Below are 69,158 nucleotides of genomic sequence, written 5' to 3' on the forward strand. Positions count from 1 at the left end.
CTCTCTCCCTGGACTTGCAGTAGAGGCCCTAGGGTAACCCCTGGCCCTCCATCTAGGGGCGTCTGACCCCATCAAGCAACCCAGGGATCCAGCTCTCTCTCTGGACTTGCAGTAGAGGCCCCAGGGTGCCCCGTGGCCCTCAAACTAGAGGCCTCTCACCCCAGCAAGCTACCCAGGTGTCCACCTCTCTCCCTGGACTTGCATTAGAGGCCCTAGGGTGCCCCCTGGCCCTCCACCAAGGGGCCTCTGACAGCAGGAAGCTGCCCAGGGGTCCACTTCTCTCCCAGGACTTGCAGTACAGGCCCCAGGGTGCCCACTGACCCTCCTCCTAGGGGCCTCTGACCACAGCAAGCTACCCAGGTGTCCACCTCTCTCCCTGGACTTGCAGTAGAGGCCCCAGGGTGCCCCTGGCCCTCCACCTAGGGCCTTCTGACCTCAGCAAGCTACCCAGGGGTTCACCTCTCTCCCTGGACTTGCAGTAGAGGCCCTAGGGTGCCCGCTGGCCCTTCACCTAGAGCCTCTGACCCCAGCAAGCTAACCAGGGGTCCACCTCTCTCCCTGGACTTGCAGTGGAGGCCCCAGGGTGCTCCGTGGCCCTCCACCTATTGCCTCTGACCCCAGCAAGCTACCCAGGGGTTCCACCTCTCTCCCTGGACTTGCAGTAGAGGCCCCAGGGTGCCCCGTGGCCCTCAACCTAGGGGCCTCTGACCCCAGCAAGCTACACAGGGGTCAACCTCTCTCCCTGGACTTGCAGTAGAGGCCCCAAGGTGCCCCCTGGCCCTCCACCTTATTGCCTCTGACCCCAGCAAGCTACACAGGGGTCAACCTCTCTCCCTGGACTTGCATTAGAGGCCCTAGGGTGCCCCCTGGCCCTCCACCAAGGGGCCTCTGACAGCAGGAAGCTGCCCAGGGGTCCACTTCTCACCCAGGACTTGCAGTACAGGCCCCAGGATGCCCACTGACCCTCTTCCTAGGGGCCTCTGACCACAGCAAGCTACCCAGGGGTCCACCTCTCTCCCTGGACTTGCAGTAGAGGCCCCAGGGTGCCCCTGGCCCTCCACCTAGGGCCTTCTGACCTCAGCAAGCTACCCAGGGGTTTTACCTCTCTCCCTGGACTTGCAGTAGAGGCCCTAGGGTGCCCGCTGGCCCTTCACCTAGAGCCTCTGACCCCAGCAAGCTACCCAGGGGTCCACCTCTCTCCCTGGACTTGCAGTAGAGGCACTAGGGAACCCCCTGGCCCTTCACTTAGGGGCCTCTGACCCCAGCAAGCTACCCATGGCTCCACCTCTATCCCTGGACTTGCGGTATAGGCCCCAGGGTGCCCCCTTGCCCTCAACCTAGGGGCCTCTGACCCCAGTAAGCTACACAGGGGTCAACCTTTCTCCCTGGACATGCAGTAGAGGCCCCATGGTGCCCCCTGGCCCACCACCTTATGGCCTCTGACCCCAGCAAGCTACCCAGGGGTCCACCTCTCTCCCTGGACTTGCATTAGAGGCCCTAGGGTGCCCCCTGGCCCTCCACCAAGGGGCCTCTGACAGAAGGAAGCTGCCAGGGGTCCACCTCTCTCCCTGGACTTGCAGTACAGGCCCCAGGGTGACCACTGGCCCTCCTCCTAGAGGCCTCTGACCACAGCAAGCTAACCAGGGGTCCACCTCTCTCCCTGGACTTGCAGTAGAGGCCCCAGGGTGCTCCCTGGCCCTCCACCTATTGCCTATGACCCCAGCAAGCAACCCAGGGGTTCCACCTCTCTCCCTGGACTTGCAGTAGAGGCCCTAGTGTGCCCCCTGGCCCTCCATCTAGGGGCCTCTGACCCCAGCAAGCTACCCAGGGGTCCACCTCTCTCCCTGGACTTGCAGTAGAGGTCCCAGGGTGCCCCTGGCCCTCCACCTAGGGCCTTCTGACCTCAGCAAGCTACCCAGGGGTCCACCTCTCTCCCTGGACTTGCAGTAGAGGCCCTAGGGTGCCCCTTGGCCCTCCAACTAGTGGATGTCTGACCCCAGCAAGCTACCCAAGGGTCCACCTCTCTCCCTGGACTTGCAGTATAGGCCCCAGGGTGCCCCCTTGCCCTCCACCTTGGGGACTCTGACAGCAGGAAGTTTCCCAGGGGTCCACCTCTTTCCCTGGATTTGCAGTAGGGGCCCCAGCGTGCCCGCTGGCCCTCCACCTAGGGGCCTCTTACCCCAGCTAGCTTCTCAGGGGTGCACTTCTTTCCCTGGACTTGCAGTAGAGGCCCTAGGGTGCCCCCTGGCCCTCCATCTAGGGGCGTCTGACCCCATCAAGCAACCCATGGATCCAGCTCTCTCTCTGGACTTGCAGTATAGGCCCCATGGTGCCCCCTTGCCCTCAACCTAGGGGCCTCTGATCCCAGCAAGCTACCCACGGGTCCAGCTCTCTCTAGACTTGCAGTAAAGGCCCCAGGGTGCCCCTTTGCCCTCCACCTGTGGGCCTCTGACCCTAGCAAGCTACCCAGGGGTCAACCTCTCTCCCTGGACTTGCAGTATAGGCCCCAGGGTGACCCCTTGCCCTCCACCTAGGGGACTCTGACAGCAGGAAGCTTCCCAGGGGTCCACCTCTTTCCCTAGACTTGCAGTAGAGGCCCCAGCGTGCCCGCTGGCCCTCTACCTAGGGGCCTCTTACCCCAGCTAGCTTCTCAGGGGTCCACCTCTTTCCCTGGACTTGCAGTAGAGGCCCCAGCGTGCCCGCTGGCCCTCCACCTAGGGCCTTCTGACCTCAGCAAGCTACCCAGGGGTCCACCTCTCTCCCTGGACTTGCAGTAGAGGCCCTAGGGTGCCCCTTGGCCCTCCATCTAGTGGGCGTCTGACCCCAGCAAGCTACCCAGGGGTCCACCTCTCTCCCTGGACTTGCAGTATAGGCCCCAGGGTGCCCCCTTGCCCTCCACCTAGGGGACTCTGACAGCAGGAAGTTTCCCAGGGGTCCACCTCTTTCCCTGGATTTGCAGTAGGGGCCCCAGCGTGCCCGCTGGCCCTCCACCTAGGGGCCTCTTACCCCAGCTAGCTTCTCAGGGGTGCACTTCTCTCCCTGGACTTGCAGTAGAGGCCCTAGGGTGCCCCCTGGCCCTCCATCTAGGGGCGTCTGACCCCATCAAGCAACCCATGGATCCAGCTCTCTCTCTGGACTTGCAGTATAGGCCCCATGGTGCCCCCTTGCCCTCAACCTAGGGGCCTCTGATCCCAGCAAGCTACCCACGGGTCCAGCTCTCTCTCTGGACTTGCAGTAAAGGCCCCAGGGTGCCCCTTTGCCCTCCACCTGTGGGCCTCTGACCCTAGCAAGCTACCCAGGGGTCCACCTCTCTCCCTGGACTTGCAGTATAGGCCCCAGGGTGACCCCTTGCCCTCCACCTAGGGAACTCTGACAGCAGGAAGCTGCCCAGGGGTCCACCTCTTTCCCTAGACTTGCAGTAGAGGCCCCAGCGTGCCCGCTGGCCCTCTACCTAGGGGCCTCTTACCCCAGCTAGCTTCTCAGGGGTCCACCTCTCTCCCTGGACTTGCAGTAGAGGCCCTAGGGTAACCCCTGGCCCTCCATCTAGGGGCGTCTGACCCCATCAAGCAACCCAGGGATCCAGCTCTCTCTCTGGACTTGCAGTAGAGGCCCCAGGGTGCCCCGTGGCCCTCAAACTAGAGGCCTCTCACCCCAGCAAGCTACCCAGGTGTCCACCTCTCTCCCTGGACTTGCATTAGAGGCCCTAGGGTGCCCCCTGGCCCTCCACCAAGGGGCCTCTGACAGCAGGAAGCTGCCCAGGGGTCCACTTCTCTCCCAGGACTTGCAGTACAGGCCCCAGGGTGCCCACTGACCCTCCTCCTAGGGGCCTCTGACCACAGCAAGCTACCCAGGTGTCCACCTCTCTCCCTGGACTTGCAGTAGAGGCCCCAGGGTGCCCCTGGCCCTCCACCTAGGGCCTTCTGACCTCAGCAAGCTACCCAGGGGTTCACCTCTCTCCCTGGACTTGCAGTAGAGGCCCTAGGGTGCCCGCTGGCCCTTCACCTAGAGCCTCTGACCCCAGCAAGCTAACCAGGGGTCCACCTCTCTCCCTGGACTTGCAGTGGAGGCCCCAGGGTGCTCCGTGGCCCTCCACCTATTGCCTCTGACCCCAGCAAGCTACCCAGGGGTTCCACCTCTCTCCCTGGACTTGCAGTAGAGGCCCCAGGGTGCCCCGTGGCCCTCAACCTAGGGGCCTCTGACCCAGCAAGCTACCCAGGGCTCCACCTCTCCCCCTGGACTTGCAGTAGAGGCCCCAGGGTGCCCCCTGGCCCTCAACCTAGGGGCCTCTGACCCCAGCAAGCTACACAGGGGTCAACCTCTCTCCCTGGACTTGCATTAGAGGCCCTAGGGTGCCCCCTGGCCCTCCACCAAGGGGCCTCTGACAGCAGGAAGCTGCCCAGGGGTCCACTTCTCTCCCAGGACTTGCAGTACAGGCCCCAGGGTGCCCACTGACCCTCCTCCTAGGGGCCTATTACCACAGCAAGCTACCCAGGGGTCCACCTCTCTCCCTGGACCTGCAGTGGAGGCCCCAGCGATCTCCCTGGCCCTCCACCTATTGCCTCTGACCCCAGCAAGCTACCCAGGGGTTCCACCTCTCTCCCTGGACTTGCAGTAGAGGCCCCAGGGTGCCCCTGGCCCTCCACCTAGGGCCTTCTGACCTTAGCAAGCTACCCAGGTGTCCACCTCTCTCCCTGGACTTGCAGTAGAGGCCCTAGGGTGCCCCCTGGCCCTTCACCTAGAGCCTCTGACCCCAGCAAGTTACCCAGGGGTCCACCTCTCTCTCTGGACTTGCAGTAGAGGCCCCAGGGTGCCCCCTGGCCCTCCACCTAGGGGCCTCTGACCCCAGCAAGCTACCCAGGGGTCCACCTCTCTCCCTGGACTTGCAGTAGAGGCCACAGGATGCCCACTGGCCCTCTTCCTAGGGGTCTCTGACCCCAGCAAGCTACCCAGGGCTCTACCTCTCCCCCTGGACTTGCAGTGGAGGCCCCAGCGTGCTCCCTGGCCCTCCACCTATTGCCTCTGACCCCAGCAAGCTACCCAGGGGTTCCACCTCTCTCCCTGGACTTGCAGTAGAGGCCCCAGGGTGCCCCTGGCCCTCCACCTAGGGCCTTCTGACCTTAGCAAGCTACCCAGGTGTCCACCTCTCTCCCTGGACTTGCAGTAGAGGCCCTAGGGTGCCCCCTGGCCCTTCACCTAGAGCCTCTGACCCCAGCAAGTTACCCAGGGGTCCACCTCTCTCTCTGGACTTGCAGTAGAGGCCCCAGGGTGCCCCCTGGCCCTCCACCTAGGGGCCTCTGACCCCAGCAAGCTACCCAGGGGTCCACCTCTCTCCCTGGACTTGCAGTAGAGGCCACAGGATGCCCACTGGCCCTCCACCTAGGGCCTTCTGACCTCAGCAAGCTACCCCGGGGTTCACCTCTCTCCCTGGACTTGCAGTAGAGGCCCTAGGGTGCCCCCTGGCCCTTCACCTAGGGGCCTCTGACCCCAGCAAGCTACCCAGGGGTCCACCTCTCTCCCTGGACTTGCAGTAGAAGCCCTAGGGTGCCCCCTGGCCCTCCACCTAGGGGCCTCTGACCCCAGCAAGCTACCCAGGGGTCCACCTCTCTCCCTTGACTTGCAGTAGAGGCCACAGGGTGCCCACTGGCACTCTTCCTAGGGGCCTCTGACCCCAGCAAGCTACCCAGGGGTCCACCTCTCTCCCTTGACTTGCAGTAGAGGCCACAGGGTGCCCCCTGGCCCTCCTCCTAGGGGCCTCTGACCCCAGCAAGCTACCCAAGGGTCCACCTCTCTTCCTGAACTTGAAATAGAGGCACTAGGGTGCCCCCTGGCCTTTCACTTAGGGGCCTTTGACCCCAGCAAGCTACTCAGGGCTCCACCTCTATCCCTGGACTTGCGGTATAGGCCCCAGGGTGCCCCCTTGCCCTCAACCTAGGGGCCTCTGACCCCAGCAAGCTACACAGGGGTCAACCTCTCTCCCTGGACTTGCAGTAGAGGCCCTAAGGTGCCCCCTGGCCCTCCACCTTATGGCCTCTGACCCCACCAAGCTACCCAGGGGTCCATCTCTCTCCCTGGACTTGCATTAAAGGCCCTAGGGTGCCCCCTGGCCCTCCACCAAGGGGCCTCTGACAGCAGGAAGCTGCCCTGGGGTCTACTTCTCTCCCTGGACTTGCAGTACAGGCCCCAAGGTGCCCACTGACCCTCCTCCTAGCGGCCTTTGACCACAGCAAGCTACCCAGGGGTCCACCTCTCTCCCTGGACTTGCAGTGGAGGCCCCAGGGTGCTCCCTGGCCCTCCACCTATTGCCTCTGACCCCAGCAAGCTACCCAGGGGTTCCACCTCTCTCCCTGGACTTGCAGTAGAGGTCCCAGGGTGCCCCTGGCCCTCCACCTAGGGCCTTCTGACCTCAGCAAGCTACCCAGGGGTCCACCTCTCTCCCTGGACTTGCAGTAGAGGCCCTAGGGTGCCCCTTGGCCCTCCATCTAGTGGGCGTCTGACCCCAGCAAGCTACCCAGGGGTCCACCTCTCTCCCTGGACTTGCAGTATAGGCCCCAGGGTGCCCCCTTGCCCTCCACCTAGGGGACTCTGACAGCAGGAAGTTTCCCAGGGGTCCACCTCTTTCCCTGGATTTGCAGTAGGGGCCCCAGCGTGCCCGCTGGCCCTCCACCTAGGGGCCTCTTACCCCAGCTAGCTTCTCAGGGGTGCACTTCTCTCCCTGGACTTGCAGTAGAGGCCCTAGGGTGCCCCCTGGCCCTCCATCTAGGGGCGTCTGACCCCATCAAGCAACCCATGGATCCAGCTCTCTCTCTGGACTTGCAGTATAGGCCCCATGGTGCCCCCTTGCCCTCAACCTAGGGGCCTCTGATCCCAGCAAGCTACCCACGGGTCCAGCTCTCTCTCTGGACTTGCAGTAAAGGCCCCAGGGTGCCCCTTTGCCCTCCACCTGTGGGCCTCTGACCCTAGCAAGCTACCCAGGGGTCCACCTCTCTCCCTGGACTTGCAGTATAGGCCCCAGGGTGACCCCTTGCCCTCCACCTAGGGGACTCTGACAGCAGGAAGCTGCCCAGGGGTCCACCTCTTTCCCTAGACTTGCAGTAGAGGCCCCAGCGTGCCCGCTGGCCCTCTACCTAGGGGCCTCTTACCCCAGCTAGCTTCTCAGGGGTCCACCTCTCTCCCTGGACTTGCAGTAGAGGCCCTAGGGTAACCCCTGGCCCTCCATCTAGGGGCGTCTGACCCCATCAAGCAACCCAGGGATCCAGCTCTCTCTCTGGACTTGCAGTAGAGGCCCCAGGGTGCCCCGTGGCCCTCAAACTAGAGGCCTCTCACCCCAGCAAGCTACCCAGGTGTCCACCTCTCTCCCTGGACTTGCATTAGAGGCCCTAGGGTGCCCCCTGGCCCTCCACCAAGGGGCCTCTGACAGCAGGAAGCTGCCCAGGGGTCCACTTCTCTCCCAGGACTTGCAGTACAGGCCCCAGGGTGCCCACTGACCCTCCTCCTAGGGGCCTCTGACCACAGCAAGCTACCCAGGTGTCCACCTCTCTCCCTGGACTTGCAGTAGAGGCCCCAGGGTGCCCCTGGCCCTCCACCTAGGGCCTTCTGACCTCAGCAAGCTACCCAGGGGTTCACCTCTCTCCCTGGACTTGCAGTAGAGGCCCTAGGGTGCCCGCTGGCCCTTCACCTAGAGCCTCTGACCCCAGCAAGCTAACCAGGGGTCCACCTCTCTCCCTGGACTTGCAGTGGAGGCCCCAGGGTGCTCCGTGGCCCTCCACCTATTGCCTCTGACCCCAGCAAGCTACCCAGGGGTTCCACCTCTCTCCCTGGACTTGCAGTAGAGGCCCCAGGGTGCCCCGTGGCCCTCAACCTAGGGGCCTCTGACCCCAGCAAGCTACACAGGGGTCAACCTCTCTCCCTGGACTTGCAGTAGAGGCCCCAAGGTGCCCCCTGGCCCTCCACCTTATTGCCTCTGACCCCAGCAAGCTACACAGGGGTCAACCTCTCTCCCTGGACTTGCATTAGAGGCCCTAGGGTGCCCCCTGGCCCTCCACCAAGGGGCCTCTGACAGCAGGAAGCTGCCCAGGGGTCCACTTCTCACCCAGGACTTGCAGTACAGGCCCCAGGATGCCCACTGACCCTCTTCCTAGGGGCCTCTGACCACAGCAAGCTACCCAGGGGTCCACCTCTCTCCCTGGACTTGCAGTAGAGGCCCCAGGGTGCCCCTGGCCCTCCACCTAGGGCCTTCTGACCTCAGCAAGCTACCCAGGGGTTTTACCTCTCTCCCTGGACTTGCAGTAGAGGCCCTAGGGTGCCCGCTGGCCCTTCACCTAGAGCCTCTGACCCCAGCAAGCTACCCAGGGGTCCACCTCTCTCCCTGGACTTGCAGTAGAGGCACTAGGGAACCCCCTGGCCCTTCACTTAGGGGCCTCTGACCCCAGCAAGCTACCCATGGCTCCACCTCTATCCCTGGACTTGCGGTATAGGCCCCAGGGTGCCCCCTTGCCCTCAACCTAGGGGCCTCTGACCCCAGTAAGCTACACAGGGGTCAACCTTTCTCCCTGGACATGCAGTAGAGGCCCCATGGTGCCCCCTGGCCCACCACCTTATGGCCTCTGACCCCAGCAAGCTACCCAGGGGTCCACCTCTCTCCCTGGACTTGCATTAGAGGCCCTAGGGTGCCCCCTGGCCCTCCACCAAGGGGCCTCTGACAGAAGGAAGCTGCCAGGGGTCCACCTCTCTCCCTGGACTTGCAGTACAGGCCCCAGGGTGACCACTGGCCCTCCTCCTAGAGGCCTCTGACCACAGCAAGCTAACCAGGGGTCCACCTCTCTCCCTGGACTTGCAGTAGAGGCCCCAGGGTGCTCCCTGGCCCTCCACCTATTGCCTATGACCCCAGCAAGCAACCCAGGGGTTCCACCTCTCTCCCTGGACTTGCAGTAGAGGCCCTAGGGTGCCCCCTGGCCCTCCATCTAGGGGCCTCTGACCCCAGCAAGCTACCCAGGGGTCCACCTCTCTCCCTGGACTTGCAGTAGAGGTCCCAGGGTGCCCCTGGCCCTCCACCTAGGGCCTTCTGACCTCAGCAAGCTACCCAGGGGTCCACCTCTCTCCCTGGACTTGCAGTAGAGGCCCTAGGGTGCCCCTTGGCCCTCCAACTAGTGGATGTCTGACCCCAGCAAGCTACCCAGGGGTCCACCTCTCTCCCTGGACTTGCAGTATAGGCCCCAGGGTGCCCCCTTGCCCTCCACCTTGGGGACTCTGACAGCAGGAAGTTTCCCAGGGGTCCACCTCTTTCCCTGGATTTGCAGTAGGGGCCCCAGCGTGCCCGCTGGCCCTCCACCTAGGGGCCTCTTACCCCAGCTAGCTTCTCAGGGGTGCACTTCTTTCCCTGGACTTGCAGTAGAGGCCCTAGGGTGCCCCCTGGCCCTCCATCTAGGGGCGTCTGACCCCATCAAGCAACCCATGGATCCAGCTCTCTCTCTGGACTTGCAGTATAGGCCCCATGGTGCCCCCTTGCCCTCAACCTAGGGGCCTCTGATCCCAGCAAGCTACCCACGGGTCCAGCTCTCTCTAGACTTGCAGTAAAGGCCCCAGGGTGCCCCTTTGCCCTCCACCTGTGGGCCTCTGACCCTAGCAAGCTACCCAGGGGTCAACCTCTCTCCCTGGACTTGCAGTATAGGCCCCAGGGTGACCCCTTGCCCTCCACCTAGGGGACTCTGACAGCAGGAAGCTTCCCAGGGGTCCACCTCTTTCCCTAGACTTGCAGTAGAGGCCCCAGCGTGCCCGCTGGCCCTCTACCTAGGGGCCTCTTACCCCAGCTAGCTTCTCAGGGGTCCACCTCTTTCCCTGGACTTGCAGTAGAGGCCCCAGCGTGCCCGCTGGCCCTCCACCTAGGGCCTTCTGACCTCAGCAAGCTACCCAGGGGTCCACCTCTCTCCCTGGACTTGCAGTAGAGGCCCTAGGGTGCCCCTTGGCCCTCCATCTAGTGGGCGTCTGACCCCAGCAAGCTACCCAGGGGTCCACCTCTCTCCCTGGACTTGCAGTATAGGCCCCAGGGTGCCCCCTTGCCCTCCACCTAGGGGACTCTGACAGCAGGAAGTTTCCCAGGGGTCCACCTCTTTCCCTGGATTTGCAGTAGGGGCCCCAGCGTGCCCGCTGGCCCTCCACCTAGGGGCCTCTTACCCCAGCTAGCTTCTCAGGGGTGCACTTCTCTCCCTGGACTTGCAGTAGAGGCCCTAGGGTGCCCCCTGGCCCTCCATCTAGGGGCGTCTGACCCCATCAAGCAACCCATGGATCCAGCTCTCTCTCTGGACTTGCAGTATAGGCCCCATGGTGCCCCCTTGCCCTCAACCTAGGGGCCTCTGATCCCAGCAAGCTACCCACGGGTCCAGCTCTCTCTCTGGACTTGCAGTAAAGGCCCCAGGGTGCCCCTTTGCCCTCCACCTGTGGGCCTCTGACCCTAGCAAGCTACCCAGGGGTCCACCTCTCTCCCTGGACTTGCAGTATAGGCCCCAGGGTGACCCCTTGCCCTCCACCTAGGGAACTCTGACAGCAGGAAGCTGCCCAGGGGTCCACCTCTTTCCCTAGACTTGCAGTAGAGGCCCCAGCGTGCCCGCTGGCCCTCTACCTAGGGGCCTCTTACCCCAGCTAGCTTCTCAGGGGTCCACCTCTCTCCCTGGACTTGCAGTAGAGGCCCTAGGGTAACCCCTGGCCCTCCATCTAGGGGCGTCTGACCCCATCAAGCAACCCAGGGATCCAGCTCTCTCTCTGGACTTGCAGTAGAGGCCCCAGGGTGCCCCGTGGCCCTCAAACTAGAGGCCTCTCACCCCAGCAAGCTACCCAGGTGTCCACCTCTCTCCCTGGACTTGCATTAGAGGCCCTAGGGTGCCCCCTGGCCCTCCACCAAGGGGCCTCTGACAGCAGGAAGCTGCCCAGGGGTCCACTTCTCTCCCAGGACTTGCAGTACAGGCCCCAGGGTGCCCACTGACCCTCCTCCTAGGGGCCTCTGACCACAGCAAGCTACCCAGGTGTCCACCTCTCTCCCTGGACTTGCAGTAGAGGCCCCAGGGTGCCCCTGGCCCTCCACCTAGGGCCTTCTGACCTCAGCAAGCTACCCAGGGGTTCACCTCTCTCCCTGGACTTGCAGTAGAGGCCCTAGGGTGCCCGCTGGCCCTTCACCTAGAGCCTCTGACCCCAGCAAGCTAACCAGGGGTCCACCTCTCTCCCTGGACTTGCAGTGGAGGCCCCAGGGTGCTCCGTGGCCCTCCACCTATTGCCTCTGACCCCAGCAAGCTACCCAGGGGTTCCACCTCTCTCCCTGGACTTGCAGTAGAGGCCCCAGGGTGCCCCGTGGCCCTCAACCTAGGGGCCTCTGACCCCAGCAAGCTACACAGGGGTCAACCTCTCTCCCTGGACTTGCAGTAGAGGCCCCAAGGTGCCCCCTGGCCCTCCACCTTATGGCCTCTGACCCCAGCAAGCTACACAGGGGTCAACCTCTCTCCCTGGACTTGCATTAGAGGCCCTAGGGTGCCCCCTGGCCCTCCACCAAGGGGCCTCTGACAGCAGGAAGCTGCCCAGGGGTCCACTTCTCACCCAGGACTTGCAGTACAGGCCCCAGGATGCCCACTGACCCTCTTCCTAGGGGCCTCTGACCACAGCAAGCTACCCAGGGGTCCACCTCTCTCCCTTGACTTGCAGTAGAGGCCCCAGGGTGCCCCTGGCCCTCCACCTAGGGCCTTCTGACCTCAGCAAGCTACCCAGGGGTTCACCTCTCTCCCTGGACTTGCAGTAGAGGCCCTAGGGTGCCCGCTGGCCCTTCACCTAGAGCCTCTGACCCCAGCAAGCTACCCAGGGGTCCACCTCTCTCCCTGGACTTGCAGTAGAGGCACTAGGGAACCCCCTGGCCCTTCACTTAGGGGCCTCTGACCCCAGCAAGCTACCCATGGCTCCACCTCTATCCCTGGACTTGCGGTATAGGCCCCAGGGTGCCCCCTTGCCCTCAACCTAGGGGCCTCTGACCCCAGTAAGCTACACAGGGGTCAACCTTTCTCCCTGGACATGCAGTAGAGGCCCCATGGTGCCCCCTGGCCCACCACCTTATGGCCTCTGACCCCAGCAAGCTACCCAGGGGTCCACCTCTCTCCCTGGACTTGCATTAGAGGCCCTAGGGTGCCCCCTGGCCCTCCACCAAGGGGCCTCTGACAGAAGGAAGCTGCCAGGGGTCCACCTCTCTCCCTGGACTTGCAGTAGAGGCCCCAGGGTGCTCCCTGGCCCTCCACCTATTGCCTATGACCCCAGCAAGCAACCCAGGGGTTCCACCTCTCTCCCTGGACTTGCAGTAGAGGCCCTAGGGTGCCCCCTGGCCCTCCATCTAGGGGCCTCTGACCCCAACAAGCTACCCAGGGGTCCACCTCTCTCCCTTGACTTGCAGTAGAGGCCACAGGGTGCCCCCTGGCCCTCCTCCTAGGGGCCTCTGACCCCAGCAAGCTACCCAAGGGTCCACCTCTCTTCCTGGACTTGAAATAGAGGCACTAGGGTGCCCCCTGGCCCTTCACCTAGGGGCCTCTGACCCCAGCAAGCTACCCAGGGGTCCACCTCTCTCCCTGGACTTGCAGTAGAGACCCCAGGGTGTCCCCTCGCCCTCCACCTAGGGGCCTCTGACCCCAGCAAGCTACCCAGGGGTCCACCTCTCTCCCTGGACTGGCAGTAGAGGCCCCAAGGTGCCTCCTGGCCTCCACCTTATGGCCTCTGACCCCAGCAAGCTACCCAGGGGTTCACCTCTGTCCCTGGACTTGCAGTAGAGGCACTAGGGCACCCCCTGGCCCTTCACTTAGGGGCCTTTGACCCCAGCAAGCTACTCAGGGCTCCACCTCTGTCCCTGGACTTGCGGTATAGGCCCCAGGGTGCCCCCTTGCCCTCAACCTAGGGGCCTCTGACCCCAGCAAGCTACACAGGGGTCAACCTCTCTCCCTGGACTTGCAGTAGAGGCCCCAAGGTGCCCCCTTGCCCTCCACCTTATGGCCTCTGACCCCATCAAGCAACCCATGGATCCAGCTCTCTCTCTGGACTTGCAGTATAGGCCCCAGGGTGCCCCCTTGCCCTCAACCTAGGGGCCTCTGATCCCAGCAAGCTACCCACGGGTCCAGCTCTCTCTCTGGACTTGCAGTAAAGGCCCCAGGGTGCCCCTTTGCCCTCCACCTGTGGGCCTCTGACCCTAGCAAGCTACCCAGGGGTCCACCTCTCTCCCTGGACTTGCAGTATAGGCCCCAGGCTGACCCCTTGCCCTCCACCTAGGGGACTCTGACAGCAGGAAGCTTCCCAGGGGTCCACCTCTTTCCCTAGACTTGCAGTAGAGGCCCCAGCGTGCCCGCTGGCCCTCTACCTAGGGGCCTCTTACCCCAGCTAGCTTCTCAGGGGTCCAACTCTTTCCCTGGACTTGCAGTAGAGGCCCCAGCGTGCCCGCTGGCCCTCCACCTAGGGGCCTCTGACCCCAGCAAGCTACCCAGGGGTCCATCTCTCTCCCTGGACTTGCATTAGAGGCCCTAGGGTGCCCCCTGGCCCTCCACCAAGGGGCCTCTGACGGCAGGAAGCTGCCCTGGGGTCTACTTCTCTCCCTGGACTTGCAGTACAGGCCCCAAGGTGCCCACTGACCCTCCTCCTAGCGGCCTTTGACCACAGCAAGCTACCCAGGGGTCCACCTCTCTCCCTGGACTTGCAGTGGAGGCCCCAGGGTGCTCCCTGGCCCTCTACCTATTGCCTCTGACCCCAGCAAGCTACCCAGGGGTTCCACCTCTCTCCCTGGACTTGCAGTAGAGGCCCCAGGGTGCCCCTGGCCCTCCACCTAGGGCCTTCTGACCTCAGCAAGCTACCCAGGGGTCCACCTCCCTCCCTGGACTTGCAGTAGAGGCCCTAGGGTGCCCCTTGGCCCTCCATCTAGTGGGCGTCTGACCCCAGCAAGCTACCCAGGGGTCCACCTCTCTCCCTGGACTTGCAGTATAGGCCCCAGGGTGACCCCTTGCCCTCCACCTAGGGGACTCTGACAGCAGGAAGTTTCCCAGGGGTCCACCTCTTTCCCTGGATTTGCAGTAGGGGCCCCAGCGTGCCCGCTGGCCCTCCACCTAGGGGCCTCTCACCCCAGCTAGCTTCTCAGGGGTGCACTTCTCTCCCTGGACTTGCAGTAGAGGCCCTAGGGTGCCCCCTGGCCCTCCATCTAGGGGCTTCTGACCCCATCAAGCAACCCATGGATCCAGCTCTCTCTCTGGACTTGCAGTATAGGCCCCATGGTGCCCCCTTGCCCTCAACCTAGGGGCCTCTGATCCCAGCAAGCTACCCAGGTGTCCACCTCTCTTCCTGGACTTAAAGTAGAGGCACTAGGGTGCCCCCTGGCCCTTCACCTAGGGGACTCTGACCCCAGCAGGCTACCCAGGGGTCCACATCTCTCACTGGACTTGCAGTAGAGGCCCCAGGGTGTCCCCTGGCCCTCCACCTAGGGGCCTCTGACCCCAGCAAGCTACCCAGGGGTCCACCTCTCTCCCTGGACTTGCATTAGAGGCCCAAGGGTGCCCCCTGGCCCTCAACCAAGGGGCCTCAGACAGCAGGAAGCTGCCCAGGGGTCCACCTCTCTCCCTGGACTTGCAGTACAGGCCCCAGGGTGACCACTGGCCCTCTTCCTAGGGGCCTCTGACCACAGCAAGCTACCAAGGGGTACACCTCTCTTCCTGGACTTGAAGTAGAGGCACAAGGGTGCCACCTGGCCCTTCACCTAGGGGCCTCTGACCCCAGCAAGCTACCCAGTGGTCCACCTCTCTCCCTGGACTTGCAGTAGAGGCCCCAGGGTGTCCCCTCGCCCTCCACCTAGGGGCCTCTGACCCCAGCAAGCTACCCAGGGGTCCACCTCTCTCTCTGGACTGGCAGTAGAGGCCCCAAAGTGCCCCCTGGCCCTCCACCTTATGGCCTCTGACCCCAGCAAGCTACCCAGGGTTCCACCTCTATCCCTGGACTTGCGGTATAGGCCCCAGGGTGCCCCCTTGCCCTCAACCTAGGGGCCTCTGACCCCAGCAAGCTACACAGGGGTCAACCTCTCTCCCTGGACTTGCAGTAGAGGCCCCAAGGTGCCCCCTGGCCCTCCACCTTATGGCCTCTGACCCCATCAAGCAACCCATGGATCCAGCTCTCTCTCTGGACTTGCAGTATAGGCCCCAGGGTGCCCCCTTGCCCTCAACCTAGGGGCCTCTGATCCCAGCAAGCTACCCACGGGTCCAGCTCTCTCTCTGGACTTGCAGTAAAGGCCCCAGGGTGCCCCTTTGCCCTCCACCTGTGGGCCTCTGACCCTAGCAAGCTACCCAGGGGTCCACCTCTCTCCCTGGACTTGCAGTATAGGCCCCAGGCTGACCCCTTGCCTTCCACCTAGGGGACTCTGACAGCAGCAAGCTACCCAGGGGTCCACCTCTCTCTCTGGACTGGCAGTAGAGGCCCCAAAGTGCCCCCTGGCCCTCCACCTTATGGCCTCTGACCCCAGCAAGCTACCCAGGGTTCCACCTCTCTCCCTGGACTTGCAGTAGAGGCCCTAGAGTGCCCCTTGGCCCTCCATCTAGTGGGCGTCTGAACCCAGCAAGCTACCCAGGGGTCCACCTCTCTCCCTGGACTTGCAGTATAGGCCCCAGGGTGCCCCCTTGCCCTCCACCTAGGGGACTCTGACAGCAGGAAGCTTCCCAGGGGTCCACCTCTTTCCCTGGACTTGCAGTAGAGGCCCCAGCGTGCCCACTGGCCCTCCACCTAGGGGCCTCTTACCCCAGCGAGCTTCTCAGGGGTCCACCTCTCTCCCTGGACTTGCAGTAGAGGCCCTAGGGTGCCCCCTGGCCCTCCATCTAAGGGTGTCAGATCCCATCAAGCAACCCAGGGATCCAGCTCTCTCTCTGGACTTGCCGTAGAGGCCCCAGGGTGCCCCGTGGCCCTCAAACTAGGGGCCTCTCACCTTAGCAAGCTACCCAGGGGTCCACCTCTCTCCCTGGACTTGCAATAGAGGCCACAGGGTGCCCCCTGGCCCTCCTCCTAGGGGCCTCTGACCCCAGCAAGCTACCCAGGGCTCCACCTCTCTTCCTGGACTTGAAGTAGAGGCATTAGGGTGCCCCCTGGCCCTTCACCTAGGGGCCTCTGACCCCAGCAAGCTACCCAGGGGTCCACCTCTCTCACTGGACTTGCAGTAGAGGCCCCAGGGTCTCCCCTGGCCCTCCACCTAGGGGCCTCTGACCCCAACAAGCTACCCAGGGGTCCACCTCTCTCCCTGGACTTGCATTAGAGGCCCTAGGGTGCCCCCTGGCCCTCCTCCAAGGGGCCTCTGACAGCAGGAAGCTGCCCAGGGTTCCACCTCTCTCCCTGGACTTGCATTAGAGGCCCTAGGGTGCCCCCTGGCCCTCCACCAAGGGGCCTCTGACAGCAGGAAGCTGCCCAGGGGTCCACCTCTCTCCCTGGACTTGCAGTACAGGCCCCAGGTTGACCATTGGCCCTCCTCCTAGGGGCCTCTGACCACAGCAAGCTACCCAGGGGTCCACCTCTCTCCCTGGACTTGCAGTAGAGGCCCCAGGGTGCCACTGGCCCTCCACCTAGGGCCTTCTGACCTCAGCAAGCTACCCAGGGGTTCACCTCTCTCCCTGGACTTGCAGTAGAGGCCCTAGGGTGCCCCCTGGCCCTTCACCTAGGGGCCTCTGACCCCAGCAAGCTACCCAGGGGTCCACCTCTCTCTCTGGACTTGCAGTAGAGGCCCCAGGGTGCCCTCTGGCCCTCCACCTAGGGGCCTCTGACCCCAGCAGGCTACCCAGTGGTCCACCTCTCTCCCTGGACTTGCAGTAGAGGCCACAGGGTGCCCACTGGCCCTCCTCCTAGGGGCCTCTGACCCCAGCAAGCTACCCAGGGCTTCACCTCTCCCCCTGGACTTGCAGTAGAGGCCCCAGGGTGCCCCGTGAACCTCAACCTAGGGGCCTCTGACCCCAGCAAGCTACCCAGGGGTCCACCTCTCTTCCTGGACTTGAAGTAGAGGCACTAGGGTGCTCCTTTACCCTTCACCTAGGGGCCTGTGACCACAGCAAGCTACCTAGGGGTCCACCTCTCTTCCTGGACTTGCAGTAGAGGCCACAGGGTGCCCCCTGGCCCTCCTACTAGGGGCCTCTGACCCCAGCAAGCTACCCAGGGGTCCACCTCTCTTCCTGGACTTGAAGTAGAGGCACTAGGGTGCCCCTTTGCCCTCCACCTAGGGGCCTGTGACCACAGCAAGCTTTCCAGGGGTCCACCTCTCTCCCTGGACTTGCAGTATAGGGCCCAGGGTGCCCCCTGGCTCACCACCCAGGGGCCTCTGACCCTAGCAAGCTACCCAGGGGTATACCTCTCTCCCTGGACTTGCAGTATAGGCCCAAGAGTGCCCCCTCGCCCTCCACATAGGGGCCTCTGTCCCTATCAAGCTTCCCAGGGGTCCAACTCTCTAACTGGACTTGCAGTAGAGGCACTAGGGCACCCCCTGCCACTTCACTTAGGGGCCTCTGACCCCAGCAAGCTACCGATGGCTCCACCTCTATCCCTGCACTTGCATTAGAGGCCCTAGGGTGCCCCTTGGCCCTCCACCAAGGGGCCTCTGACAGCAGGAAGCTACCCAGGGGTCCACCTCTCTCCCTGGACTTGCAGTAGAGGCCTCAGGGTGCTCCCTGGCCCTCCACCTATTGCCTTTGACCTCAGCAAGCTACCCAGGGGTTCCACCTCTCTACCTGGACTTGCAGTAGAGGCCCCAGGCTGCCCCTGGCCCCCCACCTTGGGCCTTCTGACCTCATCAATCTACCCAGGGGTTCACCTCTCTCCCTGGACTTGCAGTAGAGGCCCTAGGGTGCCCTCTGGCCGTTCACCTAGGGGTTTCTGACCACAGCAAGCTACCCAGGGGTCCACCTCTCTCTCTGGACTTGCAGTAGAGGCCCCAGGGTGCCCCCTGGCCCTTCACCTAGGGGCCTCTGACCCCAGCAAGCTACCCAGGGCTCCACCTCTATCCCTGGACTTGCGGTATAGGCCCCAGGGTGCCCCCTTGCCCTCAACCTAGGGGCCTCTGACCCCAGCAAGCTACACAGGGGTCAACCTCTCTCCCTGGACATGCAGTAGAGGCCCCAAGGTGCCCCCTGGCCCACCACCTTATGGCCTCTGACCCCAGCAAGCTACCCAGGGGTCCACCTCTCTCCCTGGACTTGCAGTAGAGGACATAGGGTGCCCCCTGGCCCTCCACCAAGGGGCCTCTGACAGCAGGAAGCTGCCCAGGGGTCCACCTCTCTCCCTGGACTTGCAGTACAGGCCCCAGGGTGACCACTGGCCCTCCTCCTAGAGGCCTCTGACCACAGCAAGCTACCCAGGGGTCCACCTCTCTCCCTGGACTTGCAGTAGAGGCCCCAGTGTGCTCCCTGGCCCTCCACCTATTGCCTATGACCCCAGCAAGCTACCCAGGGGTCCACCTCTCTCCCTGGACTTGCAGTAGAGGCCACAGGGTGCCCACTGGCCCTCCTCCTAGGGGCCTCTGACCCCAGCAAGCTACCCAGGGCTCCACCTCTCCCCCTGGACTTGCAGTAGAGGCCCCAGGGTGCCCCGTGGCCCTCAACCTAGGGGCCTCTGACCCCAGCAAGCTACCCAGGGGTCCACCTGTTTCCCTGGACTTGCAGTAGAGGCCCCAGGGTGCCCCCTGGCCCTCCAACTAGGGGCCTCTGACCCCAGCAAGCTACCCAGGGGTCCACCTCTCTCACTGGACTTTCAATAGAGGCCCCAGGGTGCCCCTTGGCCCCCCGCCTAGGGGCCTCTGACCCCAGCAAGCTACCCAGGGGTCCACCTGTTTCCCTGGACTTGCAGAAGAGGCCCCAGGGTGCCCCCTGGCCCTCAAACTAGGGGCCTCTGACCCCAGCAAGCTACCCAGGGGCCCACCTCTCTCACTGGACTTACAGTAGAGGCCCCAGGGTGCCCCTTGGCCCCCCTCCTAGGGGCCTCTGACCCCAGCAAGCTACCCAGGGGTCCACCTCTCTCCCTGGACTTGCAGTAGAGGCACTAGGGCACCCCCTGGCCCTTCACTTAGGGGCCTTTGACCGCAGCAAGCTACCCAGGGCTCCACCTCTATCCCTGGACTTGCGGTATAGGCCCCAGGGTGCCCCCTTGCCCTCAACCTAGGGGCCTCTGACCCCAGCAAGCTACATAGGGGTCAACCTCTCTCCCAGGACTTGCAGTAGAGGCCCCAAGGTGCCCCCTGGCCCTCCACCTTATGGCCTCTTACTCCAGCAAGCTACCTAGGGGTCCACCTCTCTCCCTGGACTTGCATTAGAGGCCCTAGGGTGCACCCTGGCCCTCCACCAAGGGGCCTCTGACAGCAGGAAGCTGCCCAGGGGTCCACTTCTCTCCCTGGACTTGCAGTACAGGCCCCAGGGTGCCCACTGACCCTCCTTCTAGGGGCCTCTGACCACAGCAAGCTACCCAGGGGTCCACCTCTCTCCCTGGACTTGCAATGGAGGCCCCAGGGTGCTCCCTTGCCCTCCACCTATTGCCTCTGACCCCAGCAAGCTACCCAGGGGTTCCACCTCTCTCCCTGGACTTGCAGTAGAGGCCCTAGGGTGCCCGCTGGCCCTTCACCTAGAGCCACTGACCCCAGCAAGCTACCCAGGGGTCCACCTCTCTCCCTGGACTTGCAGTAGAGGCCCTCTGGTGCCCCCTGGCCCTTCACCAAGGGGCCTCTGACAGCAGGAAGCTAGCCAGGGGATCCACCTCTCTTCCTGGACTTGCAGTAGAGGCCCTAGGGTCCCCCCTGGCCCTTCACCTAGGGGCCTCTGACCACAGCAAGCTACCCAGGGCTCCACCTCTCTCCCTGGACTTGCTGTAGAGGCCCCAGGGTGCTCCCTGGCCGTCCACCTATTGCCTCTGACCCCAGCAAGCTACCCAGAGATCCACCTCTCTTCCTGGACTTGCAGTAGAGGCCCTAGGGTCCCCCCTGGGCCTTCACCTAGGGGCCTCCGACCCCAGCAAGCTACCCAGGGGTCCACCTCTCTCCCTGGACTTGCAGTAGAGGCACTAAGGAACCCACTGGCCCTCCACCTAGGGCCTTCTGACCTCAGCAAGCTACCCAGGGGTTCACCTCTCTCCCTGGACTTGCAGTAGAGGCCCTAGGGTGCCCCCTGGCCCTTCACCTAGGGGCCTCTGACCCCAGCAAGCTACCCAGGGGTCCACCTCTCTCTCTGGACTTGCAGTAGAGGCCCCAGGGTGCCCTCTGGCCCTCCACCTAGGGGCCTCTGACCCCAGCAGGCTACCCAGGGGTCCACCTCTCTCCCTGGACTTGCAGTAGAGGCCACAGGGTGCCCACTGGCCCTCCTCCTAGGGGCCTCTGACCCCAGCAAGCTACCCAGGGCTTCACCTCTCCCCCTGGACTTGCAGTAGAGGCCCCAGGGTGCCCCGTGAACCTCAACCTAGGGGCCTCTGACCCCAGCAAGCTACCCAGGGGTCCACCTCTCTTCCTGGACTTGAAGTAGAGTCACTAGGGTGCCCCTTTACCCTTCACCTAGGGGCCTGTGACCACAGCAAGCTACCTAGGGGTCCACCTCTCTTCCTGGACTTGCAGTAGAGGCCACAGGGTGCCCCCTGGCCCTCCTACTAGGGGCCTCTGACCCCAGCAAGCTACCCAGGGGTCCACCTCTCTTCCTGGACTTGAAGTAGAGGCACTAGGGTGCCCCTTTGCCCTCCACCTAGGGGCCTGTGACCACAGCAAGCTTTCCAGGGGTCCACCTCTCTCCCTGGACTTGCAGTATAGGGCCCAGGGTGCCCCCTGGCTCACCACCCAGGGGCCTCTGACCCTAGCAAGCTACCCAGGGGTATACCTCTCTCCCTGGACTTGCAGTATAGGCCCAAGAGTGCCCCCTCGCCCTCCACATAGGGGCCTCTGTCCCTATCAAGCTTCCCAGGGGTCCAACTCTCTCCCTGGACTTGCAGTAGAGGCACTAGGGCACCCCCTGCCACTTCACTTAGGGGCCTCTGACCCCAGCAAGCTACCGATGGCTCCACCTCTATCCCTGCACTTGCATTAGAGGCCCTAGGGTGCCCCTTGGCCCTCCACCAAGGGGCCTCTGACAGCAGGAAGCTACCCAGGGGTCCACCTCTCTCCCTGGACTTGCAGTAGAGGCCTCAGGGTGCTCCCTGGCCCTCCACCTATTGCCTTTGACCTCAGCAAGCTACCCAGGGGTTCCACCTCTCTCCCTGGACTTGCAGTAGAGGCCCCAGGCTGCCCCTGGCCCCCTACCTTGGGCCTTCTGACCTCATCAATCTACCCAGGGGTTCACCTCTCTCCCTGGACTTGCAGTAGAGGCCCTAGGGTGCCCTCTGGCCGTTCACCTAGGGGTTTCTGACCACAGCAAGCTACCCAGGGGTCCACCTCTCTCTCTGGACTTGCAGTAGAGGCCCCAGGGTGCCCCCTGGCCCTTCACCTAGGGGCCTCTGACCCCAGCAAGCTACCCAGGGCTCCACCTCTATCCCTGGACTTGCGTTATAGGCCCCAGGGTGCCCCCTTGCCCTCCACCTTATGGCCTCTTACTCCAGCAAGCTACCCAGGGGTCCACCTCTCTCCCTGGACTTGCATTAGAGGCCCTAGGGTGCACCCTGGCCCTCCACCAAGGGGCCTCTGACAGCAGGAAGCTGCCCAGGGGTCCACTTCTCTCCCTGGACTTGCAGTACAGGCCCCAGGGTGCCCACTGACCCTCCTTCTAGGGGCCTCTGACCACAGCAAGCTACCCAGGGGTCCACCTCTCTCCCTGGACTTGCAATGGAGGCCCCAGGGTGCTCCCTTGCCCTCCACCTATTGACTCTGACCCCAGCAAGCTACCCAGGGGTTCCACCTCTCTCCCTGGACTTGCAGTAGAGGCCCTAGGGTGCCCGCTGGCCCTTCACCTAGAGCCACTGACCCCAGCAAGCTACCCAGGGGTCCACCTCTCTCCCTGGACTTGCAGTAGAGGCCCTCTGGTGCCCCCTGGCCCTTCACCAAGGGGCCTCTGACAGCAGGAAGCTAGCCAGGGGATCCACCTCTCTTCCTGGACTTGCAGTAGAGGCCCTAGGGTCCCCCCTGGCCCTTCACCTAGGGGCCTCTGACCACAGCAAGCTACCCAGGGCTCCACCTCTCTCCCTGGACTTGCTGTAGAGGCCCCAGGGTGCTCCCTGGCCCTCCACCTATTGCCTCTGACCCCAGCAAGCTACCCAGAGATCCACCTCCCTTCCTGGACTTGCAGTAGAGGCCCTAGGGTCCCCCCTGGGCCTTCACCTAGGGGCCTCCGACCCCAGCAAGCTACCCAGGGGTCCACCTCTCTCCCTGGCCTTGCAGTAGAGGCACTAAGGAACCCACTGGCCCTTCACTTAGGGGCCTCTGACCCCAGCAAGCTACCCAGGGCTCCACCTCTATCCCTGGACTTGCAGTATAGGGTTCAGGGTGCCCCCTTGCCCTCAACCTAGGGGCCTCTGACCCCAGCAAGCTACACAGGGGTCAACCTCTCTCCCTGGACATGCAGTGGAGGCCCCAAGGTGCCATCTGGCCCACCACCTTATGGCCTCTGACCCCAGCAAGCTAACCAGGGGTCCACCTCTCTCTCTGGACTTGCATTAGAGGCCCTAGGGTGCCCCCTGGCCCTCCACCAAGGGCCTCTGACAGCAGGAAGCTGCCCAGGGGTCCACCTCTCTCCCTGGACTTGAAGTACAGGCCCCAGGGTGACCACTGGCCCTCCTCCTAGGGGCCTCTGACCACAGCAAGCTACCCAGGGGTCCACCTCTCTCCTTGGACTTGCAGTAGAGGCCCCAGGGTGCTCCCTGGCCCTCCACCTATTGCCTATGACCCCAGCAAGCTACCTAGGGGTCCACCTCTCTCCCTGGACTTGCAGTAGAGGCCACAGGGTGCCCACTGGCCCTCCTCCTAGGGGCCTCTGACCCCAGCAAGCTACCCAGGGCTCCACCTCTCCCCCTGGACTTGCAGTAGAGGCCCCAGGGTGCCCCGTGGCCCTCAACCTAGGGGCCTCTGACCCCAGCAAGCTACCCAGGGGTCCACCTGTTTCCCTGGACTTGCAGTAGAGGCCCCAGGGTGCCCCCTGGCCCTCCAACTAGGGGCCTCTGACCCCAGCAAGCTACCCAGGGGTCCACCTCTCTCACTGGACTTGCAGTAGAGGCCCCAGGGTGCCCCTTGGCCCCCCTTCTAGGGGCCTCTGACTCCAGCAAGCTACCCAGGGGTCCACCTCTCTCCCTGGACTTGCAGTAGAGGCACTAGGGCACCCCCTGGCCCTTCACTTAGGGGCCTCTGACCCCAGCAAGCTACCCAGGGCTCCACCTCTATCCCTGGACTTGCGGTATAGGCCCCAGGGTGCCCCCTGGCCCTCCACCTAGGGGCCTCTGACCCCAGCAAGCTACACAGGGGTCAACCTCTCTCCCTGGACTTGCAGTAGAGGCCCCAAGGTGCCCCCTGGCCCTCCACCTTATGGCCTCTGACCCCAGCAAGCTACCCAGGGGTCCACCTCTCTCCCTGGACTTGCATTAGAGGCCCTAGGGTGCCCCCTGGCCCTCCACCAAGGGGCCTCTGATAGCAGGAAGCTGCCCAGGGGTCCACTTCTCTCCCTGGACTTGCAGTACAGGCCCCAGGGAGCCCAATGACCCTCCTCCTAGGGGCCTATCACCAAAGCAAGCTACCCAGGGATCCAGCTCTCTCCCTGGACTTGCAGTGGAGGCCCCAGCGTGCTCCCTGGCCCTCCACCTATTGCCTCTGACCCCAGCTAGCTACCCAGGGGTTCCACTTCTCTCCCTGGACTTGCAGTAGAGGCCCTAGGGTGCCCCCTGGCCCTTCACCTAGATCCTCTGACCCCAGCAAGTTACCCAGGGGTCCACCTCTCTCTCTGGACTTGGAGTAGAGGCCCCAGGGTGCCCACTGGACCTCCACCTAGGGGCCTTTGACCCCAGCAAGCTACCCAGGGGTCCACCTCTCTCCCTGGACTTGCAGTAGAGGCCACAGGGTGCCCACTGGCCCTCTTCCTAGGGGCCTCTGACCCCAGCAAGCTACCCAGGGCTCCACCTCTCCCCCTGGACATGCAGTAGAGGCCCCTGGGTGCCCCGTGGCCCTCAACCTAGGGGCCTCTGACCCCAGCAAGCTACCCTGGGGTCCACCTCTCTCCCTGGACTTGCAGTAGAGGCCCCAGGGTGCCCCCTGGCCCTCCACCTAGGGGCCTCTGACCCCAGCAAGCTACACAGGGGTCCACCTCTCTCATTGGACTTGCAGTAGAGGCCACAGGGTGCCCCTGGCCCTCTTCCTAGGGGCCTCTGACCCCAGCAAGCTACCCAAGGGTCCACCTCTCTTCCTGGACTTGAAGTAGAGGCACTAGGGTGCCCCCTGGCCCTTCACCTAGGGGCCTCTGACCCCAGCAAGCTACCCAGGGGTCCACCTCTCTCCCTGGACTTCCAGTAGAGGCCCCAGGGTGCTCCCTGGCCCTCCACCTATTGCCTCTGACCCCAGCAAGCTACCCAGGGGTGCACCTCTCTCCCTGGACTTGCAGTAGAGGCCACAGGGTGCCCACTGGCCCTCTTCCTAGGGGCCTCTGACCCCAGCAAGCTACCCAGGGCTCCACCTCTCTCCCTGGACTTGCAGTAGAGGCCCCAGGGTGCCCCGTGGCCATCAACCTAGGGGCCTCTGACCCCAGCTAGCTACCCAGGGGTCCACCTGTTTCCCTGGACTTGCAGTAGAGGCCCAAGGGTGCCCCCTGGCCCTCCAACTAGGGGCCTCTGACCCCAGCAAGCTACCCAGGGGTCCACCTCTCTCACTGGACTAAGAGTAGTGGCCCCAGGGTGCCCCTTGGCCCCCCTCCTAGGGGCCTCTGACCCCAGCAAGCTACCCAGGGCTCCACCTCTCTCCCTGGACTTGCAGTAGAGGCACTAGGGCACCCCCTGGCCCTTCACTTAGGGGCCTTTGACCCCAGCAAGCTACCCAGGGCTCCACCTCTATCCCTGGACTTGCGGTATAGGCCCCAGGGTGCCCCCTTGCCCTCAACCTACGGCCCTCTGGCCCCAGCAAGCTACACAGGGGTCAACCTCTCTCCCTGGACTTGCAGTAGAGGCCCCAAGGTGCCCCCTGGCCCTCCACCTTATGGCCTCTGACCCCAGCAAGCTACACAGGGGTCAACTTCTCTCCCTGGACTTGCATTAGAGGCCCTAGGGTGTCCCCTGTCCCTCCACCAAGGGGCCTCTGACAGCAGGAAGCTGCCCAGGGGTCCACTTCTCTCCCTGGACTTGCAGTACAGGCCCAAGGGTGCCCACTGACCCTCCTCCTGGGGGCCTCTGACCACAGCAAGCTACCCAGGGGTCCACCTCTCTCCCTGGACTTGCAGTGGAGAACCCAGGGTGCTCCCTGGCCCTCCACCTATTGCCTCTGACCCCAGCAAGCTACCCAGGGGTTCCACCTCTCTCCCTGGACTTGCAGTAGAGGCCCCAGGGTGCCCCTGGCCCTCCACCTAGGGCCTTCTGACCTCAGCAAGCTACCCAGGGGTTCACCTCTCTCCCTGGACTTGCAGCAGAGGCACTAGGGCACCCCCTGGCCCTTCACTTAGGGGCCTTTGACCCCAGCAAGCTACCCAGGGCTCCACCTCTATCCCTGGACTTGCGGTATAGGCCCCAAGGTGCCCCTTTGCCCTCAACCTAGGGGCCTCTGACCCCAGCAAGCTACACAGGGGTCAACCTCTCTCCCTGGACTTGCATTAGAGGCCCTAGGGTGCCCCCTGGCCCTCCACCAAGGGGCCTCTGACAGCAGGAAGCTGCCCAGGGGTTCACCTCTCTCCCTGGACTTGCAGCAGAGGCACTAGGGCACCCCCTGGCCCTTCACTTAGGGGCCTTTGACCCCAGCAAGTTACCCAGGGGTCCACCTCTCTCTCTGGACTTGCAGTAAAGGCCCCAGGGTGCCCCCTGGCCCTCCACCTAGGGGCCTCTGACCCTAGCAAGCTACCCAGGGGTCCACCTCTCTCCCTTGACTTGCAGTAGAGGCCACAGGGTGCCCACTGGCCCTCTTCCTAGGGGCATCTGACCCCAGCATGCTACCCAGGGCTCCACCTCTCCCCCTGGACTTGCAGTAGAGGCCCCAGGGTGCCCCGTGGCCCTCTACCTAGGGGCCTCTGACCCCAGCAAGCTACCCTGGGGTCCACCTCTCTCCCTGGACTTGCAGTAGAGGCCCCAGGGTGCCCCCTGGCCCTCCACCTAGGGCCTTCTGACCCCAGCAAGCTAACTAGGAGTCCACCTCTCTACCTGGACTTTGAGTGGATTTCCCAGGGTGCTCCCTGGCCCTCCACCTATTGCCTCTGACCCCAGCAAGCTACCCAGGGGTTCCACCTCTCTCCCTGGACTTGCAGTAGAGGCCCCAGGGTGCCCCTGGCCCTCCACCTAGGGCCTTCTGAACTCAGCAAGCTACCCAGGGGTTTACCTCTCTCCCTGGACTTGCAGTAGAGGCCCTAGGGTGCCCGCTGGCCCTTCACCTAGAGCCTCTGACCCCAGCAAGTTACCCAGGGGTCCACATTTCTCTCTGGACTTGCAGTAAAGGCCACAGGGTGCCCCCTGGCGCTCCACCTACGGGCCTCTGACCCCAGCAAGCTACCCAGGGGTCCACCTCTCTCCCTTGACTAGCAGTATAGGCCACAGGGTGCCCACTGGCCCTCTTCCTAGGGGCCTCTGACCCCAGCAAGCTACCCAGGGCTCCACCTCTCCCCCTGGAGTTGCAGTAGAGGCCCCAGGGTGCCCCGTGGCCCTCTACCTGGGGGCCTCTGACCCCAGCAAGCTACCCTGGGGTCCACCTCTCTCCCTGGACTTGCAGTAGAGGCCCCAGGGTGCCCCCTGGCCCTCCACGTAGGGGCCTCTGACCCCAGCAAGCTACCTAGGAGTCCACCTCTCTACCTGGACTAGCAGTAGAGGCCACAGGGTGCCCCCTGGCCCTCCTCCTAGGGGCCTCTGACCCCAGCAAGCTACCCAAGGGTCCACCTCTCTTCCTGGACTTGAAGTAGAGGCACTAGGGTGCCCCCTGGCCCTTCACCTAGGGGCCTCTGACCCCAGCAAGCTACCCAGGGGTCCACCTCTCTCCCTGAACTTGCAGTAGAGGCCCCAGGCTGTCCCCTCGCCCTCCACCTAGGGGCCTTTGACCCCAGCAAGCTACCCAGGGGTCCACCTCTCTCCCTGGACTGGCAGTAGAGGCCCCAAGGTGCCCCCTGGCCCTCCACCTTATGGCCTCTGACCCCAGCAAGCTACCCAGGGGTCCACCTCTCTCCCTGGACTTGCAGTAGAGGCCCTAGGGTGCCCCTTGGCCCTCCATCTAGTGGGCATCTGACCCCAGCAAGCTACCCAGGGGTCCACCTCTCTCCCTGACCTTGCAGTATAGGCCCCAGGGTGCCCCCTTGCCCTCCACCTAGGGGACTCTGACAGCAGGAAGTTTCCCAGGGGTCCAACTCTTTCCCTGGACTTGCAGTAGAAGCCCCAGCGTGCCCGCTGGCCCTCCACCTAGGGGCCTCTTACCCCAGCTAGCTTCTCAGGGGTCCACATCTCTCCCTGGACTTGCAGTAGAGGCTCTAGGGTGCCCCCTGGCCCTCCATCTAGGGGCGTCTGACCCCAACAAGCAACCCATGGATCCAGCTCTATCTCTGGACTTGCAGTATAGGCCCCAGGGTGCCCCTTTGCCCTCCACCTGTGGGCCTCTGACCCTAGCAAGCTACCCAGGGGTCCACCTCTCTCCCTGGACTTGCAGTATAGGCCCCAGGGTGCCCCCTTGCCCTCCACCTAGGGGACTCTGACAGCAGGAAGCTTCCCAGGGGTCCACCTCTTTCCCTGGACTTGCAGTAGAGAACCCAGCGTGCCAGCTGGCCCTCTACCTAGGGGCCTCTTACCCCAGCTAGCTTCTCAGGGGTTCACCTCTATCCCTGGACTTGCAGTAGAGGCCCCAGCGTGCCCGCTGGCCCTCTACCTAGGGGCCTCTTACCCCAGCTAGCTTCTCAGGGGTCCACCTCTCTCCCTGGACTTGCAGTAGAGGCCCTAGGGTGCCCCCTGGCCCTCCATCTAGGGGTGTCTGACCCCCTCAAGCAACTCAGGGATCCAGCTCTCTCTCTGGACTTGCAGTAGAGGCCCCAGGGTGCCTCGTGGCCCTCAAACTAGGGGCCTCTCACCCCAGCAAGCTACCCAGGGGTCCACCTCTCTCCCTGGCCTTGCAGCAGAGGCACTAGGGTGCCCCCTGGCCCTTCACCTAGGGGACTCTGACCCCAGCAAGCTACCCAGGGGTCCACCTCTCTCCCTGGACTTGCAGTAGAGGCACTAGGGCACCCCCTGGCCCTTCACTTAGGGGCCTTTGACCGCAGCAAGCTACCCAGGGCTCCACCTCTATCCCTGGACTTGCGGTATAGGCCCCAGGGTGCCCCCTTGCCCTCAACCTAGGGGCCTCTGACCCCAGCAAGCTACATAGGGGTCAACCTCTCTCCCAGGACTTGCAGTAGAGGCCCCAAGGTGCCCCCTGGCCCTCCACCTTATGGCCTCTTACTCCAGCAAGCTACCTAGGGGTCCACCTCTCTCCCTGGACTTGCATTAGAGGCCCTAGGGTGCACCCTGGCCCTCCACCAAGGGGCCTCTGACAGCAGGAAGCTGCCCAGGGGTCCACTTCTCTCCCTGGACTTGCAGTACAGGCCCCAGGGTGCCCACTGACCCTCCTTCTAGGGGCCTCTGACCACAGCAAGCTACCCAGGGGTCCACCTCTCTCCCTGGACTTGCAATGGAGGCCCCAGGGTGCTCCCTTGCCCTCCACCTATTGCCTCTGACCCCAGCAAGCTACCCAGGGGTTCCACCTCTCTCCCTGGACTTGCAGTAGAGGCCCTAGGGTGCCCGCTGGCCCTTCACCTAGAGCCACTGACCCCAGCAAGCTACCCAGGGGTCCACCTCTCTCCCTGGACTTGCAGTAGAGGCCCTCTGGTGCCCCCTGGCCCTTCACCAAGGGGCCTCTGACAGCAGGAAGCTAGCCAGGGGATCCACCTCTCTTCCTGGACTTGCAGTAGAGGCCCTAGGGTCCCCCCTGGCCCTTCACCTAGGGGCCTCTGACCACAGCAAGCTACCCAGGGCTCCACCTCTCTCCCTGGACTTGCTGTAGAGGCCCCAGGGTGCTCCCTGGCCGTCCACCTATTGCCTCTGACCCCAGCAAGCTACCCAGAGATCCACCTCTCTTCCTGGACTTGCAGTAGAGGCCCTAGGGTCCCCCCTGGGCCTTCACCTAGGGGCCTCCGACCCCAGCAAGCTACCCAGGGGTCCACCTCTCTCCCTGGACTTGCAGTAGAGGCACTAAGGAACCCACTGGCCCTCCACCTAGGGCCTTCTGACCTCAGCAAGCTACCCAGGGGTTCACCTCTCTCCCTGGACTTGCAGTAGAGGCCCTAGGGTGCCCCCTGGCCCTTCACCTAGGGGCCTCTGACCCCAGCAAGCTACCCAGGGGTCCACCTCTCTCTCTGGACTTGCAGTAGAGGCCCCAGGGTGCCCTCTGGCCCTCCACCTAGGGGCCTCTGACCCCAGCAGGCTACCCAGGCGTCCACCTCTCTCCCTGGACTTGCAGTAGAGGCCACAGGGTGCCCACTGGCCCTCCTCCTAGGGGCCTCTGACCCCAGCAAGCTACCCAGGGCTTCACCTCTCCCCCTGGACTTGCAGTAGAGGCCCCAGGGTGCCCCGTGAACCTCAACCTAGGGGCCTCTGACCCCAGCAAGCTACCCAGGGGTCCACCTCTCTTCCTGGACTTGAAGTAGAGTCACTAGGGTGCCCCTTTACCCTTCACCTAGGGGCCTGTGACCACAGCAAGCTACCTAGGGGTCCACCTCTCTTCCTGGACTTGCAGTAGAGGCCACAGGGTGCCCCCTGGCCCTCCTACTAGGGGCCTCTGACCCCAGCAAGCTACCCAGGGGTCCACCTCTCTTCCTGGACTTGAAGTAGAGGCACTAGGGTGCCCCTTTGCCCTCCACCTAGGGGCCTGTGACCACAGCAAGCTTTCCAGGGGTCCACCTCTCTCCCTGGACTTGCAGTATAGGGCCCAGGGTGCCCCCTGGCTCACCACCCAGGGGCCTCTGACCCTAGCAAGCTACCCAGGGGTATACCTCTCTCCCTGGACTTGCAGTATAGGCCCAAGAGTGCCCCCTCGCCCTCCACATAGGGGCCTCTGTCCCTATCAAGCTTCCCAGGGGTCCAACTCTCTCCCTGGACTTGCAGTAGAGGCACTAGGGCACCCCCTGCCACTTCACTTAGGGGCCTCTGACCCCAGCAAGCTACCGATGGCTCCACCTCTATCCCTGCACTTGCATTAGAGGCCCTAGGGTGCCCCTTGGCCCTCCACCAAGGGGCCTCTGACAGCAGGAAGCTACCCAGGGGTCCACCTCTCTCCCTGGACTTGCAGTAGAGGCCTCAGGGTGCTCCCTGGCCCTCCACCTATTGCCTTTGACCTCAGCAAGCTACCCAGGGGTTCCACCTCTCTCCCTGGACTTGCAGTAGAGGCCCCAGGCTGCCCCTGGCCCCCTACCTTGGGCCTTCTGACCTCATCAATCTACCCAGGGGTTCACCTCTCTCCCTGGACTTGCAGTAGAGGCCCTAGGGTGCCCTCTGGCCGTTCACCTAGGGGTTTCTGACCACAGCAAGCTACCCAGGGGTCCACCTCTCTCTCTGGACTTGCAGTAGAGGCCCCAGGGTGCCCCCTGGCCCTTCACCTAGGGGCCTCTGACCCCAGCAAGCTACCCAGGGCTCCACCTCTATCCCTGGACTTGCGTTATAGGCCCCAGGGTGCCCCCTTGCCCTCCACCTTATGGCCTCTTACTCCAGCAAGCTACCCAGGGGTCCACCTCTCTCCCTGGACTTGCATTAGAGGCCCTAGGGTGCACCCTGGCCCTCCACCAAGGGGCCTCTGACAGCAGGAAGCTGCCCAGGGGTCCACTTCTCTCCCTGGACTTGCAGTACAGGCCCCAGGGTGCCCACTGACCCTCCTTCTAGGGGCCTCTGACCACAGCAAGCTACCCAGGGGTCCACCTCTCTCCCTGGACTTGCAATGGAGGCCCCAGGGTGCTCCCTTGCCCTCCACCTATTGACTCTGACCCCAGCAAGCTACCCAGGGGTTCCACCTCTCTCCCTGGACTTGCAGTAGAGGCCCTAGGGTGCCCGCTGGCCCTTCACCTAGAGCCACTGACCCCAGCAAGCTACCCAGGGGTCCACCTCTCTCCCTGGACTTGCAGTAGAGGCCCTCTGGTGCCCCCTGGCCCTTCACCAAGGGGCCTCTGACAGCAGGAAGCTAGCCAGGGGATCCACCTCTCTTCCTGGACTTGCAGTAGAGGCCCTAGGGTCCCCCCTGGCCCTTCACCTAGGGGCCTCTGACCACAGCAAGCTACCCAGGGCTCCACCTCTCTCCCTGGACTTGCTGTAGAGGCCCCAGGGTGCTCCCTGGCCCTCCACCTATTGCCTCTGACCCCAGCAAGCTACCCAGAGATCCACCTCCCTTCCTGGACTTGCAGTAGAGGCCCTAGGGTCCCCCCTGGGCCTTCACCTAGGGGCCTCCGACCCCAGCAAGCTACCCAGGGGTCCACCTCTCTCCCTGGCCTTGCAGTAGAGGCACTAAGGAACCCACTGGCCCTTCACTTAGGGGCCTCTGACCCCAGCAAGCTACCCAGGGCTCCACCTCTATCCCTGGACTTGCAGTATAGGGTTCAGGGTGCCCCCTTGCCCTCAACCTAGGGGCCTCTGACCCCAGCAAGCTACACAGGGGTCAACCTCTCTCCCTGGACATGCAGTGGAGGCCCCAAGGTGCCATCTGGCCCACCACCTTATGGCCTCTGACCCCAGCAAGCTAACCAGGGGTCCACCTCTCTCTCTGGACTTGCATTAGAGGCCCTAGGGTGCCCCCTGGCCCTCCACCAAGGGCCTCTGACAGCAGGAAGCTGCCCAGGGGTCCACCTCTCTCCCTGGACTTGAAGTACAGGCCCCAGGGTGACCACTGGCCCTCCTCCTAGGGGCCTCTGACCACAGCAAGCTACCCAGGGGTCCACCTCTCTCCTTGGACTTGCAGTAGAGGCCCCAGGGTGCTCCCTGGCCCTCCACCTATTGCCTATGACCCCAGCAAGCTACCTAGGGGTCCACCTCTCTCCCTGGACTTGCAGTAGAGGCCACAGGGTGCCCACTGGCCCTCCTCCTAGGGGCCTCTGACCCCAGCAAGCTACCCAGGGCTCCACCTCTCCCCCTGGACTTGCAGTAGAGGCCCCAGGGTGCCCCGTGGCCCTCAACCTAGGGGCCTCTGACCCCAGCAAGCTACCCAGGGGTCCACCTGTTTCCCTGGACTTGCAGTAGAGGCCCCAGGGTGCCCCCTGGCCCTCCAACTAGGGGCCTCTGACCCCAGCAAGCTACCCAGGGGTCCACCTCTCTCACTGGACTTGCAGTAGAGGCCCCAGGGTGCCCCTTGGCCCCCCTTCTAGGGGCCTCTGACTCCAGCAAGCTACCCAGGGGTCCACCTCTCTCCCTGGACTTGCAGTAGAGGCACTAGGGCACCCCCTGGCCCTTCACTTAGGGGCCTCTGACCCCAGCAAGCTACCCAGGGCTCCACCTCTATCCCTGGACTTGCGGTATAGGCCCCAGGGTGCCCCCTGGCCCTCCACCTAGGGGCCTCTGACCCCAGCAAGCTACACAGGGGTCAACCTCTCTCCCTGGACTTGCAGTAGAGGCCCCAAGGTGCCCCCTGGCCCTCCACCTTATGGCCTCTGACCCCAGCAAGCTACCCAGGGGTCCACCTCTCTCCCTGGACTTGCATTAGAGGCCCTAGGGTGCCCCCTGGCCCTCCACCAAGGGGCCTCTGATAGCAGGAAGCTGCCCAGGGGTCCACTTCTCTCCCTGGACTTGCAGTACAGGCCCCAGGGTGCCCAATGACCCTCCTCCTAGGGGCCTATCACCAAAGCAAGCTACCCAGGGATCCAGCTCTCTCCCTGGACTTGCAGTGGAGGCCCCAGCGTGCTCCCTGGCCCTCCACCTATTGCCTCTGACCCCAGCAAGCTACCCAGGGGTTCCACTTCTCTCCCTGGACTTGCAGTAGAGGCCCTAGGGTGCCCCCTGGCCCTTCACCTAGATCCTCTGACCCCAGCAAGTTACCCAGGGGTCCACCTCTCTCTCTGGACTTGGAGTAGAGGCCCCAGGGTGCCCACTGGACCTCCACCTAGGGGCCTTTGACCCCAGCAAGCTACCCAGGGGTCCACCTCTCTCCCTGGACTTGCAGTAGAGGCCACAGGGTGCCCACTGGCCCTCTTCCTAGGGGCCTCTGACCCCAGCAAGCTACCCAGGGCTCCACCTCTCCCCCTGGACATGCAGTAGAGGCCCCTGGGTGCCCCGTGGCCCTCAACCTAGGGGCCTCTGACCCCAGCAAGCTACCCTGGGGTCCACCTCTCTCCCTGGACTTGCAGTAGAGGCCCCAGGGTGCCCCCTGGCCCTCCACCTAGGGGCCTCTGACCCCAGCAAGCTACACAGGGGTCCACCTCTCTCATTGGACTTGCAGTAGAGGCCACAGGGTGCCCCTGGCCCTCTTCCTAGGGGCCTCTGACCCCAGCAAGCTACCCAAGGGTCCACCTCTCTTCCTGGACTTGAAGTAGAGGCACTAGGGTGCCCCCTGGCCCTTCACCTAGGGGCCTCTGACCCCAGCAAGCTACCCAGGGGTCCACCTCTCTCCCTGGACTTCCAGTAGAGGCCCCAGGGTGCTCCCTGGCCCTCCACCTATTGCCTCTGACCCCAGCAAGCTACCCAGGGGTGCACCTCTCTCCCTGGACTTGCAGTAGAGGCCACAGGGTGCCCACTGGCCCTCTTCCTAGGGGCCTCTGACCCCAGCAAGCTACCCAGGGCTCCACCTCTCTCCCTGGACTTGCAGTAGAGGCCCCAGGGTGCCCCGTGGCCATCAACCTAGGGGCCTCTGACCCCAGCTAGCTACCCAGGGGTCCACCTGTTTCCCTGGACTTGCAGTAGAGGCCCAAGGGTGCCCCCTGGCCCTCCAACTAGGGGCCTCTGACCCCAGCAAGCTACCCAGGGGTCCACCTCTCTCACTGGACTAACAGTAGTGGCCCCAGGGTGCCCCTTGGCCCCCCTCCTAGGGGCCTCTGACCCCAGCAAGCTACCCAGGGCTCCACCTCTCTCCCTGGACTTGCAGTAGAGGCACTAGGGCACCCCCTGGCCCTTCACTTAGGGGCCTTTGACCCCAGCAAGCTACCCAGGGCTCCACCTCTATCCCTGGACTTGCGGTATAGGCCCCAGGGTGCCCCCTTGCCCTCAACCTACGGCCCTCTGGCCCCAGCAAGCTACACAGGGGTCAACCTCTCTCCCTGGACTTGCAGTAGAGGCCCCAAGGTGCCCCCTGGCCCTCCACCTTATGGCCTCTGACCCCAGCAAGCTACACAGGGGTCAACTTCTCTCCCTGGACTTGCATTAGAGGCCCTAGGGTGTCCCCTGTCCCTCCACCAAGGGGCCTCTGACAGCAGGAAGCTGCCCAGGGGTCCACTTCTCTCCCTGGACTTGCAGTACAGGCCCAAGGGTGCCCACTGACCCTCCTCCTGGGGGCCTCTGACCACAGCAAGCTACCCAGGGGTCCACCTCTCTCCCTGGACTTGCAGTGGAGAACCCAGGGTGCTCCCTGGCCCTCCACCTATTGCCTCTGACCCCAGCAAGCTACCCAGGGGTTCCACCTCTCTCCCTGGACTTGCAGTAGAGGCCCCAGGGTGCCCCTGGCCCTCCACCTAGGGCCTTCTGACCTCAGCAAGCTACCCAGGGGTTCACCTCTCTCCCTGGACTTGCAGCAGAGGCACTAGGGCACCCCCTGGACCTTCACTTAGGGGCCTTTGACCCCAGCAAGCTACCCAGGGCTCCACCTCTATCCCTGGACTTGCGGTATAGGCCCCAAGGTGCCCCTTTGCCCTCAACCTAGGGGCCTCTGACCCCAGCAAGCTACACAGGGGTCAACCTCTCTCCCTGGACTTGCATTAGAGGCCCTAGGGTGCCCCCTGGCCCTCCACCAAGGGGCCTCTGACAGCAGGAAGCTGCCCAGGGGTTCACCTCTCTCCCTGGACTTGCAGCAGAGGCACTAGGGCACCCCCTGGCCCTTCACTTAGGGGCCTTTGACCCCAGCAAGTTACCCAGGGGTCCACCTCTCTCTCTGGACTTGCAGTAAAGGCCCCAGGGTGCCCCCTGGCCCTCCACCTAGGGGCCTCTGACCCTAGCAAGCTACCCAGGGGTCCACCTCTCTCCCTTGACTTGCAGTAGAGGCCACAGGGTGCCCACTGGCCCTCTTCCTAGGGGCATCTGACCCCAGCATGCTACCCAGGGCTCCACCTCTCCCCCTGGACTTGCAGTAGAGGCCCCAGGGTGCCCCGTGGCCCTCTACCTAGGGGCCTCTGACCCCAGCAAGCTACCCTGGGGTCCACCTCTCTCCCTGGACTTGCAGTAGAGGCCCCAGGGTGCCCCCTGGCCCTCCACCTAGGGCCTTCTGACCCCAGCAAGCTAACTAGGAGTCCACCTCTCTACCTGGACTTTGAGTGGATTTCCCAGGGTGCTCCCCGGCCCTCCACCTATTGCCTCTGACCCCAGCAAGCTACCCAGGGGTTCCACCTCTCTCCCTGGACTTGCAGTAGAGGCCCCAGGGTGCCCCTGGCCCTCCACCTAGGGCCTTCTGAACTCAGCAAGCTACCCAGGGGTTTACCTCTCTCCCTGGACTTGCAGTAGAGGCCCTAGGGTGCCCGCTGGCCCTTCACCTAGAGCCTCTGACCCCAGCAAGTTACCCAGGGGTCCACATTTCTCTCTGGACTTGCAGTAAAGGCCACAGGGTGCCCCCTGGCGCTCCACCTAGGGGCCTCTGACCCCAGCAAGCTACCCAGGGGTCCACCTCTCTCCCTTGACTAGCAGTATAGGCCACAGGGTGCCCACTGGCCCTCTTCCTAGGGGCCTCTGACCCCAGCAAGCTACCCAGGGCTCCACCTCTCCCCCTGGAGTTGCAGTAGAGGCCCCAGGGTGCCCCGTGGCCCTCTACCTGGGGGCCTCTGACCCCAGCAAGCTACCCTGGGGTCCACCTCTCTCCCTGGACTTGCAGTAGAGGCCCCAGGGTGCCCCCTGGCCCTCCACGTAGGGGCCTCTGACCCCAGCAAGCTACCTAGGAGTCCACCTCTCTACCTGGACTAGCAGTAGAGGCCACAGGGTGCCCCCTGGCCCTCCTCCTAGGGGCCTCTGACCCCAGCAAGCTACCCAAGGGTCCACCTCTCTTCCTGGACTTGAAGTAGAGGCACTAGGGTGCCCCCTGGCCCTTCACCTAGGGGCCTCTGACCCCAGCAAGCTACCCAGGGGTCCACCTCTCTCCCTGAACTTGCAGTAGAGGCCCCAGGCTGTCCCCTCGCCCTCCACCTAGGGGCCTCTGACCCCAGCAAGCTACCCAGGGGTCCACCTCTCTCCCTGGACTGGCAGTAGAGGCCCCAAGGTGCCCCCTGGCCCTCCACCTTATGGCCTCTGACCCCAGCAAGCTACCCAGGGGTCCACCTCTCTCCCTGGACTTGCAGTAGAGGCCCTAGGGTGCCCCTTGGCCCTCCATCTAGTGGGCATCTGACCCCAGCAAGCTACCCAGGGGTCCACCTCTCTCCCTGACCTTGCAGTATAGGCCCCAGGGTGCCCCCTTGCCCTCCACCTAGGGGACTCTGACAGCAGGAAGTTTCCCAGGGGTCCAACTCTTTCCCTGGACTTGCAGTAGAAGCCCCAGCGTGCCCGCTGGCCCTCCACCTAGGGGCCTCTTACCCCAGCTAGCTTCTCAGGGGTCCACATCTCTCCCTGGACTTGCAGTAGAGGCTCTAGGGTGCCCCCTGGCCCTCCATCTAGGGGCGTCTGACCCCAACAAGCAACCCATGGATCCAGCTCTATCTCTGGACTTGCAGTATAGGCCCCAGGGTGCCCCTTTGCCCTCCACCTGTGGGCCTCTGACCCTAGCAAGCTACCCAGGGGTCCACCTCTCTCCCTGGACTTGCAGTATAGGCCCCAGGGTGCCCCCTTGCCCTCCACCTAGGGGACTCTGACAGCAGGAAGCTTCCCAGGGGTCCACCTCTTTCCCTGGACTTGCAGTAGAGAACCCAGCGTGCCAGCTGGCCCTCTACCTAGGGGCCTCTTACCCCAGCTAGCTTCTCAGGGGTTCACCTCTATCCCTGGACTTGCAGTAGAGGCCCCAGCGTGCCCGCTGGCCCTCTACCTAGGGGCCTCTTACCCCAGCTAGCTTCTCAGGGGTCCACCTCTCTCCCTGGACTTGCAGTAGAGGCCCTAGGGTGCCCCCTGGCCCTCCATCTAGGGGTGTCTGAACCCCTCAAGCAACTCAGGGATCCAGCTCTCTCTCTGGACTTGCAGTAGAGGCCCCAGGGTGCCTCGTGGCCCTCAAACTAGGGGCCTCTCACCCCAGCAAGCTACCCAGGGGTCCACCTCTCTCCCTGGCCTTGCAGCAGAGGCACTAGGGTGCCCCCTGGCCCTTCACCTAGGGGACTCTGACCCCAGCAAGCTACCCAGGGGTCCACCTCTCTCCCTGGACTTGCAGTAGAGGCACTAGGGCACCCCCTGGCCCTTCACTTAGGGGCCTTTGACCGCAGCAAGCTACCCAGGGCTCCACCTCTATCCCTGGACTTGCGGTATAGGCCCCAGGGTGCCCCCTTGCCCTCAACCTAGGGGCCTCTGACCCCAGCAAGCTACATAGGGGTCAACCTCTCTCCCAGGACTTGCAGTAGAGGCCCCAAGGTGCCCCCTGGCCCTCCACCTTATGGCCTCTTACTCCAGCAAGCTACCTAGGGGTCCACCTCTCTCCCTGGACTTGCATTAGAGGCCCTAGGGTGCACCCTGGCCCTCCACCAAGGGGCCTCTGACAGCAGGAAGCTGCCCAGGGGTCCACTTCTCTCCCTGGACTTGCAGTACAGGCCCCAGGGTGCCCACTGACCCTCCTTCTAGGGGCCTCTGACCACAGCAAGCTACCCAGGGGTCCACCTCTCTCCCTGGACTTGCAATGGAGGCCCCAGGGTGCTCCCTTGCCCTCCACCTATTGCCTCTGACCCCAGCAAGCTACCCAGGGGTTCCACCTCTCTCCCTGGACTTGCAGTAGAGGCCCTAGGGTGCCCCCTGGCCCTCCACCTAGGGGCCTCTGACCCTAGCAAGCTACCCAGGGGTCCACCTCTCTCCCTTGACTTGCAGTAGAGGCCACAGGGTGCCCACTGGCCCTCTTCCTAGGGGCATCTGACCCCAGCATGCTACCCAGGGCTCCACCTCTCCCCCTGGACTTGCAGTAGAGGCCCCAGGGTGCCCCGTGGCCCTCTACCTAGGGGCCTCTGACCCCAGCAAGCTACCCTGGGGTCCACCTCTCTCCCTGGACTTGCAGTAGAGGCCCCAGGGTGCCCCCTGGCCCTCCACCTAGGGCCTTCTGACCCCAGCAAGCTAACTAGGAGTCCACCTCTCTACCTGGACTTTGAGTGGATTTCCCAGGGTGCTCCCCGGCCCTCCACCTATTGCCTCTGACCCCAGCAAGCTACCCAGGGGTTCCACCTCTCTCCCTGGACTTGCAGTAGAGGCCCCAGGGTGCCCCTGGCCCTCCACCTAGGGCCTTCTGAACTCAGCAAGCTACCCAGGGGTTTACCTCTCTCCCTGGACTTGCAGTAGAGGCCCTAGGGTGCCCGCTGGCCCTTCACCTAGAGCCTCTGACCCCAGCAAGTTACCCAGGGGTCCACATTTCTCTCTGGACTTGCAGTAAAGGCCACAGGGTGCCCCCTGGCGCTCCACCTAGGGGCCTCTGACCCCAGCAAGCTACCCAGGGGTCCACCTCTCTCCCTTGACTAGCAGTATAGGCCACAGGGTGCCCACTGGCCCTCTTCCTAGGGGCCTCTGACCCCAGCAAGCTACCCAGGGCTCCACCTCTCCCCCTGGAGTTGCAGTAGAGGCCCCAGGGTGCCCCGTGGCCCTCTACCTGGGGGCCTCTGACCCCAGCAAGCTACCCTGGGGTCCACCTCTCTCCCTGGACTTGCAGTAGAGGCCCCAGGGTGCCCCCTGGCCCTCCACGTAGGGGCCTCTGACCCCAGCAAGCTACCTAGGAGTCCACCTCTCTACCTGGACTAGCAGTAGAGGCCACAGGGTGCCCCCTGGCCCTCCTCCTAGGGGCCTCTGACCCCAGCAAGCTACCCAAGGGTCCACCTCTCTTCCTGGACTTGAAGTAGAGGCACTAGGGTGCCCCCTGGCCCTTCACCTAGGGGCCTCTGACCCCAGCAAGCTACCCAGGGGTCCACCTCTCTCCCTGAACTTGCAGTAGAGGCCCCAGGCTGTCCCCTCGCCCTCCACCTAGGGGCCTCTGACCCCAGCAAGCTACCCAGGGGTCCACCTCTCTCCCTGGACTGGCAGTAGAGGCCCCAAGGTGCCCCCTGGCCCTCCACCTTATGGCCTCTGACCCCAGCAAGCTACCCAGGGGTCCACCTCTCTCCCTGGACTTGCAGTAGAGGCCCTAGGGTGCCCCTTGGCCCTCCATCTAGTGGGCATCTGACCCCAGCAAGCTACCCAGGGGTCCACCTCTCTCCCTGACCTTGCAGTATAGGCCCCAGGGTGCCCCCTTGCCCTCCACCTAGGGGACTCTGACAGCAGGAAGTTTCCCAGGGGTCCAACTCTTTCCCTGGACTTGCAGTAGAAGCCCCAGCGTGCCCGCTGGCCCTCCACCTAGGGGCCTCTTACCCCAGCTAGCTTCTCAGGGGTCCACATCTCTCCCTGGACTTGCAGTAGAGGCTCTAGGGTGCCCCCTGGCCCTCCATCTAGGGGCGTCTGACCCCAACAAGCAACCCATGGATCCAGCTCTATCTCTGGACTTGCAGTATAGGCCCCAGGGTGCCCCTTTGCCCTCCACCTGTGGGCCTCTGACCCTAGCAAGCTACCCAGGGGTCCACCTCTCTCCCTGGACTTGCAGTATAGGCCCCAGGGTGCCCCCTTGCCCTCCACCTAGGGGACTCTGACAGCAGGAAGCTTCCCAGGGGTCCACCTCTTTCCCTGGACTTGCAGTAGAGAACCCAGCGTGCCAGCTGGCCCTCTACCTAGGGGCCTCTTACCCCAGCTAGCTTCTCAGGGGTTCACCTCTATCCCTGGACTTGCAGTAGAGGCCCCAGCGTGCCCGCTGGCCCTCTACCTAGGGGCCTCTTACCCCAGCTAGCTTCTCAGGGGTCCACCTCTCTCCCTGGACTTGCAGTAGAGGCCCTAGGGTGCCCCCTGGCCCTCCATCTAGGGGTGTCTGAACCCCTCAAGCAACTCAGGGATCCAGCTCTCTCTCTGGACTTGCAGTAGAGGCCCCAGGGTGCCTCGTGGCCCTCAAACTAGGGGCCTCTCACCCCAGCAAGCTACCCAGGGGTCCACCTCTCTCCCTGGCCTTGCAGCAGAGGCACTAGGGTGCCCCCTGGCCCTTCACCTAGGGGACTCTGACCCCAGCAAGCTACCCAGGGGTCCACCTCTCTCCCTGGACTTGCAGTAGAGGCACTAGGGCACCCCCTGGCCCTTCACTTAGGGGCCTTTGACCGCAGCAAGCTACCCAGGGCTCCACCTCTATCCCTGGACTTGCGGTATAGGCCCCAGGGTGCCCCCTTGCCCTCAACCTAGGGGCCTCTGACCCCAGCAAGCTACATAGGGGTCAACCTCTCTCCCAGGACTTGCAGTAGAGGCCCCAAGGTGCCCCCTGGCCCTCCACCTTATGGCCTCTTACTCCAGCAAGCTACCTAGGGGTCCACCTCTCTCCCTGGACTTGCATTAGAGGCCCTAGGGTGCACCCTGGCCCTCCACCAAGGGGCCTCTGACAGCAGGAAGCTGCCCAGGGGTCCACTTCTCTCCCTGGACTTGCAGTACAGGCCCCAGGGTGCCCACTGACCCTCCTTCTAGGGGCCTCTGACCACAGCAAGCTACCCAGGGGTCCACCTCTCTCCCTGGACTTGCAATGGAGGCCCCAGGGTGCTCCCTTGCCCTCCACCTATTGCCTCTGACCCCAGCAAGCTACCCAGGGGTTCCACCTCTCTCCCTGGACTTGCAGTAGAGGCCCTAGGGTGCCCGCTGGCCCTTCACCTAGAGCCACTGACCCCAGCAAGCTACCCAGGGGTCCACCTCTCTCCCTGGACTTGCAGTAGAGGCCCTCTGGTGCCCCCTGGCCCTTCACCAAGGGGCCTCTGACAGCAGGAAGCTAGCCAGGGGATCCACCTCTCTTCCTGGACTTGCAGTAGAGGCCCTAGGGTCCCCCCTGGCCCTTCACCTAGGGGCCTCTGACCACAGCAAGCTACCCAGGGCTCCACCTCTCTCCCTGGACTTGCTGTAGAGGCCCCAGGGTGCTCCCTGGCCCTCCACCTATTGCCTCTGACCCCAGCAAGCTACCCAGAGATCCACCTCTCTTCCTGGACTTGCAGTAGAGGCCCTAGGGTCCCCCCTGGGCCTTCACCTAGGGGCCTCCGACCCCAGCAAGCTACCCAGGGGTCCACCTCTCTCCCTGGACTTGCAGTAGAGGCACTAAGGAACCCACTGGCCCTCCACCTAGGGCCTTCTGACCTCAGCAAGCTACCCAGGGGTTCACCTCTCTCCCTGGACTTGCAGTAGAGGCCCTAGGGTGCCCCCTGGCCCTTCACCTAGGGGCCTCTGACCCCAGCAAGCTACCCAGGGGTCCACCTCTCTCTCTGGACTTGCAGTAGAGGCCCCAGGGTGCCCTCTGGCCCTCCACCTAGGGGCCTCTGACCCCAGCAGGCTACCCAGGGGTCCACCTCTCTCCCTGGACTTGCAGTAGAGGCCACAGGGTGCCCACTGGCCCTCCTCCTAGGGGCCTCTGACCCCAGCAAGCTACCCAGGGCTTCACCTCTCCCCCTGGACTTGCAGTAGAGGCCCCAGGGTGCCCCGTGAACCTCAACCTAGGGGCCTCTGACCCCAGCAAGCTACCCAGGGGTCCACCTCTCTTCCTGGACTTGAAGTAGAGTCACTAGGGTGCCCCTTTACCCTTCACCTAGGGGCCTGTGACCACAGCAAGCTACCTAGGGGTCCACCTCTCTTCCTGGACTTGCAGTAGAGGCCACAGGGTGCCCCCTGGCCCTCCTACTAGGGGCCTCTGACCCCAGCAAGCTACCCAGGGGTCCACCTCTCTTCCTGGACTTGAAGTAGAGGCACTAGGGTGCCCCTTTGCCCTCCACCTAGGGGCCTGTGACCACAGCAAGCTTTCCAGGGGTCCACCTCTCTCCCTGGACTTGCAGTATAGGGCCCAGGGTGCCCCCTGGCTCACCACCCAGGGGCCTCTGACCCTAGCAAGCTACCCAGGGGTATACCTCTCTCCCTGGACTTGCAGTATAGGCCCAAGAGTGCCCCCTCGCCCTCCACATAGGGGCCTCTGTCCCTATCAAGCTTCCCAGGGGTCCAACTCTCTCCCTGGACTTGCAGTAGAGGCACTAGGGCACCCCCTGCCACTTCACTTAGGGGCCTCTGACCCCAGCAAGCTACCGATGGCTCCACCTCTATCCCTGCACTTGCATTAGAGGCCCTAGGGTGCCCCTTGGCCCTCCACCAAGGGGCCTCTGACAGCAGGAAGCTACCCAGGGGTCCACCTCTCTCCCTGGACTTGCAGTAGAGGCCTCAGGGTGCTCCCTGGCCCTCCACCTATTGCCTTTGACCTCAGCAAGCTACCCAGGGGTTCCACCTCTCTCCCTGGACTTGCAGTAGAGGCCCCAGGCTGCCCCTGGCCCCCTACCTTGGGCCTTCTGACCTCATCAATCTACCCAGGGGTTCACCTCTCTCCCTGGACTTGCAGTAGAGGCCCTAGGGTGCCCTCTGGCCGTTCACCTAGGGGTTTCTGACCACAGCAAGCTACCCAGGGGTCCACCTCTCTCTCTGGACTTGCAGTAGAGGCCCCAGGGTGCCCCCTGGCCCTTCACCTAGGGGCCTCTGACCCCAGCAAGCTACCCAGGGCTCCACCTCTATCCCTGGACTTGCGGTATAGGCCCCAGGGTGCCCCCTTGCCCTCAACCTAGGGGACTCTGACCCCAGCAAGCTACACAGGGGTCAACCTCTCTCCCTGGACATGCAGTAGAGGCCCCAAGGTGCCCCCTGGCCCACCACCTTATGGCCTCTGACCCCAGCAAGCTACCCAGGGGTCCACCTCTCTCCCTGGACTTGCAGTAGAGGACATAGGGTGCCCCCTGGCCCTCCACCAAGGGGCCTCTGACAGCAGGAAAATGCCCAGGGGTCCACCTCTCTCCCTGGACTTGCAGTACAGGCCCCAGGGTGACCACTGGCCCTCCTCCTAGAGGCCTCTGACCACAGCAAGCTACCCAGGGGTCCACCTCTCTCCCTGGACTTGCAGTAGAGGCCCCAGTGTGCTCCCTGGCCCTCCACCTATTGCCTATGACCCCAGCAAGCTACCCAGGGGTCCACCTCTCTCCCTGGACTTGCAGTAGAGGCCACAGGGTGCCCACTGGCCCTCCTCCTAGGGGCCTCTGACCCCAGCAAGCTACCCAGGGCTCCACCTCTCCCCCTGGACTTGCAGTAGAGGCCCCAGGGTGCCCCGTGGCCCTCAACCTAGGGGCCTCTGACCCCAGCAAGCTACCCAGGGGTCCAGCTGTTTCCCTGGACTTGCAGTATAGGCCCCAGGGTGCCCCCTGGCCCTCCAACTAGGGGCCTCTGACCCCAGCAAGCTACCCAGGGGTCCACCTCTCTCACTGGACTTTCAATAGAGGCCCCAGGGTGCCCCTTGGCCCCCCGCCTAGGGGCCTCTGACCCCAGCAAGCTACCCAGGGGTCCACCTGTTTCCCTGGACTTGCAGAAGAGGCCCCAGGGTGCCCCCTGGCCCTCAAACTAGGGGCCTCTGACCCCAGCAAGCTACCCAGGGGCCCACCTCTCTCACTGGACTTACAGTAGAGGCCCCAGGGTGCCCCTTGGCCCCCCTCCTAGGGGCCTCTGACCCCAGCAAGCTACCCAGGGGTCCACCTCTCTCCCTGGACTTGCAGTAGAGGCACTAGGTCACCCCCTGGCCCTTCACTTAGGGGCCTTTGACCCCAGCAAGCTACCCAGGGCTCCACCTCTATCCCTGGACTTGCGGTATAGGCCCCAGGGTGCCCCCTTGCCCTCAACCTAGGGGCCTCTGACCCCAGCAAGCTACATAGGGGTCAACCTCTCTCCCAGGACTTGCAGTAGAGGCCCCAAGGTGCCCCCTGGCCCTCCACCTTATGGCCTCTTACTCCAGCAAGCTACCCAGGGGTCCACCTCTCTCCCTGGACTTGCATTAGAGGCCCTAGGGTGCACCCTGGCCCTCCACCAAGGGGCCTCTGACAGCAGGAAGCTGCCCAGGGGTCCACTTCTCTCCCTGGACTTGCAGTACAGGCCCCAGGGTGCCCACTGACCCTCCTTCTAGGGGCCTCTGACCACAGCAAGCTACCCAGGGGTCCACCTCTCTCCCTGGACTTGCAATGGAGGCCCCAGGGTGCTCCCTTGCCCTCCACCTATTGCCTCTGACCCCAGCAAGCTACCCAGGGGTTCCACCTCTCTCCCTGGACTTGCAGTAGAGGCCCTAGGGTGCCCGCTGGCCCTTCACCTAGAGCCACTGACCCCAGCAAGCTACCCAGGGGTCCACCTCTCTCCCTGGACTTGCAGTAGAGGCCCTCTGGTGCCCCCTGGCCCTTCACCAAGGGGCCTCTGACAGCAGGAAGCTAGCCAGGGGATCCACCTCTCTTCCTGGACTTGCAGTAGAGGCCCTAGGGTCCCCCCTGGCCCTTCACCTAGGGGCCTCTGACCACAGCAAGCTACCCAGGGCTCCACCTCTCTCCCTGGACTTGCTGTAGAGGCCCCAGGGTGCTCCCTGGCACTCCACCTATTGCCTCTGACCCCAGCAAGCTACCCAGAGATCCACCTCCCTTCCTGGACTTGCAGTAGAGGCCCTAGGGTCCCCCCTGGGCCTTCACCTAGGGGCCTCCGACCCCAGCAAGCTACCCAGGGGTCCACCTCTCTCCCTGGCCTTGCAGTAGAGGCACTAAGGAACCCACTGGCCCTTCACTTAGGGGCCTCTGACCCCAGCAAGCTACCCAGGGCTCCACCTCTATCCCTGGACTTGCAGTATAGGGTTCAGGGTGCCCCCTTGCCCTCAACCTAGGGGCCTCTGACCCCAGCAAGCTACACAGGGGTCAACCTCTCTCCCTGGACATGCAGTGGAGGCCCCAAGGTGCCATCTGGCCCACCACCTTATGGCCTCTGACCCCAGCAAGCTAACCAGGGGTCCACCTCTCTCTCTGGACTTGCATTAGAGGCCCTAGGGTGCCCCCTGGCCCTCCACCAAGGGCCTCTGACAGCAGGAAGCTGCCCAGGGGTCCACCTCTCTCCCTGGACTTGAAGTACAGGCCCCAGGGTGACCACTGGCCCTCCTCCTAGGGGCCTCTGACCACAGCAAGCTACCCAGGGGTCCACCTCTCTCCTTGGACTTGCAGTAGAGGCCCCAGGGTGCTCCCTGGCCCTCCACCTATTGCCTATGACCCCAGCAAGCTACCTAGGGGTCCACCTCTCTCCCTGGACTTGCAGTAGAGGCCACAGGGTGCCCACTGGCCCTCCTCCTAGGGGCCTCTGACCCCAGCAAGCTACCCAGGGCTCCACCTCTCCCCCTGGACTTGCAGTAGAGGCCCCAGGGTGCCCCGTGGCCCTCAACCTAGGGGCCTCTGACCCCAGCAAGCTACCCAGGGGTCCACCTGTTTCCCTGGACTTGCAGTAGAGGCCCCAGGGTGCCCCCTGGCCCTCCAACTAGGGGCCTCTGACCCCAGCAAGCTACCCAGGGGTCCACCTCTCTCACTGGACTTGCAGTAGAGGCCCCAGGGTGCCCCTTGGCCCCCCTTCTAGGGGCCTCTGACTCCAGCAAGCTACCCAGGGGTCCACCTCTCTCCCTGGACTTGCAGTAGAGGCACTAGGGCACCCCCTGGCCCTTCACTTAGGGGCCTCTGACCCCAGCAAGCTACCCAGGGCTCCACCTCTATCCCTGGACTTGCGGTATAGGCCCCAGGGTGCCCCCTGGCCCTCCACCTAGGGGCCTCTGACCCCAGCAAGCTACACAGGGGTCAACCTCTCTCCCTGGACTTGCAGTAGAGGCCCCAAGGTGCCCCCTGGCCCTCCACCTTATGGCCTCTGACCCCAGCAAGCTACCCAGGGGTCCACCTCTCTCCCTGGACTTGCATTAGAGGCCCTAGGGTGCCCCCTGGCCCTCCACCAAGGGGCCTCTGATAGCAGGAAGCTGCCCAGGGGTCCACTTCTCTCCCTGGACTTGCAGTACAGGCCCCAGGGTGCCCAATGACCCTCCTCCTAGGGGCCTATCACCAAAGCAAGCTACCCAGGGATCCAGCTCTCTCCCTGGACTTGCAGTGGAGGCCCCAGCGTGCTCCCTGGCCCTCCACCTATTGCCTCTGACCCCAGCAAGCTACCCAGGGGTTCCACTTCTCTCCCTGGACTTGCAGTAGAGGCCCTAGGGTGCCCCCTGGCCCTTCACCTAGATCCTCTGACCCCAGCAAGTTACCCAGGGGTCCACCTCTCTCTCTGGACTTGGAGTAGAGGCCCCAGGGTGCCCACTGGACCTCCACCTAGGGGCCTTTGACCCCAGCAAGCTACCCAGGGGTCCACCTCTCTCCCTGGACTTGCAGTAGAGGCCACAGGGTGCCCACTGGCCCTCTTCCTAGGGGCCTCTGACCCCAGCAAGCTACCCAGGGCTCCACCTCTCCCCCTGGACATGCAGTAGAGGCCCCTGGGTGCCCCGTGGCCCTCAACCTAGGGGCCTCTGACCCCAGCAAGCTACCCTGGGGTCCACCTCTCTCCCTGGACTTGCAGTAGAGGCCCCAGGGTGCCCCCTGGCCCTCCACCTAGGGGCCTCTGACCCCAGCAAGCTACACAGGGGTCCACCTCTCTCATTGGACTTGCAGTAGAGGCCACAGGGTGCCCCTGGCCCTCTTCCTAGGGGCCTCTGACCCCAGCAAGCTACCCAAGGGTCCACCTCTCTTCCTGGACTTGAAGTAGAGGCACTAGGGTGCCCCCTGGCCCTTCACCTAGGGGCCTCTGACCCCAGCAAGCTACCCAGGGGTCCACCTCTCTCCCTGGACTTCCAGTAGAGGCCCCAGGGTGCTCCCTGGCCCTCCACCTATTGCCTCTGACCCCAGCAAGCTACCCAGGGGTGCACCTCTCTCCCTGGACTTGCAGTAGAGGCCACAGGGTGCCCACTGGCCCTCTTCCTAGGGGCCTCTGACCCCAGCAAGCTACCCAGGGCTCCACCTCTCTCCCTGGACTTGCAGTAGAGGCCCCAGGGTGCCCCGTGGCCATCAACCTAGGGGCCTCTGACCCCAGCAAGCTACCCAGGGGTCCACCTGTTTCCCTGGACTTGCAGTAGAGGCCCAAGGGTGCCCCCTGGCCCTCCAACTAGGGGCCTCTGACCCCAGCAAGCTACCCAGGGGTCCACCTCTCTCACTGGACTAACAGTAGTGGCCCCAGGGTGCCCCTTGGCCCCCCTCCTAGGGGCCTCTGACCCCAGCAAGCTACCCAGGGCTCCACCTCTCTCCCTGGACTTGCAGTAGAGGCACTAGGGCACCCCCTGGCCCTTCACTTAGGGGCCTTTGACCCCAGCAAGCTACCCAGGGCTCCACCTCTATCCCTGGACTTGCGGTATAGGCCCCAGGGTGCCCCCTTGCCCTCAACCTACGGCCCTCTGGCCCCAGCAAGCTACACAGGGGTCAACCTCTCTCCCTGGACTTGCAGTAGAGGCCCCAAGGTGCCCCCTGGCCTTCCACCTTATGGCCTCTGACCCCAGCAAGCTACACAGGGGTCAACTTCTCTCCCTGGACTTGCATTAGAGGCCCTAGGGTGTCCCCTGTCCCTCCACCAAGGGGCCTCTGACAGCAGGAAGCTGCCCAGGGGTCCACTTCTCTCCCTGGACTTGCAGTACAGGCCCAAGGGTGCCCACTGACCCTCCTCCTGGGGGCCTCTGACCACAGCAAGCTACCCAGGGGTCCACCTCTCTCCCTGGACTTGCAGTGGAGAACCCAGGGTGCTCCCTGGCCCTCCACCTATTGCCTCTGACCCCAGCAAGCTACCCAGGGGTTCCACCTCTCTCCCTGGACTTGCAGTAGAGGCCCCAGGGTGCCCCTGGCCCTCCACCTAGGGCCTTCTGACCTCAGCAAGCTACCCAGGGGTTCACCTCTCTCCCTGGACTTGCAGCAGAGGCACTAGGGCACCCCCTGGCCCTTCACTTAGGGGCCTTTGACCCCAGCAAGCTACCCAGGGCTCCACCTCTATCCCTGGACTTGCGGTATAGGCCCCAAGGTGCCCCTTTGCCCTCAACCTAGGGGCCTCTGACCCCAGCAAGCTACACAGGGGTCAACCTCTCTCCCTGGACTTGCATTAGAGGCCCTAGGGTGCCCCCTGGCCCTCCACCAAGGGGCCTCTGACAGCAGGAAGCTGCCCAGGGGTTCACCTCTCTCCCTGGACTTGCAGCAGAGGCACTAGGGCACCCCCTGGCCCTTCACTTAGGGGCCTTTGACCCCAGCAAGTTACCCAGGGGTCCACCTCTCTCTCTGGACTTGCAGTAAAGGCCCCAGGGTGCCCCCTGGCCCTCCACCTAGGGGCCTCTGACCCTAGCAAGCTACCCAGGGGTCCACCTCTCTCCCTTGACTTGCAGTAGAGGCCACAGGGTGCCCACTGGCCCTCTTCCTAGGGGCATCTGACCCCAGCATGCTACCCAGGGCTCCACCTCTCCCCCTGGACTTGCAGTAGAGGCCCCAGGGTGCCCCGTGGCCCTCTACCTAGGGGCCTCTGACCCCAGCAAGCTACCCTGGGGTCCACCTCTCTCCCTGGACTTGCAGTAGAGGCCCCAGGGTGCCCCCTGGCCCTCCACCTAGGGCCTTCTGACCCCAGCAAGCTAACTAGGAGTCCACCTCTCTACCTGGACTTTGAGTGGATTTCCCAGGGTGCTCCCTGGCCCTCCACCTATTGCCTCTGACCCCAGCAAGCTACCCAGGGGTTCCACCTCTCTCCCTGGACTTGCAGTAGAGGCCCCAGGGTGCCCCTGGCCCTCCACCTAGGGCCTTCTGAACTCAGCAAGCTACCCAGGGGTTTACCTCTCTCCCTGGACTTGCAGTAGAGGCCCTAGGGTGCCCGCTGGCCCTTCACCTAGAGCCTCTGACCCCAGCAAGTTACCCAGGGGTCCACATTTCTCTCGGGACTTGCAGTAAAGGCCACAGGGTGCCCCCTGGCGCTCCACCTACGGGCCTCTGACCCCAGCAAGCTACCCAGGGGTCCACCTCTCTCCCTTGACTAGCAGTATAGGCCACAGGGTGCCCACTGGCCCTCTTCCTAGGGGCCTCTGACCCCAGCAAGCTACCCAGGGCTCCACCTCTCCCCCTGGAGTTGCAGTAGAGGCCCCAGGGTGCCCCGTGGCCCTCTACCTGGGGGCCTCTGACCCCAGCAAGCTACCCTGGGGTCCACCTCTCTCCCTGGACTTGCAGTAGAGAACCCAGGGTGCCCCCTGGCCCTCCACGTAGGGGCCTCTGACCCCAGCAAGCTACCTAGGAGTCCACCTCTCTACCTGGACTAGCAGTAGAGGCCACAGGGTGCCCCCTGGCCCTCCTCCTAGGGGCCTCTGACCCCAGCAAGCTACCCAAGGGTCCACCTCTCTTCCTGGACTTGAAGTAGAGGCACTAGGGTGCCCCCTGGCCCTTCACCTAGGGGCCTCTGACCCCAGCAAGCTACCCAGGGGTCCACCTCTCTCCCTGAACTTGCAGTAGAGGCCCCAGGCTGTCCCCTCGCCCTCCACCTAGGGGCCTCTGACCCCAGCAAGCTACCCAGGGGTCCACCTCTCTCCCTGGACTGGCAGTAGAGGCCCCAAGGTGCCCCCTGGCCCTCCACCTTATGGCCTCTGACCCCAGCAAGCTACCCAGGGGTCCACCTCTCTCCCTGGACTTGCAGTAGAGGCCCTAGGGTGCCCCTTGGCCCTCCATCTAGTGGGCATCTGACCCCAGCAAGCTACCCAGGGGTCCACCTCTCTCCCTGACCTTGCAGTATAGGCCCCAGGGTGCCCCCTTGCCCTCCACCTAGGGGACTCTGACAGCAGGAAGTTTCCCAGGGGTCCAACTCTTTCCCTGGACTTGCAGTAGAAGCCCCAGCGTGCCCGCTGGCCCTCCACCTAGGGGCCTCTTACCCCAGCTAGCTTCTCAGGGGTCCACATCTCTCCCTGGACTTGCAGTAGAGGCTCTAGGGTGCCCCCTGGCCCTCCATCTAGGGGCGTCTGACCCCAACAAGCAACCCATGGATCCAGCTCTATCTCTGGACTTGCAGTATAGGCCCCAGGGTGCCCCTTTGCCCTCCACCTGTGGGCCTCTGACCCTAGCAAGCTACCCAGGGGTCCACCTCTCTCCCTGGACTTGCAGTATAGGCCCCAGGGTGCCCCCTTGCCCTCCACCTAGGGGACTCTGACAGCAGGAAGCTTCCCAGGGGTCCACCTCTTTCCCTGGACTTGCAGTAGAGAACCCAGCGTGCCAGCTGGCCCTCTACCTAGGGGCCTCTTACCCCAGCTAGCTTCTCAGGGGTTCACCTCTATCCCTGGACTTGCAGTAGAGGCCCCAGCGTGCCCGCTGGCCCTCTACCTAGGGGCCTCTTACCCCAGCTAGCTTCTCAGGGGTCCACCTCTCTCCCTGGACTTGCAGTAGAGGCCCTAGGGTGCCCCCTGGCCCTCCATCTAGGGGTGTCTGACCCCCTCAAGCAACTCAGGGATCCAGCTCTCTCTCTGGACTTGCAGTAGAGGCCCCAGGGTGCCTCGTGGCCCTCAAACTAGGGGCCTCTCACCCCAGCAAGCTACCCAGGGGTCCACCTCTCTCCCTGGCCTTGCAGCAGAGGCACTAGGGTGCCCCCTGGCCCTTCACCTAGGGGACTCTGACCCCAGCAAGCTACCCAGGGGTCCACCTCTCTCCCTGGACTTGCAGTAGAGGCACTAGGGCACCCCCTGGCCCTTCACTTAGGGGCCTTTGACCGCAGCAAGCTACCCAGGGCTCCACCTCTATCCCTGGACTTGCGGTATAGGCCCCAGGGTGCCCCCTTGCCCTCAACCTAGGGGCCTCTGACCCCAGCAAGCTACATAGGGGTCAACCTCTCTCCCAGGACTTGCAGTAGAGGCCCCAAGGTGCCCCCTGGCCCTCCACCTTATGGCCTCTTACTCCAGCAAGCTACCTAGGGGTCCACCTCTCTCCCTGGACTTGCATTAGAGGCCCTAGGGTGCACCCTGGCCCTCCACCAAGGGGCCTCTGACAGCAGGAAGCTGCCCAGGGGTCCACTTCTCTCCCTGGACTTGCAGTACAGGCCCCAGGGTGCCCACTGACCCTCCTTCTAGGGGCCTCTGACCACAGCAAGCTACCCAGGGGTCCACCTCTCTCCCTGGACTTGCAATGGAGGCCCCAGGGTGCTCCCTTGCCCTCCACCTATTGCCTCTGACCCCAGCAAGCTACCCAGGGGTTCCACCTCTCTCCCTGGACTTGCAGTAGAGGCCCTAGGGTGCCCGCTGGCCCTTCACCTAGAGCCACTGACCCCAGCAAGCTACCCAGGGGTCCACCTCTCTCCCTGGACTTGCAGTAGAGGCCCTCTGGTGCCCCCTGGCCCTTCACCAAGGGGCCTCTGACAGCAGGAAGCTAGCCAGGGGATCCACCTCTCTTCCTGGACTTGCAGTAGAGGCCCTAGGGTCCCCCCTGGCCCTTCACCTAGGGGCCTCTGACCACAGCAAGCTACCCAGGGCTCCACCTCTCTCCCTGGACTTGCTGTAGAGGCCCCAGGGTGCTCCCTGGCCCTCCACCTATTGCCTCTGACCCCAGCAAGCTACCCAGAGATCCACCTCTCTTCCTGGACTTGCAGTAGAGGCCCTAGGGTCCCCCCTGGGCCTTCACCTAGGGGCCTCCGACCCCAGCAAGCTACCCAGGGGTCCACCTCTCTCCCTGGACTTGCAGTAGAGGCACTAAGGAACCCACTGGCCCTCCACCTAGGGCCTTCTGACCTCAGCAAGCTACCCAGGGGTTCACCTCTCTCCCTGGACTTGCAGTAGAGGCCCTAGGGTGCCCCCTGGCCCTTCACCTAGGGGCCTCTGACCCCAGCAAGCTACCCAGGGGTCCACCTCTCTCTCTGGACTTGCAGTAGAGGCCCCAGGGTGCCCTCTGGCCCTCCACCTAGGGGCCTCTGACCCCAGCAGGCTACCCAGGGGTCCACCTCTCTCCCTGGACTTGCAGTAGAGGCCACAGGGTGCCCACTGGCCCTCCTCCTAGGGGCCTCTGACCCCAGCAAGCTACCCAGGGCTTCACCTCTCCCCCTGGACTTGCAGTAGAGGCCCCAGGGTGCCCCGTGAACCTCAACCTAGGGGCCTCTGACCCCAGCAAGCTACCAAGGGGTCCACCTCTCTTCCTGGACTTGAAGTAGAGGCACTAGGGTGCCCCTTTACCCTTCACCTAGGGGCCTGTGACCACAGCAAGCTACCTAGGGGTCCACCTCTCTTCCTGGACTTGCAGTAGAGGCCACAGGGTGCCCCCTGGCCCTCCTACTAGGGGCCTCTGACCCCAGCAAGCTACCCAGGGGTCCACCTCTCTTACTGGACTTGAAGTAGAGGCACTAGGGTGCCCCTTTGCCCTCCACCTAGGGGCCTGTGACCACAGCAAGCTTTCCAGGGGTCCACCTCTCTCCCTGGACTTGCAGTATAGGGCCCAGGGTGCCCCCTGGCTCACCACCCAGGGGCCTCTGACCCTAGCAAGCTACCCAGGGGTATACCTCTCTCCCTGGACTTGCAGTATAGGCCCAAGAGTGCCCCCTCGCCCTCCACATAGGGGCCTCTGTCCCTATCAAGCTTCCCAGGGGTCCAACTCTCTCCCTGGACTTGCAGTAGAGGCACTAGGGCACCCCCTCCCACTTCACTTAGGGGCCTCTGACCCCAGCAAGCTACCGATGGCTCCACCTCTATCCCTGCACTTGCATTAGAGGCCCTAGGGTGCCCCTTGGCCCTCCACCAAGGGGCCTCTGACAGCAGGAAGCTACCCAGGGGTCCACCTCTCTCCCTGGACTTGCAGTAGAGGCCTCAGGGTGCTCCCTGGCCCTCCACCTATTGCCTTTGACCTCAGCAAGCTACCCAGGGGTTCCACCTCTCTCCCTGGACTTGCAGTAGAGGCCCCAGGCTGCCCCTGGCCCCCTACCTTGGGCCTTCTGACCTCATCAATCTACCCAGGGGTTCACCTCTCTCCCTGGACTTGCAGTAGAGGCCCTAGGGTGCCCTCTGGCCGTTCACCTAGGGGTTTCTGACCACAGCAAGCTACCCAGGGGTCCACCTCTCTCTCTGGACTTGCAGTAGAGGCCCCAGGGTGCCCCCTGGCCCTTCACCTAGGGGCCTCTGACCCCAGCAAGCTACCCAGGGCTCCACCTCTATCCCTGGACTTGCGGTATAGGCCCCAGGGTGCCCCCTTGCCCTCAACCTAGGGGACTCTGACCCCAGCAAGCTACACAGGGGTCAACCTCTCTCCCTGGACATGCAGTAGAGGCCCCAAGGTGCCCCCTGGCCCACCACCTTATGGCCTCTGACCCCAGCAAGCTACCCAGGGGTCCACCTCTCTCCCTGGACTTGCAGTAGAGGACATAGGGTGCCCCCTGGCCCTCCACCAAGGGGCCTCTGACAGCAGGAAGCTGCCCAGGGGTCCACCTCTCTCCCTGGACTTGCAGTACAGGCCCCAGGGTGACCACTGGCCCTCCTCCTAGAGGCCTCTGACCACAGCAAGCTACCCAGGGGTCCACCTCTCTCCCTGGACTTGCAGTAGAGGCCCCAGTGTGCTCCCTGGCCCTCCACCTATTGCCTATGACCCCAGCAAGCTACCCAGGGGTCCACCTCTCTCCCTGGACTTGCAGTAGAGGCCACAGGGTGCCCACTGGCCCTCCTCCTAGGGGCCTCTGACCCCAGCAAGCTACCCAGGGCTCCACCTCTCCCCCTGGACTTGCAGTAGAGGCCCCAGGGTGCCCCGTGGCCCTCAACCTAGGGGCCTCTGACCCCAGCAAGCTACCCAGGGGTCCACCTGTTTCCCTGGACTTGCAGTAGAGGCCCCAGGGTGCCCCCTGGCCCTCCAACTAGGGGCCTCTGACCCCAGCAAGCTACCCAGGGGTCCACCTCTCTCACTGGACTTTCAATAGAGGCCCCAGGGTGCCCCTTGGCCCCCCGCCTAGGGGCCTCTGACCCCAGCAAGCTACCCAGGGGTCCACCTGTTTCCCTGGACTTGCAGAAGAGGCCCCAGGGTGCCCCCTGGCCCTCAAACTAGGGGCCTCTGACCCCAGCAAGCTACCCAGGGGCCCACCTCTCTCACTGGACTTACAGTAGAGGCCCCAGGGTGCCCCTTGGCCCCCCTCCTAGGGGCCTCTGACCCCAGCAAGCTACCCAGGGGTCCACCTCTCTCCCTGGACTTGCAGTAGAGGCACTAGGTCACCCCCTGGCCCTTCACTTAGGGGCCTTTGACCCCAGCAAGCTACCCAGGGCTCCACCTCTATCCCTGGACTTGCGGTATAGGCCCCAGGGTGCCCCCTTGCCCTCAACCTAGGGGCCTCTGACCCCAGCAAGCTACATAGGGGTCAACCTCTCTCCCAGGACTTGCAGTAGAGGCCCCAAGGTGCCCCCTGGCCCTCCACCTTATGGCCTCTTACTCCAGCAAGCTACCCAGGGGTCCACCTCTCTCCCTGGACTTGCATTAGAGGCCCTAGGGTGCACCCTGGCCCTCCACCAAGGGGCCTCTGACAGCAGGAAGCTGCCCAGGGGTCCACTTCTCTCCCTGGACTTGCAGTACAGGCCCCAGGGTGCCCACTGACCCTCCTTCTAGGGGCCTCTGACCACAGCAAGCTACCCAGGGGTCCACCTCTCTCCCTGGACTTGCAATGGAGGCCCCAGGGTGCTCCCTTGCCCTCCACCTATTGCCTCTGACCCCAGCAAGCTACCCAGGGGTTCCACCTCTCTCCCTGGACTTGCAGTAGAGGCCCTAGGGTGCCCGCTGGCCCTTCACCTAGAGCCACTGACCCCAGCAAGCTACCCAGGGGTCCACCTCTCTCCCTGGACTTGCAGTAGAGGCCCTCTGGTGCCCCCTGGCCCTTCACCTAGGGGCCTCAGACAGCAGGAAGCTAGCCAGGGGATCCACCTCTCTTCCTGGACTTGCAGTAGAGGCCCTAGGGTCCCCCCTGGCCCTTCACCTAGGGGCCTCTGACCACAGCAAGCTACCCAGGGCTCCACCTCTCTCCCTGGACTTGCTGTAGAGGCCCCAGGGTGCTCCCTGGCCCTCCACCTATTGCCTCTGACCCCAGCAAGCTACCCAGAGATCCACCTCCCTTCCTGGAATTGCAGTAGAGGCCCTAGGGTCCCCCCTGGGCCTTCACCTAGGGGCCTCCGACCCCAGCAAGCTACCCAGGGGTCCACCTCTCTCCCTGGCCTTGCAGTAGAGGCACTAAGGAACCCCCTGGCCCTTCACTTAGGGGCCTCTGACCCCAGCAAGCTACCCAGGGCTCCACCTCTATCCCTGGACTTGCAGTATAGGGTTCAGGGTGCCCCCTTGCCCTCAACCTAGGGGCCTCTGACCCCAGCAAGCTACACAGGGGTCAACCTCTCTCCCTGGACATGCAGTGGAGGCCCCAAGGTGCCATCTGGCCCACCACCTTATGGCCTCTGACCCCAGCAAGCTAACCAGGGGTCCACCTCTCTCTCTGGACTTGCATTAGAGGCCCTAGGGTGCCCCCTGGCCCTCCACCAAGGGCCTCTGACAGCAGGAAGCTGCCCAGGGGTCCACCTCTCTCCCTGGACTTGAAGTACAGGCCCCAGGGTGACCACTGGCCCTCCTCCTAGGGGCCTCTGACCACAGCAAGCTACCCAGGGGTCCACCTCTCTCCTTGGACTTGCAGTAGAGGCCCCAGGGTGCTCCCTGGCCCTCCACCTATTGCCTATGACCCCAGCAAGCTACCTAGGGGTCCACCTCTCTCCCTGGACTTGCAGTAGAGGCCACAGGGTGCCCACTGGCCCTCCTCCTAGGGGCCTCTGACCCCAGCAAGCTACCCAGGGCTCCACCTCTCCCCCTGGACTTGCAGTAGAGGCCCCAGGGTGCCCCGTGGCCCTCAACCTAGGGGCCTCTGACCCCAGCAAGCTACCCAGGGGTCCACCTGTTTCCCTGGACTTGCAGTAGAGGCCCCAGGGTGCCCCCTGGCCCTCCAACTAGGGGCCTCTGACCCCAGCAAGCTACCCAGGGGTCCACCTCTCTCACTGGACTTGCAGTAGAGGCCCCAGGGTGCCCCTTGGCCCCCCTTCTAGGGGCCTCTGACTCCAGCAAGCTACCCAGGGGTCCACCTCTCTCCCTGGACTTGCAGTAGAGGCACTAGGGCACCCCCTGGCCCTTCACTTAGGGGCCTCTGACCCCAGCAAGCTACCCAGGGCTCCACCTCTATCCCTGGACTTGCGGTATAGGCCCCAGGGTGCCCCCTGGCCCTCCACCTAGGGGCCTCTGACCCCAGCAAGCTACACAGGGGTCAACCTCTCTCCCTGGACTTGCAGTAGAGGCCCCAAGGTGCCCCCTGGCCCTCCACCTTATGGCCTCTGACCCCAGCAAGCTACCCAGGGGTCCACCTCTCTCCCTGGACTTGCATTAGAGGCCCTAGGGTGCCCCCTGGCCCTCCACCAAGGGGCCTCTGATAGCAGGAAGCTGCCCAGGGGTCCACTTCTCTCCCTGGACTTGCAGTACAGGCCCCAGGGTGCCCAATGACCCTCCTCCTAGGGGCCTATTACCAAAGCAAGCTACCCAGGGATCCAGCTCTCTCCCTGGACTTGCAGTGGAGGCCCCAGCGTGCTCCCTGGCCCTCCACCTATTGCCTCTGACCCCAGCAAGCTACCCAGGGGTTCCACTTCTCTCCCTGGACTTGCAGTAGAGGCCCTAGGGTGCCCCCTGGCCCTTCACCTAGATCCTCTGACCCCAGCAAGTTACCCAGGGGTCCACCTCTCTCTCTGGACTTGGAGTAGAGGCCCCAGGGTGCCCACTGGACCTCCACCTAGGGGCCTTTGACCCCAGCAAGCTACCCAGGGGTCCACCTCTCTCCCTGGACTTGCAGTAGAGGCCACAGGGTGCCCACTGGCCCTCTTCCTAGGTGCCTCTGACCCCAGCAAGCTACCCAGGGCTCCACCTCTCCCCCTGGACATGCAGTAGAGGCCCCTGGGTGCCCCGTGGCCCTCAACCTAGGGGCCTCTGACCCCAGCAAGCTACCCTGGGGTCCACCTCTCTCCCTGGACTTGCAGTAGAGGCCCCAGGGTGCCCCCTGGCCCTCCACCTAGGGGCCTCTGACCCCAGCAAGCTACACAGGGGTCCACCTCTCTCATTGGACTTGCAGTAGAGGCCACAGGGTGCCCCTGGCCCTCTTCCTAGGGGCCTCTGACCCCAGCAAGCTACCCAAGGGTCCACCTCTCTTCCTGGACTTGAAGTAGAGGCACTAGGGTGCCCCCTGGCCCTTCACCTAGGGGCCTCTGACCCCAGCAAGCTACCCAGGGGTCCACCTCTCTCCCTGGACTTCCAGTAGAGGCCCCAGGGTGCTCCCTGGCCCTCCACCTATTGCCTCTGACCCCAGCAAGCTACCCAGGGGTTCCACCTCTCTCCCTGGACTTGCAGTAGAGGCCCCAGGATGCCCTGGCCCTCCACCTAGGGCCTTCTGACCTCAGCAAGCTACCCAGGTGTTCACCTCTCTCCCTGGACTTGCAGTAGAGGCCCTAGGGTGCCCCCTGTCCCTTCACCTAGGGGCCTCTGACCCCAGCAAGCTACCCAGGGGTGCACCTCTCTCCCTGGACTTGCAGTAGAGGCCACAGGGTGCCCACTGGCCCTCTTCCTAGGGGCCTCTGACCCCAGCAAGCTACCCAGGGCTCCACCTCTCTCCCTGGACTTGCAGTAGAGGCCCCAGGGTGCCCCGTGGCCATCAACCTAGGGGCCTCTGACCCCAGCAAGCTACCCAGGGGTCCACCTGTTTCCCTGGACTTGCAGTAGAGGCCCAAGGGTGCCCCCTGGCCCTCCAACTAGGGGCCTCTGACCCCAGCAAGCTACCCAGGGGTCCACCTCTCTCACTGGACTAACAGTAGTGGCCCCAGGGTGCCCCTTGGCCCCCCTCCTAGGGGCCTCTGACCCCAGCAAGCTACCCAGGGCTCCACCTCTCTCCCTGGACTTGCAGTAGAGGCACTAGGGCACCCCCTGGCCCTTCACTTAGGGGCCTTTGACCCCAGCAAGCTACCCAGGGCTCCACCTCTATCCCTGGACTTGCGGTATAGGCCCCAGGGTGCCCCCTTGCCCTCAACCTACGGCCCTCTGGCCCCAGCAAGCTACACAGGGGTCAACCTCTCTCCCTGGACTTGCAGTAGAGGCCCCAAGGTGCCCCCTGGCCCTCCACCTTATGGCCTCTGACCCCAGCAAGCTACACAGGGGTCAACTTCTCTCCCTGGACTTGCATTAGAGGCCCTAGGGTGTCCCCTGTCCCTCCACCAAGGGGCCTCTGACAGCAGGAAGCTGCCCAGGGGTCCACTTCTCTCCCTGGACTTGCAGTACAGGCCCAAGGGTGCCCACTGACCCTCCTCCTGGGGGCCTCTGACCACAGCAAGCTACCCAGGGGTCCACCTCTCTCCCTGGACTTGCAGTGGAGAACCCAGGGTGCTCCCTGGCCCTCCACCTATTGCCTCTGACCCCAGCAAGCTACCCAGGGGTTCCACCTCTCTCCCTGGACTTGCAGTAGAGGCCCCAGGGTGCCCCTGGCCCTCCACCTAGGGCCTTCTGACCTCAGCAAGCTACCCAGGGGTTCACCTCTCTCCCTGGACTTGCAGCAGAGGCACTAGGGCACCCCCTGGCCCTTCACTTAGGGGCCTTTGACCCCAGCAAGCTACCCAGGGCTCCACCTCTATCCCTGGACTTGCGGTATAGGCCCCAAGGTGCCCCTTTGCCCTCAACCTAGGGGCCTCTGACCCCAGCAAGCTACACAGGGGTCAACCTCTCTCCCTGGACTTGCATTAGAGGCCCTAGGGTGCCCCCTGGCCCTCCACCAAGGGGCCTCTGACAGCAGGAAGCTGCCCAGGGGTTCACCTCTCTCCCTGGACTTGCAGCAGAGGCACTAGGGCACCCCCTGGCCCTTCACTTAGGGGCCTTTGACCCCAGCAAGTTACCCAGGGGTCCACCTCTCTCTCTGGACTTGCAGTAAAGGCCCCAGGGTGCCCCCTGGCCCTCCACCTAGGGGCCTCTGACCCCAGCGAGCTACCCAGGGGTCCACCTCTCTCCCTGGACTTTTAGTAGAGGCCACAGGGTGCCCCCTGGCCCTACTTCTAGGGGCCTCTGACCCCAGCAAGCTACCCAGGGGTCCACCTCTCTCACTGGACTTGAAGTAGAGGCAGTAGGGTGCCCCCTGGCCCTTCGCCTAGGGGCCTCTGACCCCAGCAAGCTAGCCAGGGGTCCACCTCTCTCACTGGACTTGCAGTAGAGGCCCCAGGGTGTCCCCTGGCCCTCCACCTAGGGGCTTCTGACCCCAGCAAGCTACCCAGGGGTCCACCTCTCTCACTGGACTTAGAGTAGAGGCTCTAGGGTGCCCCCTGGCCCTTCAACTAGGGGCCTCTTACCCCAGCTAGCTTCTCAGGGGTGCACCTCTCTCCCTGGACTTGCAGTAGAGGCCCTAGGGTGCCCCCTGGCCCTCCATCTAGGGGCGTCTGACCCCATCAAGCAACCCATGGATCCAGCTCTCTCTCTGGACTTGCAGTATAGGCCCCAGGGTGCCCTCTTGCCCTCAACCTAGGGGCCTCTGATCCCAGCAACTACCCATGGGTCCAGCTCTCTCTCTGGACTTGCAGTAAAGGCCCCAGGGTGCCCCCTTGCCCTCCACCTGTGGGCCTCTGACCCTAGCAAGCTACCCAGGGGTCCACCTCTCTCCCTGGACTTGCAGTATAGGCCCCAGGGTGACCCCTTGCCCTCCACGTAGGGGACTCTGACAGCAGGAAGCTTCCCAGGGGTCCACCTCTTTCCCTAGACTTGCAGTAGAGGCCACAGGGTGCCCATGGCCCTCTTCCTAGGGACCTCTGACCCCAGCAAGCTACCAAAGGGTCCACCTCTCTTCCTGGACTTGAAGTAGAGGCACTAGGGTGCCCCCTGGCCCTTCACCTAGGGGCCTCTGACCCCATCAAGCTACCCAGGGGTCCACCTCTCTCCCTGGACTTCCAGTAGAGGCCCCAGGGTGCTCCCTGGCCCTCCACCTATTGCCTCTGACCCCAGCAAGCTACCCAGGGGTTCCACCTCTCTCCCTGGACTTGCAGTAGAGGCCCCAGGGTGCCCCTGGCCCTCCACCTAGGGCCTTCTGACCTCAGCAAGCTACCCAGGGGTTCACCTCTCTCCCTGGACTTGCAGTAGAGGCCCTAGGGTGCCCCCTGGCCCTTCACCTAGGGGCCTCTGACCCCAGCAAGCTACCCAGGGGTCCACCTCTCTCTCTGGACTTGCAGTAGAGGCCCCAGGGTGCCCCCTGGCCCTCCACATAGGGGCCTCTGACCCCAGCAAGCTACCCAGGGGTCCACCTCTCTCCCTGGACTTGCGGTAGAGGCCACAGGGTGCCCACTGGCCCTCTTCCTAGGGGCCTCTGACCCCAGCAACATACCCAGGGCTCCACCTCTCCCCCTGGACTTGCAGTAGAGGCCCCAGGGTGCTCCCTGGCCCTCCACCTATTGCCTTTGACCCCAGCAAGCTACCCAGGGGTTCCACCTCTCTTCCTGGACTTGCAGTAGAGGCCCTAGGGTGCCCCCTGGCCCTCCATCTAGGGGCGTCTGACCCCTTCAAGCAACCCACGGATCCAGCCCTCTCCCTCGTCTTGCAGTATAGGCCCCAGGGTGCCCCCTTGCCCTCCACCCAGGGCCCTCTGACCCCAACAAGCTACCAAGGGGTCCAGCTCTCTGTCTGGACTAGCAGTATAGGCCCCAGGTTGCCCCTTTGCCCTCCACCTAGGGGCCTGTGACCACAGCAAGCTTCCCAGGGGTCCACCTCTCTCCCTGGACTTGCAGTATAGGCCCCAGGGTCCCCCCTGGCCCTCCACCCAGGGGCCTCTGACCCTAGCAAGCTACCCAGGGGTATATATCTCTCCCTGGACTTGCAGTATAGGCCCAAGTGTGCCCCCTCGCCCTCCACATAAGGGCCTCTGTCCCTATCAAGCTTCTCAGGGGTCCACATCTCCCCCTGGACTTGCAGTAGAGGTCCCAGGGTGCCCCCTGGCCCTCCACCTATGGGCCTCTGACCCCAGCAAGCTACCCAGGGGTCCACCTCTCTCACTGGACTTGCAGTAGAGGCCCTAGGGTGCCCCCTGGCCCTTCAACTAGGGGCCTCTGACACCAGCAAGCTACCCAGGGGTCCACCTCTCTCACTGGACTTGCAGTAGAGGCCCCAGGGTGCCCCCTGGCCCTCCACCTAGGGGCCTCTGACCCCAGCAAGCTACCCAGGGGTCCACCTTTCTCCCAGGACTTGCAGTAGAGGCACTAGGGCACCCCCTGGCCCTTCACTTAGGGGCCTCTGACCCCAGCAAGCTACCCAGGGCTCCACCTCTATCCCTGGACTTGCGGTATAGGCCACAGGGTGCCCCCTTGCCCTCAACCTAGGGGCCTCTGACCCCAGCAAGCTACACAGGGGTCAACCTCTCTCCCTGGACATGCAGTAGAGGCCCCAAGGTGCCCCCTGGCCCCCCACCTTATGGCCTCTGACCCCAGCAAGCTACCCAGGGGTCCACCTCTCTCCCTGGACTTAAATTAGAGGCCCTAGGGTGCCCCCTGGCCCTCCACCAAGGGGCCTCTGACAGCAGAAAGCTGCCCAGGGGTCCACCTCTCTCCCTGGACTTGCAGTACAGGCCCCAGGGTGACCACTGGCCCTCCACCTATTGCCTTTGACCTCAGCAAGCTACTCAGGGGTTCCACCTCTCTCCCTGGACTTGCAGTAGAGGCCCCAGGGTGCCCCTGGCCCTTCACCTAGGGGTCTCTGACCCCAGCAAGCTACCCAGGGTTCCACCTCTCTCTCTGGAAATGCAGTAGAGGCCCCAGGGTGCCCCCTGGCCCTCCACCTAGGGGCCTCTGACCCCAGCGAGCTACCCAGGGGTCCACCTCTCTCCCTGGACTTTTAGTAGAGGCCACAGGGTGCCCCCTGGCCCTTCGCCTAGGGGCCTCTGACCCCAGCAAGCTAGCCAGGGGTCCACCTCTCTCACTGGACTTGCAGTAGAGGCCCCAGGGTGTCCCCTGGCCCTCCACCTAGGGGCCTCTGACCCCAGCAAGCTACCCAGGGGTCCACCTCTCTCACTGGACTTAGAGTAGAGGCTCTAGGGTGCCCCCTGGCCAATCAACTAGGGGCCTCTGACACCAGCAAGCTACCCAGGGGTCCACCTCTCTCACTGGACTTGCAGTAGAGGCCACATGTTGCCCCCTGGCCCTACTTCTAGGGGCCTCTGACCCCAGCAAGCTACTCAGGGGTTCACCTCTCTCCCAGGACTTGCAGTAGAGGCACTAGGGCACCCCCTGGCCCTTAACTTAGGGGCCTCTGACCCCAGCAAGCTACCCAGGGCTCCACCTCTATCCCTGGACTTGCGGTATAGGCCCCAGGGTGCCCCCTTGCCCTCAACCTAGGGGCCTCTGACCCCAGCAAGCTACACAGGGGTCAACCTCTCTCCCTGGACATGCAGTAGAGGCCCCAAGGTGCCCCCTGGCCCTCCACCTTATGGCCTCTGACCCTAGCAAGCTACCCAGGGGTCCACCTCTCTACCTGGACTTGCATTAGAGGCCCTAGGGTGCCCCCTGGCCCTCCACCAAGGGTCCTCTGACCCCAGCAAGCTACACAGGGGTCAACCTCTCTCTCTGGAAATGCAGTAGAGGCCCCAGGGTGCCCTCTGGCCCTCCACCTAGGGGTCTCTGACCCCAGTAAGCTACCCAGGGCTCCACCTCTCCCCCTGGACTTTTAGTAGAGGCCACAGGGTGCCCCCTGGCCCTACTTCTAGGGGCCTCTGACCCCAGCAAGCTACCCAGGGGTCCACCTCTCTCACTGGACTTGAAGTAGAGGCACTAGGGTGCCCCCTGGCCCTTCGCCTAGGGGCCTCTGACCCCAGCAAGCTAGCCAGGGGTCCACCTCTCTCACTGGACTTGCAGTAGAGGCCCCAAGGTGCCCCCTGGCCCTCCACCTTTTGGCCTCTGACCCCAGCAAGCTACCCAGGGGTCCACCTCTCTCCCTGGACTTGCAGTAGAGGCCCTAGGGTGCCCCCTGGCCATCCACCAAGGGGCCACTGACAGCAGGAAGCTGCCCAGGGGTCCACCTCTTTCCCTGGACTTGCAGTATAGGCCCCAGGATGCCCGCTGGCCTTCCACCTAGGGGCCTCTGACCCCAGCAAGCTTCTCATGGGTCCACCTTTCTCTCTGGACTTGCAGTAGAGGCCCTAGGGTGCCCCCTGGCCCTTCATCTACGGGTCTCTGACCCCAGCAAGCTACCCAGGGGTCCACCTCTCTCTCTGGAAATGCAGTAGAGGCCCCAGGGTGCCCCCTGGCCCTCCACCTAGGGGCCTCTGACCCCAGCGAGCTACCCAGGGGTCCACCTCTCTCCCTGGACTTGCAGTAGAGGCCACAGGGTGCCCACTGGCCCTCCTCCTAGGGGCCTCTGACCCCATCAAGCTACCCAGGAGTCCAACTCTCCCCCTGGACTTGCAGTAGAGGCCCCTGGGTGCCCCGTGGCCCTCAACCTAGGGGCCTCAGACCCCAGCAAGCTTCCCAGGGGACCACCTCTCTCCCTGGACTTGCAGTAGAGGCCCCAGGGTGCCCCCTGGCCCTCCACCTAGGGGCCTCTGACCCCAGCAAGCTACCTAGGGGTCCAGCTCTCTGTCTGGACTAGCAGTATAGGCCCTAGGGTGCCCCTTTGCCCTCCGCCTAGGGGCCTTTGACCACAGCAAGCTTCCCGGGGGTCCACCTCTCTCCCTGGACTTGCAGTATAGGCCCCAGGGTGCCCCCTGGCCCTCCACCCAGGGGCCTCTGACCCTAGCAAGCTACCCAGGGGTATACCTCTCTCCCTGGACTTGCAGTATAGGCCCAAGAGTGCCCCCTGGCCCTCCACATAGGGGCCTCTGTCCCCATCAAGCTTCCCAGGGGTCCACCTCTCCCCCTGGACTTGCAGTAGAGGCCCCTGGGTGCCCCCTTGCCCTCCACCCAGGTTCCTCTGACCCCAGCAAGCTACACAGGGGTCAACCTCTCTCCCTGGACTTGCAGTAGAGGCCCCAAGGTGCCCCCTGGCCCTCCACCTTATGGCCTCTGACCCCAGCAAGCTACACAGGGGTCAACCTCTCTCCCTGGACTTGCATTAGAGGCCCTAGGGTGCCCCCTGGCCCTTCACCAAGGGGCCTCTGACAGCAGGAAGCTGCCCAGGGGTCCACTTCTCTCCCAGGACTTGCAGTACAGGCCCCAGGGTGCCCACTGACCCTCCTCCTAGGGGCCTCTGACCCCAGCAAGCTACACAGGGGTCAACCTCTCTCCCTGGACTTGCAGTAGAGGCCCCAAGGTGCCCCCTGGCCCTCCACCTTATGGCCTCTGACCCCAGCAAGCTACACAGGGGTCAACCTTTCTCCCTGGACTTGCATTAGAGGCCCTAGGGTGCCCCCTGGCCCTCCACCAAGGGGCCTCTGACAGCAGGAAGCTGCCCAGGGGTCCACTTCTCTCCCAGGACTTGCAGTACAGGCCCCAGGGTGCCCACTGACCCTCTTCCTAGGGGCCTCTGACCACAGCAAGCTACCCAGGGGTCCACCTCTCTCCCTGGACTTGCAGTAGAGGCCCCAGGGTGCCCCTGGCCCTCCACCTAGGGCCTTCTGACCTCAGCAAGCTACCCAGGGGTTCACCTCTCTCCCTGCACTTGCAGTAGAGGCCCTAGGGTGCCCGCTGGCCCTTCACCTAGAGCTTCTGACCCCAGCAAGCTACCCAGGGGTCCACCTCTCTCCCTGGACTTATAGTAGAGGCACTAGGGAACCCCCTGGCCCTTCACTTAGGGGCCTCTGACCCCAGCAAGTTACCCAGGGGTCCACCTCTCTCTCTGGACTTGCAGTAGAGGCCACAGGGTGCCCACTGGCCCTCTTCCTAGGGGTCTCTGACCCCAGTAAGCTACCCAGGGCTCCACCTCTCCCCCTGGACTTGCAGTAGAGGCCCCAGGGTGCCCCGTGGCCCTCAACCTAGGGGCCTCTGACCCCAGCAAGCTACACAGGAGTCCACCTCTTTCCCTGGACTTGCATTAGAGGCCCTAGGGTGCCCCCTGGCCCTCCACCAAGGGGCCTCTGATAGCAGGAAGCTGCCCAGGGGTCCATTTCTCTCCCTGGACTTGCAGTAGAGGCCCCAGGGTGCCCACTGACCCTCCTCCTAGGGGCCTATTACCACAGCAAGCTACCCAGGGGTCCACCTCTCTCCCTGGACCTGCAGTGGAGGCCCCAGCGTGCTCCCTGGCCCTCCACCTATTGCCTCTGACCCCAGCAAGCTACCTAGGGGTTCCACCTCTCTCCCTGGAATTGCAGTAGAGGCCCCAGGGTGCCCCTGGCCCTCCACCTAGGGCCTTCTGACCTTAGCAAGCTACCCAGGGGTCCACCTCTCTCCCTGGACTTGCAGTAGAGGCCCTAGGGTGCCCCCTGGCCCTTCACCTAGAGCCTCTGACCCCAACAAGTTACCCAGGGGTCCACCTCTCTCTCTGGACTTGCAGTAGAGGCCACAGGGTGCCCACTGGCCCTCTTCCTAGGGGTCTCTGACCCCAGTAAGCTACCCAGGGCTCCACCTCTCCCCCTGGACTTGCAGTAGAGGCCCCAGGGTGCCCCGTGGCCCTCAACCTAGGGGCCTCTGACCCCAGCAAGCTACCCAGGGCTCCACCTCTATCCCTGGACTTGCGGTATAGGCCCCAGGGTGCCCCCTTGCCCTCAACCTAGGGGCCTCTGACCCCAGCAAGCTACACAGGGGTCAACCTCTCTCCCTGGACATGCAGTAGAGGCCCCAAGGTGCCCCCTGGCCCTCCACCTTATGGCCTCTGACCCCAGCAAGCTACCCTGGGGTCCACCTCTCACCCTGGACTTGCAGTAGAGGCCCCAGGGTGCCCCTTGGCCCTCCAGCTAGGGGCCTCTGACCCCAGCAAGCTACCTAGGGGTCCACCTCTCTCTTTGGACTTGCAGTAGAGGCCACAGGGTGCCCCTGGCCCTCTTCCTAGGGGCCTCTGACCCCAGCAAGCTACCAAGGGGTCCACCTCTCTTCCTGGAGTTGAAGTAGAGGCACTAGGGTGCCCCCTGGCCCTTCACCTAGGGGCCTTTGACCCCAGCAAGCTACCCAGGGGTCCACCTCTCTCCCTGGACTTCCATCAGAGGCCCCAGGGTGCTCCCTGGCCCTCCACCTATTGCCTCTGACCCCAGCAAGCTACCCAGGGGTTCCACCTCTCTCCCTGGACTTGCAGTAGAGGCCCCAGGGTGCCCCTGGCCCTCCACCTAGGGCCTTCTGACCTCAGCAAGCTACCCAGGGGTTCACCTCTCTCCCTGGACTTGCAGTAGAGGCCCTAGGGTGCCCCCTGGCCCTTCACCTAGGGGCCTCTGACCCCAGCAAGCTACCCAGGGGTCCACCTCTCTCTCTGGACTTGCAGTAGAGGCCCCAGGGTGCCCCCTGGCCCTCCACATAGGGGCCTCTGACCCCAGCAAGCTACCCAGGGGTCAACCTCTCTCCCTGGACTTGCAGTAGAGGCCACAGGGTGCCCACTGGCCCTCTTCCTAGGGGCCTCTGACCCCAGCAAGCTACACAGGGCTCCACCTCTATCCCTGGACTTGCAGTAGAGGCCCCAGGGTGCCCCCTGGCCCTCAACCTAGGGGCCTCTGACCCCAGCAAGCTACACAGGGGTCAACCTCTCTCCCTGGACTTGCAGTAGAGGCCCCAAGGTGCCCCCTGGCCCTCCACCTTATGGCCTCTTACCCCAGCAAGCTACACAGGGGTCAACCTCTCTCCCTGGACTTGCTTTAGAGGCCCTAGGGTGCCCCCTGGCCCTCCACCAAGGGGCCTCTGACAGCAGGAAGCTGCCCAGGGGTCCACTTCTCTCCCAGGACTTGCAGTACAGGCCCCAGGGTGCCCACTGACCCTCCTCCTAGGGGCCTATTACCACAGCAAGCTACCCAGGGGTCCACCTCTCTCCCTGGACCTGCAGTGGAGGCCCCAGCGTGCTCCCTGGCCCTCCACCTATTGCCTCTCACCCAAGCAAGCTACCCAGGGGTTCCACATCTCTCCCTGGACTTGCAGTAGAGGCCCCAGGGTGCCCCTGGCCCTCCACCTAGGGCCTTCTGACCTTAGCAAGCTACCCAGGGGTCCACCTCTCTCCCTGGACTTGCAGTAGAGGCCCTAGGGTGCCCCCTGGCCCTTCACCTAGAGCCTCTGTCCCCAGCAAGTTACCCAGGGGTCCACGTCTCTCTCTGGACTTGCAGTAGAGGCCCCAGGGTGCCCCCTGGCCCTCCACCTAGGGGCCTCTGACCCCAGCAAGCTACCCAGGGGTCCACCTCTCTCCCTGGACTTGCAGTAGAGGCCACAGGATGCCCACTGGCCCTCTTCCTAGGGGTCTCTGACCCCAGTAAGCTACCCAGGGCTCCACCTCTCCCCCTGGACTTGCAGTAGAGGCCCCAGGGTGCCCCGTGGCCCTCAACCTAGGGGCCTCCGACCCCAGCAAGCTACCCTGGGGTCCACCTCTCACCCTGGACTTGCAGTAGAGGCCCCAGGGTGCCCCCTGGCCCTCCACCTAGGGGCCTCTGACCCCAGCAAGCTACCTAGGGGTCAACCTCTCTCATTGGACTTGCAGTAGAGGCCACAGGGTGCCCCTGGCCCTCTTCCTAGGGGCCTCTGACCCCAGCAAGCTACCAAGGGGTCCACCTCTCTTCCTGGACTTGAAGTAGAGGCACTAGGGTGCCCCCTGGCCCTTCACCCAGGGGCCTTTGACCCCAGCAAGCTACCCAGGGGTCCACCTCTCTCCCTGGAGTTCCATCAGAGGCCCCAGGGTGCTCCCTGGCCCTCCACCTATTGCCTCTGACCCCAGCAAGCTACCCAGGGGTTCCACCTCTCTCCCTGGACTTGCAGTAGAGGCCCCAGGGTGCCCCTGGCCCTCCACCTAGGGCCTTCTGACCTCAGCAAGCTACCCAGGGGTTCACCTCTCTCCCTGGACTTGCAGTAGAGAACCTAGGGTGCCCCCTGGCCCTTCACCTAGGGGCCTCTGACCCCAGCAAGCTACCCAGGGGTTCACCTCTCTCCCTGGACTTGCAGTAGAGGCCCTAGGGTGCCCCGTGGCCCTCAACCTAGGGGCCTCTGACCCCAGCAAGCTACCCTGGGGTCCACCTCTCACCCTGGACTTGCAGTAGAGGCCCCAGGGTGCCCCCTGGCCCTCCACCTAGGGGCCTCTGACCCCAGCAAGCTACCTATTGGTCCACCTCTCTCATTGGACTTGCAGTAGAGGAAACAGGGTGCCCCTGGCCCTCTTCCTAGGGGCCTCTGACCCCAGCAAGCTACCAAAGGGTCCACCTCTCTTCCTGGACTTGAAGTAGAGGCACTAGGGTGCCCCCTGGCCCTTCACCTAGGGGCCTTTGACCCCAGCAAGCTACCCAGGGGTCCACCTCTCTCCCTGGACTTCCAGTAGAGGCCCCAGGGTGCTCCCTGGCCCTCCACCTATTGCCTCTGACCCCAGCAAGCTACCCAGGGGTTCCACCTCTCTCCCTGGACTTGCAGTAGAGGCCCCAGGGTGCCCCTGGCCCTCCACCTAGGGCCTTCTGACCTCAGCAAGCTACCCAGGGGTTCACCTCTCTCCCTGGACTTGCAGTAGAGGCCCTAGGGTGCCCCCTGGCCCTCCACATAGGGGCCTCTGACCCCAGCAAGCTACCCAGGGGTCCACCTCTCTCCCTGGACTTGCAGTAGAGGCCACAGGGTGCCCACTGGCCCTCTTCCTAGGGGCCTCTGACCCCAGCAAGCTACCCAGGGCTCCACCCCTCCCCCTGGACTTGCAGTAGAGGCCCTAGGGTGCCCCCTGGCCCTCCACATAGGG

The sequence above is a fragment of the Danio rerio genome, chromosome 7 (assembly GCF_052040795.2).
Source record: "Danio rerio strain M-AB ecotype USA chromosome 7, GRCz13ab, whole genome shotgun sequence".
NCBI lineage: Eukaryota > Metazoa > Chordata > Actinopteri > Cypriniformes > Danionidae > Danio > Danio rerio.